This window comes from Rutidosis leptorrhynchoides, chromosome 9 (assembly GCF_046630445.1).
Source record: "Rutidosis leptorrhynchoides isolate AG116_Rl617_1_P2 chromosome 9, CSIRO_AGI_Rlap_v1, whole genome shotgun sequence".
Taxonomy (NCBI): domain Eukaryota; kingdom Viridiplantae; phylum Streptophyta; class Magnoliopsida; order Asterales; family Asteraceae; genus Rutidosis; species Rutidosis leptorrhynchoides.
The window spans coordinates 321,074,339-321,146,427 of record NC_092341.1 but is presented as its reverse complement, the minus strand read 5'-3'; the positions used below and the strand labels follow the sequence as shown (position 1 = coordinate 321,146,427).

Below are 72,089 nucleotides of genomic sequence, written 5' to 3'. Positions count from 1 at the left end.
AATCAATTACGCTGCAGCAAGACGGGCGTAATCATCCGTGAAAAACAAGCCAACCGAATCATAACTGAGTAGTTGAAGACCAACCGGACAGTTGGACCAGAGTGGCAACTCAGCACTGCAGGGCGGTGACTTGGTAGCTGCAGGGCAGCGACTTGGTGGCTCAGGGCAGCGCTCTGGTGGCTTAGGGCGGCGCTCTGGTGGTGCAGGGTGGCGCTCCATTAGCTGAGGCGATGCTTTGGTGGTGCGGGGCGGCGCTCTGGTTGCTGGGGTGGCGCCCTATTTCGTCTATATAAAGAAGTCACTAATTGATGAAAAACATACACAACATTTCATACTTCCACTCACTCAAGAATGCTCTCACTTTATTTTCGTGTTTTCGTAGTTTCATTTCAATAAATCGTTATATGATAATGTAATAACTGGAAGCCTACGATAAATTGATAGTACCATCTACTGCTATAATTGATACGAAAATTGTAGTGGATTTTGGTTAGATAACTAGCCCATTTGGTTAGAAAGCTGGGTTGATATATACAAGGTATACATAGTAGATTCTAAACATACAAGTTAATCCTATGTAATGATATATTCCAATTATATACTCCCTCCGTCCCAAATCTATTGTCCATTATTCCATTTTGGGACGTCCAAAATTAATTGTCAAGATTCTTTTTCAACCAATAAAAAGAGGTTAATCTGGAGAGAGAAAAGATATATTATTGGTGGAGAATGAAATTAGTGGAATTTCCTAAAACTGCGTGTTTTTTGTCTGGGAACAATAGATTTGGGACGAAGGGAGTAATAAATAGTATAAAATATGATTCATTCAACCAACCCGTGAGTTCACACCAACCCGTGAGTTCACAGGTCATAGGAATCTGTGAGCAAGTAATCACTATATGTTTAGGGTATAATCATTCTTGATGATAATTGTTTACATGATTGATAAAATTTGATTTTCAATTGGAGGTGTTAGTGAACGAGGCAATGGAGATCTAAACCGTGAGACTAGAACTAACATGACCAGATTTTGGAACATAGAGTTATAAATCAACTCATCATGTGCATAACATTTATTAAATCAAAGCTGAAGGAATATTTACTACTTAATTCTAGTATATGTATAAGTAGAAGTTAAATTCTAAAACATTCGCTTATAAACTACTTAATTCTTATTATTTTCTGGAATTTAAAAAGAAAAATCATATCAAAAATCACAAATTTTGCGAGTCTTAAACTAGTGTTTTCTATAATTTCTAAAAGAACATTTACCAAGGAATATTTACTAAAACTAAACGAATCCCCCCACAATCACCATTTGTACATAATGGGCAACCAGATATGATATGACATTGTTCTCATAATTGAAGCGTCCCGTTCATATCGAATGTAAACGTCACGTACTCATTGGTGTCATTGCGAGGTATTGACCTCTATATGTGACATTTTTCAAAATCTGCATACGTTTTTATAATACAAACCATAATCTTTATTATAATCAAAGGTTCAAACAGCATAATAATGATTATCGTTTAGCGATAATCTTAGTTTTACAAACTTTACATTTGATAATAACAATACGATTTCCAACATATTTCACATTACAAATCTTCCGATATGCAGTTTTATTTTTGACACAAATATGCATACTCCAAATCCTGCTTAAATTCGGCATAATGCAGCGGAAGCTTTTAATTATCACCTGAGAATAAACATGCTTAAAACGTCAACAATAAGTTGGTGAGATATAGGTTTAATGCTAGCAGCGTTATAAATATAGACCACAAGATTTAATATACATAAACGTTTTAATAAAAATATTCTAAGTGGTTGAGCACTTGATAACCATACTTAACATATAATCAACGTCGCATATTCCCTTTATTATGAAATCTCACTACACCATACCAAGTATAGTTACCGAAACGAAGTACTGTGCAACCGTTGAATACTGGTCGTCCAATTCGGTTGGGGTTGTCAGGCCCGATAGATCTATCAACAGGATTCGCGTTTACAATACCGCATGCAAATAGTAGTTACCAAGTTACAGGGAAGTATGTCAGTGGTACAACTCAACGTAGAATATATATTTTTTTATCACTTGTGTCCATAACGTAAATCATAAAATGCATGTATTCTCATCCCGAAATATTTAGAGTTTAAAAGTGGGACTATATACTCACTTTTGCCTTGAAGATATTTAACACGACTTGGTCTCCGATAGATATCACGAACCTAACCATATATATAATATATCAACATATTTTCTTTTCAAATAATCGTTTCATATATACTTATAATACCTTTAATATCTATTAGCCCGTAGTTAGCAGTCCGATGTTAGTGGTCCACAATTAGTTGCTCAATAAAATAAATAAAGACCCTATCGTATTCGTATTGATCGAAATTAATCTCGACCCATGGTACCATGTTGTCAAATGACGTGTTGCGTACATAAAGTACCGTGTTGTCAAATGACGTGTTGCGTACAATCATGAGGTCTTATCATTAATCCTCTAGTGTTGTTTACGGGTGGTCCTGAAATATATAAAATCAAATCATAAGTAAATATATATAAAATATCATATTAATTAGCAAAGACATGATTAGTTTAGTTTTACTCCAATTAATTTCGTAGCTAAACTAGCTTCGGATACCCAATTTTGTTTTAGTCGCAGTTTCTTCAATACAACTCCGTTTTTGTTGGTTCAACTTGCCACTTCCTTGGATCGAGCCATTATTTATGAATATGAACTGTAAATACCTTAGTTTGCATTCAAAATCATAGGTTATAGGTCAAACTTTGGTGAATCTTATGAAAGTGATCATTTCCGTTGTAAAAACAACACCTCGATGATCATTTTTACAAAAATACTTACACTTTGAGTTACACCATGAGATTTTTATATATTAACACATTCATAAGAAATATCATTTTTCCAGAATATAAACTTCCAATTCAAAGTTTAAGATGGTTTTTAATTATCCAACCCAAAACAGCCCCCGGTTGCACTCCAACGATGTAGATTCAGTTTTAAGGTGTTCTTTGTAAAATCAAGTTGTATCTTGTTAAGTTAGCATATCGTTATGATATATTACAGGTCTTGAAGTGTTTTAAAAGTCAAGTTAGAAGGATCTATTTAGTTTGCGAACAAGTTGAAAATCATTCAAACTATGTTCTTGTTGTTATGATTTGTATATTCTTAATAAGATGGTTATAATTGAACAAGATGATGAACAAAGGTTATACCTCAAGTATGATGAAGAAAGTTACTGAATAAACAAGATATGAACTTATTCTAGATGACTTGGAAGATTAAGAAGTGAAATCATGAAAAGAAATAAAGGTTGTAAGTAAGTTTATATCTTGATTTAAGATAAATAACTTACATGTATTGAATCAAAGTTTAAACATAGTTTTACCTTGATTATGAAGCTAAAAGATGGTGAAAATGCTTGGAGATGATCAAGTATGATGTTAGGAGTATTTTGAGAGAGAATTTGGAGTGTAAGTATGAGAAAATGGAATGGAAAAATGGGGTAAAATCATAAAAACGAATTTACTTGTTATATAGAAAAAAAAAATCCTTAAGTTTGTTTTTTAGCTCATAAGTCTTCCTAATTGATCCCACATGTTGTTGACTAACAATGGCTGCTAAGAGCAGATAATTGAGGTCTAATAATTGGTATTTATCAATAGTAAATACATCTAGAAGCTGCGTATAATACGGGTACATATACCCTAAGTATACGTGTAGAAATCTTGAGGAAATGGAACGAGAATTTAAATATAACTATCTTTTTTGAATATACTTATGTTGTTTTATGTATTTAAGCCCTTTAAAAGTGATTAAATACGTATTTATACGATACTTGTATAAGCATTATAGATTATAGGTATATATGTCAAAGAACGTTACGTATAGTTACCGTTTTGAAAACTTAAGTTAGTAGTCTCAAAGTATACTTATAACTCATTATTATTAGTACACAATGATATGTTAAACCATCCTTAGATCATGTTAAATATGTATAAATACGTATATGTACACAATCGTATAATTATCGTATGTTATATAGTTCGTGATATCATCGGTCAAATTGGACGGTCAAACGTTGTGTAAAACTCTTTTCAAAAACACAAGACTCAACAATTTGGATTGCTTATCATGTTGGTAATGTTTAATTTATGTAAATATTAATCTTATATGTATAAAACGATCGGAAAAATCCGGGTCGTTACACTACCTACCCGTTAAATAAATTTCGTCCCGAAATTTTAAAGTTGTACCTATTTTGCGTTCTCGGGAAACAAATGTGGGTACTTTGTTTCATATGATCCTCTCATTCCCAAGTAAACTCGGGACCCCTTCGAGTATTTAAACGAACCTTAACGATTGGTATGTTGCTCTGCTTGAGCTGTTTAACTTCACGGTCCATGATTTCGACTGGTTCTTCTATGAATTGTAGTTTCTCGTCGACTTGGATTTCTTCAAGGGGAATGGTGAGGTCTTCCTTTGCAAGACACTTCTTAAGGATTGAAACGTGAAACGTATTATGTACTCTGGCGAGTTGTTGTGGTAACTCGAGTCGATAAGCTACCGGTCCAATGCGTTCGATGATCTTGAACGGGCCTACATACCTTGGGTTCAGTTTACCCCTTTTTCCGAAACTTATTACACATTTCCAAGGTGACACCTTTAGCATAACCATGTCACCTATCTGAAACTCTAATGGTTTCCTTCGGACATCGGCATAGCTCTTTTGGCGACTACGGGCTGGTTTCAATCTCTCCTTGATTTGTACTATCTTCTCAGTAGTTTCGTGTATGATCTCGGGACCAGCTAATCGTCGATCTCCTACTTCATTCTAACAGATAGGGGATCTACACTTCCTTCCATATAGTGCTTCAAATGGTGCAGCTTTAATGCTCGCATGATAACTATTATTATACGAGAATTCTGCTAATGGTAGATATTTATCCCATCCGTTTCCAAAATCGATCACACATGCCCTGAGCATGTCTTCAAGAGTCTGAATTGTTCTTTCACTCTGCCCGTCAGTTTGTGGATGATATGCGGTGCTCATATCCAAACGAGTTCCCAGGGCCTCTTGTAGTGATTGCCAGAACTTTGATGTAAATCTACTATCACGATCGGATATAATGGAAATAGGTATTCCATGTCTTGAAATAATTTCCTTTATGTATAATCGTAATAGTTTCTCCATTCTATCCGTTTCTTTTATAGGCAAGAAATGTGCAGATTTGGTGAGACGATCAACTATTACCCAAATGGTGTCATAACCCCATGCAGTCTTGGGTAACTTCGTGATAAAATTCATGGTAATACCGTCCCACTTCCATTCTGGGATTTCTGGTTGTTGAAGTAACTCTGATGGCTTCTGGTGTTCTGCTTTGACTTTGGAACAAGTTAAACATTCCCTGACATATGTTGCAACATCTGTCTTTAAATTAGGCCACCAATAATGCGTCTTAAGATCTTGATACATCTTTCCAACTCCAGGATGTATCGAGTATCTTGTCTTATGTGCCTCGTTCAATATCAACTTCCTTAATCCACCCAACTTTGGTACCCATATACGTTTTGCAAAATATCGAATTCCATCTCCCCGTATAATGAGTTGCTTCTCATACTTCTTCATTGTTTCATTTCCTATGTTTTCTTTAGTAAGAGCTTCTCGTTGAGCCTCTTTGATTTGTGAGTTGAGATTCATGCGAATTTTTATGTTCATCACTAGTACTCGAATTAGCTCTTGTTCCTTTCTGCTTAGAGCGTCGGCCACTACATTCGCTTTCCCAGGATGATAGCGAATCTCACAATCATAGTTGTTTATCAGCTCAACCCACCTACGTTGCCTCATGTTCAGCTGTTTTTGATTTAAAATATGTTGAAGGCTTTTATGATCGGTAAACACAGTGCATTTAACCCCATATAAGTAGTGTCTCCATATCTTCAATGCAAACACTACTGCTCCCAGTTCTAGATCATGCGTCGTATAATTTCGCTCGTGAATCTTCAATTGTCGGGATGCGTACGCAATAACTTTCTTTCGTTGCATAAGGACGCAACCAAAACCTTGTCGCGAAGCGTCACAATATATCTCAAAATCATCGTTCCCTTCAGGTAACAATAAAATAGGTGCCGTAGTCAACTTCTTCTTCAGTAATTGAAATGCACTCTCCTGTTCAGAAGTCCATTCTTACTTCTTCCCTTTTTGCATTAACGCTGTTAATGGTTTAGCTATTCGGGAAAAATCTTGAATAAATCTTCCATAATAACCGGCTAAACCCAAAAATTGACGTATTTGTGTTGGTGTCTTAGGAGTCTCCCACTTTTCAATGGCCTCAATTTTAGCTGGATCAACCTGAATTCCTTTGCTACTAACAACGTGACCAAGAAATTGCACTTCTTTCAACCAAAATGCACACTTAGAAAATTTGGCGTATAACTGTTCTTTTCTTAACAATTCTAATACCAACCTTAAATGCTGCTCATGCTCTTGCTCATTTTTGGAATAGATGAGAATATCGTCAATGAAAACAATAACAAACTTATCTAAATACGGACTACAAACTCGATTCATGAGGTTCATGAATACAGCTGGCACATTCGTCAATCCAAATGGCATGACCAAAAATTCGTAATGACCGTAGCGTGTCCAGAAAGCAGTTTTCGGAATATCTTCTTCTTTGACGCATAGTTGATGATAGCCCGATCTTAGGTCGATTTTTGAATAAACACATGATCCTTGCAGTTGATCAAATAAGTCGTCAATTATCGGTAGTGGATACCGATTCTTGATATTTAACTTATTTAATTCACGGTAATCTATACACATTCGGAAGGATCCATCTTTCTTCTTGACGAATAAAATCGAAGCTCCCCACGGTGAAGTGCTCGGTCGAATGAAACCACGGTCCAGTAATTCTTGTAACTGGCTTTGTAACTCTTTCATCTCAGATGGTGCAAGACTGTATGGAGCACGAGCCACTGGTGCCGCCCCTGGTACTAGATCTATTTGAAATTCTACAGATCTAAATGGAGGTAATCCCGGCAACTCTTCCGGAAATACATCAGGAAAATCTTTTGCTACAGGCACGTCGTTGATGCTCTTCTCTTTTTCCTTCGTTTCGGCTTTATTAAAATGTGCTAAGATAGCATAGCACCCTTTCTTCAAGCACTTTTTGGCTTTCAAACAGCTAATGAGTTTTAGCTTTGAGTTACCCTTCTCTCCATAAATCATTACTGGCGTTTTATCCTTACGAGGAATGCGAATTGCCTTCTTGGCACACACAACTTCAGCTCCTATTTTGGACATCCAGTCCATGCCGACTTTTACATCAAAACTTCCTAATTCTACGGGTATCAAATCAATTTTAAACATTTCTCCGGCTAAATTTATTTTACAATCACGGCAAATTTTATCGGCTTTAATTAGTTTACCATTAGCTAACTCAATCATGTACTTAGCATCTAGAGGTAATGATGAACAATTCAATTTAGCGTAAAAGTCTCTACACATATAACTTCTATCAGCACCAGTATCAAATATAATAGATGCTGATAAGTTATTAATGGTAAACGTACCCGTAACAAGCTCAGAGTCTTCACACGCCTCTCTAGCATTAATAATAAATGCTCTTCCACGTGCAGATCCGTTATTCTTCTCTGGATTCGGGCACTGGCTCTTATAATGACCCTGTTTCCCACATCCATAACAAGTAACAGTGGCCAATGCAGTTCTATTTGCATTGGTGGCAGGAGTCTTGGTGTCATTTGTAATTATAACGGGAACCCTACAATCTTCAGTAAGATGACCCCTTCGATTACAATTGTTGCATACCACATTACAATAACCAGAGTGATGTTTGTGGCATTTTTTACATAAAGGATTTCATCCCTTGTAACCTGAGCTTGAACCACTACCCGCACCTTGCGTGGTTTCTTGTTTCTTGTTGGATTGTTGATGATTACCTTCCCACTTTCTTTTGTTTTCCGATGTCTTGACATCGGTGTTCTTATCCAGAATAATCTGGTCCATCAACTCCTTTGCCATGGTGATGGCTTCGTGAATAGTCTTGGGTTTCGATGCTGTAACATTTGCCTTGACATTTTTAGGCAAACCATCTTTGTACAGTTCTATCTTTCGTTCTTCGGTTGGTACCAATTAGGATCATAGCAAAGTTAATTCCATGAATCGCTGATTGTAGTTGGTAAGTTCAGTACCAATAACTTTCAGGCTTCGTAATTCAGCTTCCAACTTCCTAACCACGTTCCTTGGACAATACTCGTTGATTAGCATTGTTTTGAATTCTTCCCATGGAGTATCATAAGCTACATCTCCTCCTACGGCCTTCACATAGTTTTTCCACCACGTGTGTGCACTATCTTATAGGGTGCACGATGCATACTTGGTCATGTCCTTCTCAATACAACCACTGATTTTAAACACAGACTCAATCTTTTTGATCCACCGGGTTAAACCGACCGGTCCTTCTGTTCCACTGAATGATGAGGGCTTGCAACCTTGAAAAGTTTTGTAGGTGCATCCCACACGAGGATTTGGGTTAACTGCAGCACCTCTTGCAGCCTCGACCCATAACATTCTGTCGTTCACTCGCTGATTGATGAGTTCCTCGATTTATTGTTCCGTCATTCGATTCAATCGCGCCATAATCTTCAATAAGACTGAAATAAAATAATTATTCACATGGAATATTATAGATGTAGTGTGTATTTACAGTACATCATAGCTTATTAATAATATGAACTAGTTATTATTATAAAAGCCTTTTCTTCTTATTAGCATTTTATAATTATATCTAGGGTAGTACCTACCCTTTAAAGTTCATACTTAATAGCTTAGTATGAAAATCAATTACTACCACCCAAATAATACTCAACCATGGAAAATTATTGCATTTCACACTTCACTATTTTACATATGCTTATCTTACATCAAACATTAAGCAAACCACACTAGTAATATTATACAAAACGTTATATGATCTCATGGTTTAAAACAACAGCGCATCATTTAACCCAAAACGTTTGTGTTCAAAGAAATCGCTTAAAGGTTATCCTGGCTGTCTCCCTACGTTTTGGCTGAGGGGCCGAAGAACTGGATGTCGGGAGAGAACTAATAGGAATAGCGGGAATAGGGGTGGAAGTCTCTGGTGGAGTTGGTGCCACAACATCCTCACTAAACTCGGGATTTGGATTTTCCAATTCAGTAGCCTTTCGTTTCTTTCCTCGTTCGAACTTGTCTTTCATAATTTCCTGTATTTCTTCCTCCTCAGGATCACTTTCCGGTTCCTCTTCAATTGATTCATCCGGAAATTGTGAGTCTTCCCCAAAGGTGTCGTTTTCATCGTCGGATAGGTTAATGACTGGAACACTATATGAGGATTCTGGTTCAGAGTCGCTGAATGTGATAACAAGTTCTAAGCCAGACATATATCACATAACAACTAGCACGTTAGTACCACATAATATTTACATAATAATTTTTAACCAACAAGGATAAGCAATAGTTTTTGAAATCAAAACGGTTAAAGTCCAGACTCACTAATGCATCCTAACAAACTCGATAAGACACACTAATGCAAATTTTCTGGTTCTCTAAGACCAACGCTCTGATACCACCTGAAGTGTCCCGTTCATATCGAATATAAACGTCACGTACTCATTGGTGTCATTGCGAGGTATTGACCTCTATATGTGACATTTTTCAAAATCTGCATATGTTTTTATAATACAAACCATAATCTTTATTATAATCAAAGGTTCAAACAGCATAATAATGATTTTCGTTTAGCGATAATCTTAGTTTTACAAACTTTACATTTGATAATAACAATACTATTTCCAACATATTTCACATTACAAATCTTCCGATATGCAGTTTTATTTTTGACACAAATATGCATACTCCAAATCCTGCTTAAATTCGGCATAATGCAGCGGAAGCTTTTAATTATCACCTGAGAATAAACATGCTTAAAACGTCAACAATAAGTTGGTGAGATATAGGTTTAATGTTAGCAACGTTATAAATATAGACCACAAGATTTAATATACATAAACGTTTTAATAAAAATATTCTAAGTAGTTGAGCACTTGATAACCATACTTAACATTTAATCAACGTCGCATATTCCCTTTATTATGAAATCTCACTACACCGTACCAAGTATAGTTACCGAAACGAAGTACTGTGCAACCGTTGAATACTGGTCGTCCAGTCCGGTTGGGGTTGTCAGTCCCGATAGATCTATCAACAGGATTCGCGTTTACAATACCGCATGTAAATAGTAGTTACCAAATTACAGGGAAGTATGCCAGTGGTACAACTCAACGTAGAATATATATTTTTTATCACTTGTGTCCATAACGTAAATCATAAAATGCATGTATTCTCATCCCGAAATATTTAGAGTTTAAAAGTGGGACTATATACTCACTTTTGCCTTGAAGATATTTAACACGACTTGGTCTCCGATAGATATCACGAACCTAACCATATATATAATATATCAACATATTTTCTTTTCAAATAATCGTTTCATATATACTTATAATACTTTTAATATCTATTAGTCCGTAGTTAGCAGTCCGATTTTAGTGGTCCACAATTAGTTACTCAATAAAATAAATAAAGACCCCATCGTATTCGTATTGATCGGAATTAATCTCGACCCATGGTACCATGTTGTCAAATGACGTGTTGCGTACAATCATGAGGTCTTATAATTAATCCTCTCGTGTTGTTTACGGGTGGTCCTGAAATATATAAAATCAAATCATAAGTAAATATATATAAAATATCATATTAATTAGCACAGACATGATTAGTTTAGTTTTACTCCAATTAATTTCGTAGCTAAACTAGCTTCGGATACCCAATTTTGTTTTAGCCGCAGTTTCTTCAATACAACTCCGTTTTTGTTGGTTCAACTTGCCACTTCCTTGGATCGAGCCATTATTTATGAATATGAACTGTAAATACCTTAGTTTGCATTTGAAATCACAGGTTATAGGTCAAACTTTGGTGAATCTTATGAAAGTGATCATTTCCGTTGTAAAAACAACACCTAGATGATCATTTTTACAAAAATACTTACACTTTGAGTTACACCATGAGATTTTTATATATTAACATATTCATAAGAAATATCATTTTTCCAGAATATAAACTTCCAATTCAAAGTTTAAGATGGTTTTTAATTATCCAACCCAAAACAGCCCTCGGTTGCACTCCAACGATGTAGATTCAGTTTTAAGGTGTTCTTTGTAAAATCAAGTTGTATCTTGTTAATTAGCATATCTTTATGATATATTACAGGTCTTGAAGTATTTTAAAAGTCAAGTTAGAAGGATCTATTTAGTTTGCGAACAAGTTTGAAATCATTCAAACTATGTTCTTGTTGTTATGATTTGTATATTCTTAATAAGATAGTTATAATTGAACAAGATGATGAACAAAGATTATACCTCAAGTATGATGAAGAAAGTTACTGAATAAACAAGATATGAACTTGTTCTTGATGACTTGGAAGATTAAGAAGTGAAATCATGAAAAGAAACAAAGGTTGTAAGTAAGTTTATATCTTGATTTAAGATAAATAACTTATATGAATTGAATCAAAGTTTAAACATAGTTTTACCTTGATTATGAAGCTAAAAGATGGTGAAAATACTTGGAGATGATCAAGTATGATGTTAGGAGTATTTTGAGAGAGAATTTGGAGTGTAAGTATGAGAAAATGGAATGGAAAATTGGGGTGAAATCATAAAAACGAATTTACTTGTTATATAGAAAAAAAATTCTTAAGTTTGTTTTTTAGCTCATAAGTCTTCCTAATTGATCCCACATGTTGTTGACTAACAATGGCTTCTAAGAGCAGATAAGTGAGGTCTAATAATTGGTATTTATCAATAGTAAATACATCTAGAAGCTGCGTATAATACAGGTACATATACCCTAAGTATACATGTAGAAATCTTGAGGAAATGGAACGAGAATTCAAATATAACTATCTTTTGTGAATATACTTATGTTGTTTTATGTATTTAAGCCCTTTAAAAGTGATTAGATACGTATTTATACGATACTTGTATAAGCATTATAGATTATAGGTATATATGTAAAAGAACGTTACGTATAGTTACCGTTTTGAAAACTTAAGTTAGTAGTCTCAAAGTATACTTATAACTCATTGTTATTAGTACACAATGATATGTTAAACCATCCTTAGATCATGTTAAATATGTATAAATACGTATATGTACACAATCGTATAATTATCGTATGTTATATAGTTCGTGATATCATCGGTCAAATTGGACGGTTAAACGTTGTGTAAAACTCTTTTCAAAAACACAAGACTCAACAATTTAGATTGATTATCATGTTGGTAATGTTTAATTTATGTAAATATTAATCTTATATGTATAAAACGATCGAAAAAATCTGGGTCGTTACAATAATAGATAAGGGGCGGGTATGATTCTCCTTCTTTTAACTCCTACCAACAGAGTGATTACCGACCCTAAGTCAAATGATAAATAAAGAAAAGACAAATGATATTATTAAAAGGTAAGCTTGTGCCGGTTGCAATAAATAAAAAACAAATGATAACGATATTAAATAGGGAATTAGTTAGTGATAATCTATCATCAACAAATAACAAGGATAAAGGCAATAACAATAAGCCGTAGGGTACCGTACCCTCTTGTTAATGTAAGGGCTTCAAAAGTTCCCACATTCATTGAGAAACTGCTTCATCCATTCAAATTTTTTAGGAATATAGTGTGTCAAATTCACAGATAAAATATTGTAAACCTCATCGGTAGTCATTTTGGAGATCGTGTGACGAACCTCTTCCATCATCTGTTGGTTAATTGGTTTATGGTTGGTTTAATATTTTTGTGTCAAGTTTACTTATGTTGCATGTGTTAACGTGTGGGACATTTTACACATAACTTGGTTGTTATTTACTTAGTTTTAATTAATTATATTAGTACTCAGTTGGTACTCCGTTGGAATGGGTAGTAAATTGACCGGGTCCTATGCATGTACGAGTGTGAAATTTAAAGTGGGGTGTGCATGGTGTACCGATATAATAGGGTAGAAGTGACTAGTGGGTAGTTACTAGCTTATTGCACTCTTGCCTATTTATACCGTTCAGTAAAATGAATAAAGAAATAGGAGTCACAGTGTAGTTCTTATGCTCCATTTCCTCTTTATTTTAATTTTGCATATTAACTACAATAACTTAATTTTTCTTCTTAATGGTGTATCCTATCATATACACGCATAAAAGGCATAATGGTTGCATCAGGAAGACTGGAAACAACAGTTTTGTGGAATTATCCGTCCAGCGTTCTCTGCTGTACAGGCTTCTTCGTCATGCGTAAGCCCTAAAGGCCGCCTAGCGCGTAAGCCCTGGCCAGAGAACGCCACTTTCAGCATGAATTTCGGATCACAAGTAACAGAGCGTATCATCATCTGACACGTGTCCCCGAACAATCCGGTAGATCTGACACTATAAATAGACCCCTTGAGTCGTCATTTTACACAGTTCAGACATTTTGACAAACTTAAGAGCTGAGACTTCACCTCTCTCTCTCTAGCACTTTCTCTCACTAGAAGTCATCCGGCTAGCACGTTTACGTTCTACGAATGACAGATTGATTAAGTCACCCCACAAGTTTCTACACTTGTGAACCGGGTCTGCAGGGATTATTTCCCAAGAGCAAACATCAATCGGCAACACTCGCCCACCTAAAGCTAGATTACTTCTAGAATCGTGTTGACACACTAAGCCTTACCTCATAAGAAAATAGGTGTTAACAATGGCGCCATCCACTAATGCAAAGAACACGAGAAACAGAAAAGGAACAAAAACAACTGAAGCTCCATTTGAACTTGAAGCAGTCAACAATCCATTAACTGATGACATGATAACTGTTGAAGATGTGTCTGTTCCGCCACCGGACGATACAATTGAAGAAACAGTGGCTGAAACTGCAGAAAAGCTTAAGCGTTTGGCAACTAATTCAGAGAAAAGGCCAGTAATCGAAGAAAAAACAACCAAAAGTGCAGAAAGGCTTCCAAACCTTGTCACTAATCTAGAGAGGAGACCATTGATGCAACCACGGCGATGTCCATCATTTATACCTTTTCGACGGATGGCGGATGGCAAAGACAGGCAAATCATGAAAAGGCAATCTATATCAAAGTACAGGTTATCCAGACTACTTGACAAGCTGGGCAGTCTTGTTAATGATTCTGAGGATGATAATGACTTGAGCTATATTAATAATGATTCTGACGATGAAATTGACAAAGATGAGTTCATGTTTGAGAAGCAGGCAGTATTGCTTTTAAATGACATCCTTTGGCAGACAGCTCCGGCAAAGTATAAGCAACGCTTAGCGCAGCCCGCCGTCCGTGCTGTGGCTGTAGATAATTTCTTCGCCCTCATTACTGGAGAGCAAGCTACAAATCCACCAGCTATGGCAGAATCCACTCAGTGTTTCATTGATCGAATTGCTAACTATTCGTTGTCCAGGAATCTTGGCATACCGGCAATTAGAGTTTATGATGGTACAACAGATCCTGAGGATTTCCTCACTATGTTTGAAGGTGCAATGAGGTTGCAGCATTGGGATGATGAGGTAGCTTGTCATATGTTTTCAATGGTGCTGTAGAAAATGGCAAGGGAATGGTTTGCTAGCTTGCCGCCAAGAAGCATCACAAGTTATTTGGACCTCCGTGCAAAGTTTGTTATGCAGTATCAAAATCTTCGAAGCTGTACTTTGACACATCTTGATGCACATGAGATCACAATGCATCACAATGAGTCCTTGAGTAATTTTATGAAGTGATACACACTTGAAGCACAGAAGATACCTGATTGTCCATAATCTCAGCTAGTATCTGGTTTCATTTTCTGTTTGGATCAGTGACGGTTTAGTGCACTTGTCCATGCATGAAGGTATGACTTGCCAAAAACTCTGCATCAGGCATTGGAAGTTGCACAGAAGCATGTTCGAGCCGGTGAGCGGGGGATGAACAAGTTTGATAGCAGCAGCAGCAAACCGCACAACGGAGGGCGGTACTTTGACAGAAATCAGAGGAGGAATGACAATTCCAATGGTGGATGGAGAGGCAACAATCATCCTAATGATTTTCATCATAACAGAAGGCCAATAGAGAGACATCCATTGATAATGGCGCTGACTAAAACTCCAAAAGAGATTCTTTTCACTGAGCCAATCTGGACTACTTTCAATCCTCCAGCATCCATGGAGGAAAGAGAGGGTCCAAAAAGTGAACTATGGTGTGACTTTCATGAGGCATGGGGTCATGATATAGATAATTGCAAATCTCTGATGAGAGAAATCATCACAAAGATCAAAGCAGGAGATTTAAACCACTTGTTGCCAGGAAAAAAATATAGGAGAAATGATCCTTGCATGAAATTTGGATGGCAAAAGAATGATAGTGGAAGAGGTCATCGAGGTGAGAACAGAAGAAGGGAAGAGCATGGCAGAGCGGATAACAGAAACCAGTACGGAAACCAGATCACGGAGCGTGAGTCAACTCCAGACGTTGTCATCAAAATGGTGTGGTTGAATGGAAGTCACTATGAGGACGGTGAGCAGTCGGATAAAAATGTTGATAGCTGGAGATATGCCCCAATCATTTTTCAACCAATTCAAAATTGGCCCTTGTCCGTTCAGCCAGTGGTCATTTTAGCAGAAATTGCAAACAAGTTCATCAGCCATATCTACACAGATACAGGCAGTGAGGCTGACATCATTTATCGGCATTATTTCAAGGCTTTTCCAAGGCATGTGCAGGTTAGAGCTAGGCGGACGAGTTTGAAGATTTCCGGACTAACAGGAACGCCAGTGAATGCAATGGGGCGAGTTCGTTTGGAGGTCGTTTTGGGAACATTTCCACTATTGAGAACTGAAACAATCGATTTCACTATTCTGGATGGCAACTCTCGATTTAATGTCCTTTTTGGACGGGCAGCGTTAGCTAAATTTGGAGCGATAACATCAACGGCTCATGCAGAGATCAGATTCCCAACTCCAAATGAAGTAGCTGCCATACACTCACAGTATGTGGCACAAACAAGGGAACGATCCACATTTGCAAACTTACCAGAAGGCCGGACAGCGCTAGGTGCTGGGCGTTTGAAGAAACAAATTTCAGCATTTTCTCAAGAACAAAATTTATCATTTCAATAAGAGCAGTTTGTTAGCATTTATGAAGAACAAAATTTATCAATTTACTGTAGACCATTGTGGTCATCTTTACAGTGCATATGATTTCAATTGCATACACTAAACGTTCATGATGTACTAATTAGGCTTAATCCACCTAAATTCGTCATCAATTGTTTATGTATTGCACAGTACTGATCAATAAAATTTTATATTTTTCTTATGCAAAGTGCTGCCTGTGACAAATGTAAAACATTGCATTTATATCCTTCCCTCAGAAGGAGAGTATTTTATACCTCCGATGGCGGAAGCTTTTGTGCCGGCCAGCAAAGGCACAAGGGACCGGCTAGAAAATGTTAAAGTTTTACTAGAACGCACCGAGGCAAAATACAAAACTCAAATACTTGTCATGACAAACATTATAAAAAACTTACTTCACAGAACGAAAGAAGTTTATATTTTATATGAAGACCAAAAATATTACACAACTCTTCCTCATATATTTTATGATGGAAGGCGTATGACGGAAAGATTATTTTATAATCACTCTTCAAAAAACACTTCATAACTATTCCTCATCAATTTGATGACGGAAAGCGTATAACAGATTACGAGTGTCCTACTGAATATTTGAAGGCATAGTGTTTGCAAAGTAAATTTTTGATATGTTGCTCATTCAACTGAAGTTAACAATGCAAGACACCCAAAAGCGAATTATCTTAAACACTTTTCAAAATGCTTTGTTCAGTTGTACAATACACAATTGTACATGAAATTTTATGATACGCTTAGTGCATAGCAGATGGGTTATAAACAACAAACATCAAAGTATTTGGTGCAAGCATACAAACAAGCATAATCACTACAATAAGTATATATTTATGGCATTCAAATTATCAACGTTTATTACAAACGGTTGTTCATCAAATAGTTGCAAGTTAATGAAAATTCAACATTGAGTACATCCTGAGCAGATGACTCTTCTCTGCTACACACTTCATCATAAACATCTATCTTCAGATTAATCAATCTGTCTTTGGCTTCATCAACCTTTTCCATGGTTTCAGGACGCATAAGGTTGGCAATAGCAGCAGGAAGCGTCTGGTTTGGGGCAAGGCATTTGGTAATTTTGTTTGTAACATCAGAAATGAAATGAGTGCGAACAGCTTCAACATAATCATTGTAGGGATTCCCCACAAGATTGGATCCAAGCACCTTCGCTATCACACCTGGTATCCCCTTCTTAAGCTCAGCCAAGTTACTCTCACCCTTCTCCGCCCTCTGGAGAAGCTCAGCAGATTTCTCCCTCTCCGCACTCAACTGCTTCTCCAACTCATTAACTTTCACCTGCTCTTCCTCAAATTTTTTCTTTTCAGCATCCACCAACCTGTCCTTCTCCTCTTGCAGAGCAACATCGGCATCATGAGCACTTTTCAGCTCAGCTTCTTTAACCTTCAATGTATTCTGAGCATCAGTCAAGGCACGCTCAGCATCAGCAGCTCTCTTGCGAGCATTTGTACCTTGAGTAATCTCAGTACGGGCAAAGGCAAGTATAGACTCTTGTTGCTTCTGCAGTTACAGAATAGAATCCAGATGGTTGGTCAGCAATACATGAGCTGCAGCAGTTGATTCCCTGAGCTTCTCAGAGCGGAGAGCGGTGAAGTGGGGTTTTAGCTCAGGGATAGCATAACCCTGTAGAAGAAAAATTTTATGGTTAATTTCAAGCAATTCACATAAATAAATTGCAAGCATATACATGCAAGAGGTTTTATCATTCATACCTGAAGCAGAGTTGAAAATTCTTTATCCTTAGTAGCAGGGTTCTCAATGATCGCCTGTAACATCCTCACATGAGCAGGAAGAGATGGCTCTTGAACATTGAAAGATGTGATAGCAGGGTTAGTAGTGCTAGGAGGAGGAGAATGATAAGCAGAGTCGCCTTCCGGCCTCTCTTCATGGAATTCAGATTCCTTAAATGGAGTAAAGTTTGGGTCAGGAGTTTTCAGACCCTTATCTCCTTCACCTTCAAGGTTCTCCTCCGGCCTCTGCTCACCACCTTCAGTAGCCTTCCCTTGGCTATCATCAGACTCTGCTAAAATCACTAACAGAAACAAATTATCATTATGAATAAATATAACAGTTATAAGCAAAGACATGTACATTCTCAAGAAAGAGCAGAATGGACATACTTCTTCTGCGTTTCTGCTTTTGGCTCCCCTCTGTACTTTTCACCCTCTTAGAGCCTATGCTCTTCTTCCTTGTCTTTTGGGTTGGAGGAGGAGTGGGGTTTGTTTCATCCGTGATGTCAATCGAGCCTGATGTCTGCTGCTCGGCGGTGGTGGTGTCATCCGCTGTCCGTTCAGTGTCTGTCTGTTCAGACCCAGACTCACTGGCAGAACTGCTGACAATGATTTCTTCCCCCTTTTCAGCCGCAGCAGCATCAGCAGCCTCCTTAGCCTCTGCTGCAGCCCTCTCTGCCTCTAGCTCTTCAGCAGTTTTAGCACGGTCAGTGATCTCAACTTCATCCTCAAGATCGAGGGATAAGAGAGCAGAGTGAACCTGCATCTCGGAGTTGGCTGCAAAAATTAAACATGGAAAGCAATATAAGCAAACATGGTGAACAATAGACGAGCATTTATATATATATTAGGATGATTATATCACATCCTACCTTGATTCTTCTCACGGAGTACTGGCACAGAAGTGCTTGGCCATTCTTGACTCACTCTACACAGCACAAGAATCCCCTCATACTTCTCGTATGATCTGGGCGGAAGGCGAAGCTCTTTCAAACTATTTACTATCCGCTACTCTGCGACGGAAATCTTAACACCCTTTCCTACACCAGCATCAATAGCACCCCATTTCCGGACAACGAAAAACTCCTCCGGAATAACAGTCTCATCAACAAAGAAAAACGGACTCTTCCAGTCCTTCAAGTTTGATACTCTATTTGTACCAACAAAGTGGGTATTTCGTTTACTATCAATAGTAAGCCAGCAGTCGCTAATTGTACGAATTCTAAACAAAGAGATAAAAACTTTAATGCGAGGCTTAATATTGCTGGCATTACAGTACATTTCAAAAAGGATAATTTTTTGAAGGCCATGGGGATGCATTTGGCTAAGGCGGGCCTTATAATATCTAAGAAGGCAAAGGAGAAAGTTAGTAGGGGGAACACGGAGGTTTCCGTGAGTAAGTTGTAAGATGTATAAAGTAATTTTGCCGTCAGGAGGATGGTTGGCAGTCTGCCTGTTGGTAGGAAGAACAGGTTTGAATTGATTAAGATGGTGAAAGGCAATCTTCAAACCGTCTAAGTATTCTCCTGTTAGTGATGAAGCCATCGTGCTAACTTCTGGAATGTCAGCAGCATTTGAAGAAGAGGGCTCTGCGTGTTCTTGGTCAGTACTCGGTGTAGAAGCCATGGTAATGAAATAAAAAAGTATCAACAGGAAAGAAATAGCAGTAAGATGAAGTATAACTGACCTTGGAAGACGATAAAACCTTAAAGAGTTGAAGGTTGGAGAAAGCGATGAAGATTTGGGAAGAAATGTGCTTTTTAGATCTAGGCAAAGGTAAAAAAGTGAAGATAAAAGGGTTATGACGGTTTATATAGGAGTTCGTTGATGCAATTTTTATGGACACGATTGTGACACGTGTACGGGTAAGTTTAAACGTGGGGTACGAAATGACACTTTTTACAGCTGGAGGCGGGTGGAGATTCTCAACCATTTAAAGTTAATCATCACAGAGTCAGTAAAATTCGTCTGCATTTAATGCCTGTAATGTTTTCCCCGATGCAAATGGGCGATGAACAGACTAGTTTGGCATGCGCTATCAAAAGTTTAACGACTTAATCATTTTTCAAATGCTAAAGTCATTAAACTGGGGGACTTAATGGTGTATCCTATCGTATACACGCATAAAAGGCATAATCGTTGCATCAGGAAGACTGGAAACAACAGTTTTTTGGAATTATCCGTCCAGCGTTCTCCGCTGTACAGGCTTCTCCGTCATGCGTAAGCCCTAAAGGCCGCCTAGCGCGTAAGCCCTGGCCGGAGAACGCCACTTTCAGCATGAATTTCGGATCACAAGTAACAGAACGTATCATCATCTGACACGTATCCCCGAACAATCCGGTGGATCTGACACTATAAATAGACCCCTTGGGTCGTCATTTTACACAATTCAGACATTTTGACAAACTTGAGAGCTGAGACTTCACCTCACTCTCTCTAGCACTTTCTCTCACTAGAAGTCATCCGGCTAGCACTTTTACGCTCTACGGACGACAGATTGATTAAGCCACCCCACAAGTTTCTACACTTGTGAACCGGGTCTGCAGGGATTATTTTCCAAGAGCAAACATCAATAGGCAACACTCGCCTACCTAAAGCAAGATTACTTCTAGAATCGTGTTGACACACTAAGCCTTACCTCATAAAGAAATAGGTGTTAACACTTCTGTTAATACATTTTGGGTTTTTAGGGGCCTGTGTCCCAACAATTGGTATCAAGAGCTAGGAAGTAGTTCCAACAAGGGTCATGTTGCTCGTGAGAAGAAGCTAGACCGGGGACAAGAAATCGTGATAGCTCGTGGCCAGAGTTTGTTTTCTTGAGTGGTGTGAAGAGTTTCTTGGAGCAGTGATCAGGATAGTTGGGTGTTGAGAAGTTGTCAAAATTTGTTCGTGAAAAGAGACTAACCGGTGGAGGTACAAGAAAATGTTATAACGTGTTCGACTTGTTTTTCTTGGGCGGTGTAAATGGCTCTTTGAACAAGTTTGTCAAATGGAGAAAACACCCTGTGTATGCATTGCGGCTATGAAGGTTCAAACCGAGATGGTTGTGGACGTGACCGGGGAGAGGTCGGGAGTCTGGTGAACCGAGATGGTGTTGAATAGTTCAAACCGAGATGACTGTGGAGGTGACCGAGGAAGAGGTCGAGGGTTCGGGTGAGTCGAGATGGTGTTGAACGTTTCCGGGAGAGTCGCGTGATATGTTACAAGTGTGGTGAAAGGGTAGCATGGAAAAACCAATTAAGGGGGTGATTGTTGGTTAATTGGTTTATGGTTGGTTTAATATTTTTGTGTCAAGTTTACTTATGTTGCATGTGTTAACGTGTGGGACGTTTTACACATAACTTGGTTGTTATTTACTTAGTTTTAATTAATTATATTAGTACTCAGTTGGTACTCCGTTGGAATGGGTAGTAAATTGACCGGGTCTTATGCATGTACAAGTGTGGAATTTAAAGTGGGGTGTGCATGGTGTACCGATATAATAGGGTAGAAGTGACTAGTGGGTAGTTACTAGCTTATTGTACTCTTGCCTATTTATACTGTTCAGTAAAATGAATAAAGAAATAGGAGTCACAATGTAGTTCTTATGCTCCATTTCCTCTTTATTTTAATTTTGCATATCAACTACAATAACTTAATTTTTCTTCTGTTAATACATTTTAGGTTTTTAGGGGCCTATGCTCCTAAGCTAGCTTCAGCTTCAATCTTTCCATCGTGTACAAATCATTCGCTTATAAACTACTTAATTCTTATTATCCTCTGGAATTTAAAAAGAAAAATTATATCAAAAATCACAAATTTTGCGAGTCTTAAACTAGTGTTTTCTATAATTTCTAAAAGAACATATACCAAGGAATATTTACTAAAACTAAACAAATCCCCCCACAATCACCATTTGTACATAATGGGCAACCAGATATGATATGACATTGTTCTCATAATAGATAAGGGGCGGGTATGATTCTCCTTCTTGTAACTCCTACCACCTACCAACAGAATGATTACTGACCCTAAGTCAAACGATAAATAAAGACAAGACAAATGATATTATTAATAGTTAAGCTTGTGCCGGTTGCAATAAATAAAAAACAAACGATAACGATATTTAATAGGGAATTAGTTAGTGATAATCTATCATCAACAAATAACAAGGATAAAGGCAATAACAATAAGCCGTAGGGTACCGTACCCTCTTGTTAATGTAAGGGCTTCAAAAGTTCCCACGTTCATTGAGAAACTGCTTCATCCATTCAAATTTTTTAGGAATATAGTGTGTCAAATTCACGGATAAAATATTGTAAACCTCATCGGTAGTCATTTTGGAGATCGTGTGACGAACCTCTTCCATCATCTGTTGGTTAATTGGTTTATGGTTAGTTTAATATTTTTGTGTCAAGTTTACTTATGTTGCATGTGTTAACGTGTGGGACGTTTTACACATAACTTGGTTGTTATTTACTTAGTTTTAATTAATTATATTAGTACTCAGTTGGTAATCCGTTAGAATGGGTAGTAAATTGACCGGGTCTTATGCATGTACAAGTGTGGAATTTAAAGTAGGGTGTGCATGGTGTACCGATATAATAGGGTAGAAGTGACTAGTGGGTAGTTACTAGCTTATTGTATTCTTGCCTATTTATATCGTTCAGTAAAATGAATAAAGAAATAGGAGTCACAATGTAGTTCTTATGCTCCATTTCCTCTTTATTTTAATTTTGCATATCAACTACAATAACTTAATTTTTCTTCTGTTAATACATTTTGGGTTATTAGGGGCCTGTGTCCCAACAATTGGTATCAAGAGCTAGGAAATAGTTCCAACAAGGGTCCTGTTGCTCGTGAGAAGAAGCTAGACCGGGGACAAGAAATCGTGATAGCTCGTGGCCAGAGTTTGTTTTCTTGAGTGGTGTGAAGAGTTTCTTGGAGCAGTGATCAGGATAGTTGGGTGTTGAGAAGTTGTCAAAATTTGTTCGTGAAAAGAGACTAACCAGTGGAGGTACAAGAAAATGTTATAGCGTGTTCGGCTTGTTTTTCTTGGGCGGTGTAAATGGCTCTTTGAACAAGTTTGTCAAATGGAGAAAACACATTGCGGCTATGGAGGTTCAAACCGAGATGGTTGTGGACGTGACTGGGAAAGAGGTCGGGAGTCCGGTGAACCGAGATGGTGTTGAACAGTTCAAAGCGAGATAACTGTGGACGTGACCGAGGAAGAGGTCGGGGGTCCGGGTGAGTCGAGATGGTGTTGAACGTTTCCGGGAGAGTCGCGTGATATGTTACAAGTGTGGTGAAAGGGTAGCATGGAAAAACCCATTAAGGGAATGATTGTTGGTTAATTAGTTTATGGTTGGTTTAATATTTTTGTGTCAAGTTTACTTATGTTGCATGTATTAACGTGTGGGACGTTTTACACATAACTTGGTTGTTATTTACTTAGTTTTAATTAATTATATTAGTACTCAGTTGGTACTCCGTTGGAATGGGTAGTAAATTGACCGGGTCTTATGCATGTACGAGTGTGAAATTTAAAGTGAGGTGTGCATGGTGTACCGATATAATAGGGTAGAAGTGACCAGTGGGTAGTTACTAGCTTATTGTACTCTTGCCTATTTATACAGTTCAGTAAAATGAATAAAGAAATAGGAGTCACAATGTAGTTCTTATGCTCCATTTCCTCTTTATTTTAATTTTGCATATCAACTACAATAACTTAATTTTTCTTCTGTTAATACATTTTGGGTTTTTAGGGGCCTGTGTCCCAACATCATCAAGTCCATGAGGCTTATTATATTCAACTCGAAAGGAGCTTGAAACAACAATAATAACACTTACAAATTAATTTATTTTTCTTTTAAGAAAAACTAGTTTATAACCCGCACATTTGCGGGACTTAAACATAAAAATCTACTAAAACAAATCTTGTTATGCCATGATTCATAACAAGCTCGAGCTCGATTTCATTATATATTTATATGTGCTTTCGTATAAGGAACAAAAACGATGAGATCTTCCGGATCAGTTCTAAGTTTATTTGAGTTATGTGATATTAGGAAATAATATACAATTAAAAAAATAAGTGGCATGCTCCTATAGTAAGTCCCTTCTATTTTTTCATTCCATGTATAACCATATTTATGACTTCTAAAATTGGATTTGGCGACTGTTATTCCTCTTTTGCTGTGTGGTATGGATCAATCACGACTTCATGCTGATAAGATTAGCACAAATTTACTTTAGGTTGTAACTCATTGTTACTTAAGCTTATAAGGTAACTTAGAAAGATCATAACTACGGGTATTCTTAAAAACATTAGTTATCAGAGAATGTTGAAAATGACTGTAAGTGAGGTCCATATTTAAATGAACAAAAATAGATTGTGATGGAATAGAACTTATTTTATATCAACATTGGAAGTTATATCAACCTAACTTTATCTTTTGTTCAGTGACATCTTATAGCTGCTTATATAGGGTGCAATTAGCAAGTATCAGACAAAATACTTCACAAAAGAGATCACAGGAGATGCATTTATAAAACATATGACCCATATATGTTTGTAATTTGATTCGATATTCGACTGGTAAAGCACACAATGACTCAATCGCAGCATATTCAACTGAGCACTTGATCACCAGTTGAAATGAGTTGCACTTTGAGATTAAATTACAACACTTTAAGCAAGTGTGAGGTCCCAGGCTTCAACCACTTATTGATGCTTTAGAGAATTTTGTAAGTACATATAAATATGACCATATAGTCTGCTAGACTATTCACGAGTATAGCAGTTAATTATCTTTGTTGATGACAAATACTTTGATCAAAGTTCAGGTTACTTATCTAGCCATATTTTCTAACTTTTTCTGGCTGCAATGCTCCTAAGCTAACTTCAGCTTCAATCTTTCCATCATGTACAAATCATTCGCTTATAAACTACTTAATTCTTATTATCCTCTGGAACTTAAAAAGAAAAATTATATCAAAAATCACAAATTTTGCGGGTCTTAAACTAGTGTTTTCTATAATTTCTAAAAGAACATATACCAAGGAATATTTACTAAAACTAAACGAATCCCCCCACAATCACCATTTGTACATAATGGGCAATCAGATATGATATGACATTGTTCTCATAATAGATAAGAGGCGGGTATGATTCTCCTTCTTGTAACTCCTACCACCTACCAACAGAATGATTACAGACCCTAAGTCAAACGATAAATAAAGACAAGACAAATGATATTATTAAAAGTTAAGCTTGTGCCGGTTGCAATAAATAAAAAACAAACGATAACGATATTAAATAGGGAATTAGTTAGTGATAATCTATCATCAACAAATAACAAGGATAAAGGCAATAACAATAAGCCGTAGGGTACCGTACCCTCTTGTTAATGTAAGGGCTTCAAAAGTTCCCACGTTCATTGAGAAACTGCTTCATCCATTCAAATTTTTTAGGAATATAGTGTCTCAAATTCACGGGTAGAATATTGTAAACCTCATCGGCAGTCATTTTGGAGATCGTGTGACGAACCTCTTCCATCATCAAGTCCATGAGGCTTATTATATTCAACTCGAAAGCAGCCTGAAACAACAATAATAACACAGACAAATTAATTTATTTTTCTTTTAAGAAAAATGATAAATAAATAAGAATACAATAGAACTACTAACATGCACCAAAGAAGAAAAAGAAAAGAAAAAAAGGGAGGCGTACAATAATAAGAGGAAGAGCATCAGCCCGATAGAGTTGGTGAAATATGGAGTTGAACTCATTCAACTTATGTTGAAGAAGGATTTGATCATGGGCATAATCATGCTTGATGTGCAAACGCTCCTTACAGAAGAATTCAACCTTCTTAATGATTTCGCTATTGCTTTCGACAGTTACGAATGGAAGATGGAGTGCGTACAAACCTAGGATTTTTCTAGACTCTGTTACAAAGAGGGAGGCTCCTCCTCCTCCTCCTCCTCCTCCTCCTCCTCCTCCTCCTCCTCCTCCTCCTCCTCCTTCTTTCTTCTTCAAGCTTAAGTTTTTCATTCTCATCACTTTCAAGAAAAAATTTATCTAGAAACATGTAGGCGGATCCCCTACGATGAACAAAAAAGTATGATCGAGAATATATAAGAAAAAGTGGAATTTGATAAAAAAAACTTGGAAATAATGATAATAATAATAAATAATAATACTAGTACTAGTACTAGTACTAGTAGTAGTAGTAAAAAGAATACTCACTTTCTTCTTAAAATGAAATGTGCTTTTAGCCATAGTCGTCTGCAAAACATCAATTCGAAAGGATAATACAATTAGGTAGGTAGGCAGGCAGGGAGGGAGGGAGGATGGGTGGGTTGGGTTATATGTATGTATATGTAATGTAATTAAAATAGTAAGTAGTAACCATAAAAAAGTACGAAAATAGTAGATTATATTGTAGAATAGTAAACTCACTGTTGTTCATCAGATAGGGTTTCATACAGATCGTTGTATGACACTTTTAATAACTCAGGATCCCAATTATTCTTTTCTGTGGCTACAATCAATCAAGTGTCAAGTTGTTATTAATAGGAAAATATTTAACAAATGGGATTAATTCATTAATTGAAGAAGAAGAGAGAAGAGAGAAAAATAAGTATGCAAGTACGTACCGCTTAGGAAGAGTGGTTGAAATGAATTGATGGGTTGAGCGTCAGTAGTAGTCTCGGTCGCTATTTGCTTATCCTTATCCTGCTGCATGTTTTCTGATACAATCAATAAATCAAGTTGTTAATAATAGAAAAGTACAGAGTAATAAATTCTTAAACCTTCTTCAATCAATTCAATTGGGATTAATTTATTAATTTGAAGAAGAAGTTTATACACTAATCAATTACTATCAACCCTATACACTAAAAATTTTCGAGATTTCAGTATTTAATGTTGCAGACCCTCCTCCTCCTCCGCATGAGTTGGATATTAGTATTACTATTATTGGTTATTCTACATAAATAATATTGGTTCATAAGAATCACAAATGGTTTACATATCAATTTCAATTACTCAACAAACACTATTGACGACATGACCCTCAATGGATGATCCAAACATGTAATTAGTTAAACTGATTAGTGGTAATCCTGTATGCATCTTATTAATATGTGTTCTAGTTATCTTATTAATACAATGATGGTAATCTCTATGTATGTTGACTTGTAAGCTAATGTATCATATGCATAGGTTTTAGTGGTCTTTGTAAGCTATAAGGAGATGGTTAATGTTTTAGATTATACATATTTATTTACAAACAATCGTTCATGAATCGTCGGGAATAGTCAAGGTCAAATGCATTCATGAAAAATAGTTCCAACATTTCGAGGCTCGGTTTAATAGACTTTGCTTATCGTCTCAAAATCATATAAGAATAAAGTTTAAATTTGGTCGGAAATTTCCGGGTCGTTACACATGTTGATATGAAATTATTTTTGTCGAGCTTCATGTAATTCAAACAGCCACGCCTATATTTTATTTTTGGCCGTGGACTTAGTCTAAATATTGGGCCGAAGTGTTATTTGTGTTGGGTCGAGGAGTCCATTTATGTTTTGTGATTAGGCCAAGGTTCGGATTATTTATGTCTGGGCCGTGAAACACATTAACAACTTGGGTCGTGTATTACTTTGGGCCGTGACCCAGCTCAGTTCCCTTTTCGGTTGGGCTGCTATGTTGAGTGATAATCGATGGTGATAACATGATTAGTAAATAATGATAACATGGTTATGATTATGATTAGGATATGATTAGGGTTAGATAATATGTATAAATGAATTGATGATGATGATATGAAAGAATGAGGATGATCACGATGGTATGTGGTCATGATTATAATAATGATAGTTGTTACGAGGATGATAATGGGATAATTGTGATGAACGAAAGTTTATTTGAAGATGATAATGATAATGATAATGTTGTTATGTAATTAGAAGATGATGATGAAGAGAGTTAATTGGGTCTTGTGTGTGAAGAAGAAAAAGGGAAACAGAGATAATACAGATTATAAGAATATATTGTGGTAATTAAAACAGAAAAGTAGCAACAGAGGGATGGTATGAGGTGTTGTTGGGTTAGCGGGAGGTCGCGGGTTCATACACGTTATGCCATGATTCATACACGTTAATATGCAACATAAAAATGGAAACTAAGAACTCGCTAGGCTATCACATAACGTTTGAGTAAAGCTCGAGCTCGATTTCAATATATATTTATATGTGCTTTCGTATAAGGAACAAAAACGATGAAATCTTCCGGATCAGTTCTAAGTTTATTTGAGTTATGTGATATTAGGAAATAATATACAATTAAAAAAATAAGTGGCATGCTCCTATAGTAAGTCCCTTCTATTTTTTCATTCCATGTATAACCATATTTATGACTTCTAAAATTGGATTTGGCGACTGTTATTCCTCTTTTGCTGTGTGGTATGTATCAATCACGACTTCATGCTGATAAGATTAGCACAAATTTACTTTAGGTTGTAACTCATTGTTACTTAAGCTTATAAGGTAACTTAGAAAGATCATAACTACGTGTATTCTTAAAAACATTAGTTATCAGAGAATGTTGAAAATGACTGTAAGTGAGGTCCATATTTAAATGAACAAAAATAGATTGTGATGGAATAGAACTTATTTTATATCAACATTGGAAGTATACCTGGCAAACGGGTCGAGATGGGTCGGGTTGGGTCAAAGATCAAATGGGTTTGGGTCGAAACGGGTCATGGGTCGAAATGGGTCAGAATTAAAATGGGTCGAACGGGTTGGGTCGAGACCCGGGTCGGGTTGGGTCAAGACCCGGGTCGGTTGGGTCGGGCTAGTAAAAAATTGTTCTTAATTGTATTTTTGATGTATCTCTTCCGAACACGCGCCCCTAAAAAGGCGCGTCGAAAACGAGATTCGAAAAAGGCGGTTCGAAAATGCAGGTTGAAAACGCACGTAGTAAAAGCGCATAAAAAGCATGCAACTATAACACGCGTCGAAAACGCGCCTGAAAAAGGCGCGTCGAAAACGCACGTAAAAATCGGGCGTCGAAAACGGGGGCGAAAAACGAGTCGAAAAACGAGCACCGAGAAACGCGGGCCGAAAACGCGCCTCTAAACCGGGCGTCAAAAACGCGCGTCGAAAACTGGCGTACAAAACGCACTCGAAAACGCGACTCCAAAAAGCGGTTCAAACAAGGAAAGCTGAAACCAGGCGCCGAAACCGGGCGTCGAAAACGGGCGCCGAAAAAGCGGGTCGAAAACGGTGGCCGAAACCGGGGGTCGAAAACCGGGGACAGAAAACTGGGCGCCGAAACCGGGCGCCGAAAACGGGGGCCGAAAATCGGGCGCCGAAACAAGGTGCCGAAACCGGGCGCCGAAAAAAGGTTCCAAAACCGGGCGCCGAAACGGGGGCCGAAACCGGGTGGCCGAAAACCGGGCGCCGAAAACGCGCGCCGATAACGGGGTCCAAAAACAGAGGCTGAAACCGAGGGCCGAAACTGGGGACCGAAAACGGGCACCGAAACGGGCGCCGAAACCTGGGTCCGAAAACTGGGGCCGAAAACGGGCGCCGAAACTGGGGCTAAAACCAGGCGTCGAAAACAGAGGCCAAAACCGAGGGCCGAAACCGGGCGTCAAAACCGGGGTCCGAAAACGGGGACCGAAAACAGGACGCTGAAAACGGGTGCCGAGAACGGGGTCCGAAAACGGGGACCGAAAACCGGGTCCGAAAACGGGTGCCGAAAACCGGGGGCCGAAAACGGGGGCCGAAACCGTTGGCCGAAAACAGGGCGCCGAAACGCGCGCCGATAACGGGCCCCGAAACCGGGGTCCAAAAACAGAGGCCGGAACCGGGCTCTGAAATCGCGCCTCGAAATCGCGCTCTGAAATCGAATCTTTTGAAGTAAACCCATTTGGACCTATTTGGGTGTTTAAGCAATTTTCTATTATGTGATTGGACCCATTTGGGTCTTGGAGTAATTTTTGATATTATGTGCTTGGACCCATTTGGGTCTTCAAGTAAACCCAATGGACCCATTTTTTAAGCTTTGGGTCTTGATTGCCGGGTCTAATTGGAAGTTATATCAACCTAACTTTATCTTTTGTTCAGTGACATCTTATAGCTGCTTATATAGGGTGCAATTAGCAAGTATCAGACAAAATACTTCTTTCACAAAAGAGATCACAGGAGATGCATTTATAAAACATATGACCCATATATGTTTGTAATTTGATTCGATATTCGACTGGTAAAGCACACAATGACTCAATCGCAGCATATTCAACTGAGCACTTGATCACCAGTTGAAATGAGTTGCACTTTGAGATTAAATTACAACACTTTAAGCAAGTGTGAGGTCCCAGGCTTCAACCACTTATTGATGCTTTAGAGAATTTTGCAAGTATATATAAATATGACCATATAGTCTGCTAGACTATTCACGAGTATAGCAGTTAATTATCTTTGTTAATGACAAATACTTTGATCAAAGTTCAGGTTACTTATCTAGCCATATTTTCTAACTTTTTTTGGCTGCAATGCTCCTAAGCTAACTTCAGCTTCAATCTTTCCATCATGTACAAATCATTCGCTTATAAACTACTTAATTCTTATTATCCTCTGGAACTTAAAAAGAAAAATTATATCAAAAATCACAAATTTTGCGGGTCTTAAACTAGTGTTTTCTATAATTTCTAAAAGAACATTTACCAAGGAATATTTACTAAAACTAAACGAATCCCCCCACAATCACCATTTGTACATAATGGGCAACCAGATATGATATGACATTGTTCTCATAATAGATAAGGGGCGGGTACGATTCTCCTTCTTGTAACTCCTACCACCTACCAACAGAATGATTACTGACCCTAAGTCAAACGATAAATAAAGACAAGACAAATGATATTATTAAAAGTTAAGCTTGTGCCGGTTGCAATAAATAAAAAACAAACGATAACGATATTAAATAGGGAATTAGTTAGTGATAATCTATCATCAACAAATAACAAGGATAAAGGCAATAACAATAAGCCGTAGGGTACCGTACCCTCTTGTTAATGTAAGGGCTTCAAAAGTTCCCACGTTCATTGAGAAACTGCTTCATCCATTCAAATTTTTTAGGAATATAGTGTGTCAAATTCACGGATAGAATATTGTAAACCTCATCGGTAGTCATTTTGGAGATTGTGTGACGAACCTCTTCCATCATCAAGTCCATGAGGCTTATTATATTCAACTCGAAAGCAGCCTGAAACAACAATAATAACACAGACAAATTAATTTATTTTTCTTTTAAGAAAAATGATAAATAAATAAGAATACAATAGAACTACTAACATGCACGAAAGAAGAAAAAGAAAAGAAAAAAAGGGAGGCGTACAATAATAAGATGAAGAGCATCAGCCCGATAGAGTTGGTGAAATATGGAGTTGAACTCATTCAACTTATGTTGAAGAAGGATTTGATCATGGGCATAATCATGCTTGATGTGCAAACGCTCCTTACAGAAGAATTCAACCTTCTTAATGATTTCGCTATTGCTTTCGACAGTTAAGAATGGAAGATGGAGTGCGTACAAACCTAGGATTTTTCTAGACTCTGTTACAAAGAGGAAGGCGTCAATGACTATCCCGTCCGAACAAACAATATTCACGGCATTGATATATTCTTCTACTTCTTTTTCTTCATCATCATAATCATCTTCTTCATCATCATAATCATCATCATCATCAACATCATCATCATCATCATCATCATCATCATCACTATTACCATCATCACCATCATCACCACCATCACCTTCTTCTTTTTCTTCTTCTTTTTCTTCCCTATGACTTCCAATTTTTTCATCATCACTTTCTTCTTCTTCTTCTTGATTTTCAAGCTTAAGTTTTTCATTCTCATCACTTTCAAAAAAAAGTTCATCTAGAAACATGTAGGCGGATCCCCTACGATGAACAAAAAAGTATGATCGAGAATATATAAGAAAAAGTGGAATTTGATAAAAAAAAAAAACTTGGAAATAATAATAATAATAATAATAATAATAATAATAATAATAATAATAATAATAATAATAGTACTAGTACTAGTACTAGTACTAGTACTAGTAGTAGTAGTAAAAAGAATACTCACTTTCTTCTTAAAATGAAATGTGCTTTTAGCCATAGTCGTCTGCAAAACATCAATTCGAAAGGATAATAAAATTAGGTAGGTAGGCAGGGAGGGAGGGAGGGTGGGTTGGGTTATATGTATGTATATGTAATGTAATTAAAATAGTAAGTAGTAAGCATAAAAAAGTACGAAAATAGTAGATTATATTGTAGAATAGTAAACTCACTGTTTTTCATCAGATAGGGTTTCATACAGATCGTTGTATGACACTTTTAATAACTCAGGATCCCAATTATTCTTTTCTGTGGCTACAATCAATCAAGTGTCAAGTTGTTATTAATAGGAAAATATTTAACAAATGGGATTAATTCATTAATTGAAGAAGAAGAGAGAAGAGAGAAAAATAAGTATGCAAGTACGTACCGCTTAGGAAGAGTGGTTGAAATGAATTGATGGGTTGAGCGTCAGTAGTAGTCTCGGTCGCTATTTGCTTATCCTTATCCTGCTGCATGTTTTCTGATACAATCAATAAATCAAGTTGTTAATAATAAAAAAGTACAGAGTAATAAATTCTTAAACCTTCTTCAATCAATTCAATTGGGATTAATTTATTAATTTGAAGAAGAAGTTTATACACTAATCAATTACTATCAACCCTATACACTAAAATTTTTCGAGATTTCAGTATTGAATGTTGCAGACCCTCCTCCTCCTCCGCATGAGTTGGATATTAGTATTACTATTATTGGTTATTCTACATAAATAATATTGGTTCATAAGAATCACAAATGGTTTACATATCAATTTCAATTACTCAACAAACAAACACTATTGACGACATGACCCTCAATGGATGATCCAAACATGTAATTAGTTAAACTGATTAGTGGTAATCCTGTATGCATCTTATTAATATGTGTTCTAATTATGTTATTAATACAATGATGGTAATCTCTATGTATGTTAGACTTGTAAGCTAATGTATCATATGCATAGGTTTTAGTGGTCTTTGTAAGTTATGTTATAAGGAGATGGTTAATGTTTTAGATTATATCAGTTAGCTGTTGTTACTGCTAAGCAGTAGTAGTAATAGTTGTTGTTTTGGTTCTTTTATGTGATGTAACAACCTTTTTGTTAGTATCAGAATGTTAGTTCACAAGTATCTTACTACGGATTAAATTTTGATACATGAAACACCTTATATATTCTTTACAACAAGGAATGATGATGCGTGAATACACTAGGTAGGTAGCATTTGCGGATAAATTATTTAGAGGGGGTAAAAGTTAGAGGTGTTTATGAAGTTGTTTAGCCTTAATTGGTTCACACTAGTTTGTTCTATACACTAGGTAGGTAGCATTTGCGGATAAATTATTTTGATGTGTTCTATATACACCTGTGTTTTAAGTTGGGTGAATTTTGATGTGTAATACATTTTTTACTTATGTATATCATAGCTTTTTCAGGACTTATGGTGTAATCATAGGTGACATCCAACCATATCAGCTTCAAGGATTGAACTTTTTACGTTTTTCATGGACTAAATAAAAACACATGTGGTACTTGCATACGAAATGGGTCTTGGTGTCTGTATATCTTTGGCTCAAAAAGTTTGAAGTGTTTGGTACGTGTTATTATTATTATTATATTATTATTATTATTAACTAGTTTATAACTAGCGCTTCCGCGGGACTAAAACATGATTTAATATTAAATTGAACATATTTTTTGAATAAACTATGAATGAAGGTACATGTGAAGCTGAAATTCAACGATGTTATGTAGTTATTTAACTTACTATGATATATGAAAATCTCTACCCCTTACAAACCATGTGGTCTACTGCCACATGACACCCAGCCATCCACCCTCTCTCTCATCTTCCACGTGTCAAGCATATTACTGGTTAATTTAATCCACCCGTAGGTCCTCATGAAAATGAAAATGACACGTAGTGTTCATTTTTTATTTATTTTTATTTTTATTATTTATGTTTATATGTTTATGTACAATCTTCTCTACCCCTTACAAACCATGTGGTCTACTGTCACATGGCACCCAACCATTCACTCTCTGTCTCATCTTTCACGTGTCAGCATATTACTGGTCAATTTAATCCACCCGTAGGTCCTCATGAAAACGACACGTGTCAATATCTATCTCAATCTCTGTACCCAAACCAAACAATCTCACATCCATTTCATTTTTTCAAAATCAAAACTTCAAAAACCCACTGCCGATTGGTTCCGTCAACGGCAGATTTTCTAATCGATTATACCAAATCAAAACCGAATCAAATGATTATCTCATGATCGTCTTAATCACCCTTTTTGTGTTTATACAAGCGATTTGAAACATATTCCATGTAATAGACATGTTCATTACTACCATCGTTAGGCGAAATCATAAAGACGATTAGGGTTCTTTCATCATCGTATCATCCAATTAGGATTCTAATTCTTAGAAGATTGGGTTTTTGTGAAGTGGCAGGGATTTCGACGAAGAGGACGTCGCCAGCCCAAATATTTCCGTTTGGGCATCGTATCGTATTTGCAGGTTTTGTTTATCCCGTTTATTGCTTTGATCGTTATGTGACTTATTTTCTGACTATTAGTATTCAATTTACGCTAATTAGGGTTTATTTTGCGTTTGTTACAGTTTCTGGTTGCTTCATTCATATCACACGTTCGTCCTTGCGATTTCAATTTTACCTGAAGGTATGGTTTCGTCAAAGGATCTCTGGCTTTTTGCAACAATCAGAGGGTATTTTTCTTCTAATTGTATATGGTGTGTTTTTATTTATTCATATTTATAAATTTAGAATAATTTGTATAACTAAAAGTTAGTTACTTTAACTGGTGTGATAATTGCAGAAAAAAGGTGCTTATGGATTTCATATTCATGCTCTTGGTGATACTATCATTGGCTGCAACTTAACTGGTACTATGTAGTTAAAATGTTCCATTTTTGTTTTATAACTTTTAACTTTTCACCTTTAATTTTGAAACCTTATAACTGATGTTAGATGTTCTTTTGGTGTGATTTTCAAATTGATTGATTTGTTATCAGGTTGATGGCTTTCATACTATGGACCTTCTCAAGTATTAATCGTTAATTTGAAGGTTTTTTCATGTTCTTAATGTATGTTGCACTATTATTTAGAAGTTCTATTGCATTGTGTTGAGTCTGATTAATGATTCTATGATGGTGTTTATATATGATATGATGGTGTTTTTTTGTTTGACAACTGGCTGTTATTATCCAATTTGTGTTTCCCTCTACGGTAATATATTTTGTTGCTTTAGTGTTTTAGCATGTTGTTGTCGAATGCTATTGTTGTGTCCTACTATGTTAAATGGTTATAGTTAGCAATATGTAGTTTGTGATTATTGGACGTTATATGGTTATTGATGTTTCTCTTAAGAGTTGTATAGTCATAATGATATTCATAATACCGTTTGCAGCATCAATAGTTCAACCTTCCACCATTTCGGTTGTTTCGTGCGACTTCCACCAGGTGGACAGACCGATTGTTTGTTTTTAATCATATACCTCCCAAAGCGGGGCCCATTGACCTCATCGATGACCTACTCGAAGAGATTCCGAAAATATCAGATGTTGCCCGACAAGTCGCTCGCCTTTGGGACGGGGAAGAAGAAGCAGGGGAAGGTATAACATTTGTTGAAGGTGACAATAACAATAACAATAACAATAACAATAACAATAACAATAATAATATGATCGAAGAACCTTGGTTAAATCAAAACGTTGTTCCAAGTTGTTTGGAGAATATTAGTGGAGAGGAGGTTGAGATTTTTCTTTTAGGAACCGGTTCATCTCAACCGTCAAAGTATCGTAATGTTAGTTCTATCTTCGTCAATCTTTTTGATAAAGGTAGTTTACTATTAGATTGCGGTGAAGGAACTTCGAGTTAGCTGAAAATAAGGTAAACTTTGACCCATTTTACTCATTAATGGTAATCACTAATGGGTTAAATGAATAAAATAATTTTGTTTTCTCTATTTTTTATTTAAAAACAAGGAAAATAATTGTTGGTTGAACGGGTTAGAAGTTTACCTAATGGATTCTGATATGTAGCAACATTGCAGAAATAAAATTGCTTTATTCAATGATAAGTAACCCGTTAATTATATATTTCCAATGAAAAAAATGGGCATAAAAGTTTTTGTAGGTTAAAACAACCCAACTCAACCCATTTTGACCCACGACCCGTCTTTCCTGACCATTGTTGTAAAAGTAAATTGAGTCGGTCGATGTGCCGGTTTGAGAATTACCCTGTCCCGTTTTGCCCAAAAGCGCCTAAAATAACGGTCAATACTAGAAAGTCTGAGTCGGTAAAAGTCAAAGTTGGGTGAAAATTTTACTCTTTTTAATTCGCGCCTTAAATCTATGTTTCAAATGTATATTTTATGTTTGATATTTTTACGTGTAATGTAATATGTTTAATATATTTCTAATGGGCTAAATGAATAAACTGATTTCTGTTTATTTTATTAAAAAGCAAGGAAAAAAAAATCAATTCGTTGAACGGGTTGGAAGTTCACCTAAGGATATCTGATATGTAGCAGTATCATAGTAATAATGTTACTTCCTTTAATGAATAAGTAACCCATTAATCATACATCTGCAATTAATATAATGGACTAAAAGGCGTTTGCTGGTCAAACCAACCCAACTCCGCCCTTTTTGACCCACGACCCGTTTCGCCTAACAAGCTTATCATACCACGTGTAATTTATATTTTCATGAATGTTTGAATGAACAGATTTGGTATTGAAGGCGCAGATGATGTGGTTAAACGTTTAAAATGTATATGGATTTCACATATTCAAGCCGGCCACCATACGGGTTTAGCAAGAATACTTGCTCTCAGACGAGATCTATTAAAGGGGACAACGCACGAACTGTTAATCGTTATTGCTCCTAGGAATCTCAAAAGATTCCTAAAGGCATACGAACGACTCGAAGATATAAACATGTTGTTTCTTGATTGTAGACATACAACACAATCTTCTCTAGCATCTTTTGAATCGGATTCTATGTGAAAACACATTATTTGCTAAAGGAACTCAAATGCAGAGCCAGTGGAAACAGGAGGGTAGTGTTTTTGATAGTAATGTTGTGGGCCCGATTAATGAGAAGTTGAAGAACGTGATTCGAGATTCGGGTTTGGATGGTGTGATTAGTTTTCCAGTTGTGCATTGTCCGATTGTCGTTTGGGTTCTTTTAAAAGGTGCGAGTAAAGTTGATAGTGACGGTAAGATGATACCGGGGGTGGAAGATTGTTTATTCGGGTGATACGAGACCTTGTCCTGAATTAATAGAAGCTTCTAGAGGAGCTACGGTTCTTATACATGAGGTAAGCGATTGTTTTTTATTATCCTTTTTCAGATAATCAGTTATGTAAGCAGAACGTGTAACATCCCGCGTTTTTCCGTTAAATTTATTTTTAACACCGTTTTTTTTTTTTATATAATAATATCTTTCGTATTTAAATTCGTCGACTCCGTTGACGAACGTTCATAATATTCTCGTTATTTAATTATAACATCACTCGTTTACTCTAACGTTTTAAAATATTTCGTTTGGTTAATTCCCGCACCCGACAACAAACTTGAGGGACTAGTTTCGCCAAGGTGCCAAACATTTGACTAGGTCAAATGGTCAACACCTCCTCTTATCCACTCATTTCACCTCCCACTTTCTTTTTTTCTTTTCTCTCCACCATTTTTGAACTCAAAACACCCATTCACTAAATTCATCATCTATTTCCATTCAAGCAATCAAACATCAAAACAAATTATATATTCGTGATCCTCTCTTCATCCTCTTCGATTTGGTACCAATTTCATCACATTTGGGTAACATTTCTAAATCACTAGATTTCTTTAAATTCATGTTCTTGACTTAAAAGTGTGTTAATTAGTGTCTATGGCTCATTGTGATGTTGTGTATGTAATTTGTATGCTCGATTTGTTGTTTTTGGTGTAACTAGCTTGAAAATGAAAAATGCATGCTTAATCTTTGATTTTGGATGATCATATGTTGTTTAATTGTTAAAGTTCATGTATTAAATGTGTTACTAGCATCATTAGCTTCAATTTGATGTGTAGGTTGATTAAGAAAACTTCAAAAACATGATTATTGATGTTGAGATGTTTGACTAGGGTTTGATAGTTCTTGACATGAATTTTTGGATGCTTGAATGCCATGAAATGTTAATTGTTAGTGTTTAGTAGTAATGTATGCTTCATTACCTTCAAAACGGCATATCACATGTGTGAATTGGATTCCCGAAACTTAAAATGCATTTGATGAACTTGAAACTTTGAAAATGGATTCTTAATGATCACTTGACGGAAAATCGGTTATTGAAATTGATGTTTTTGTTTGATGAAACGTGTTTAGTTGTTTTCCTTGTCAAATTACCTTTCCAACGATATATAGTATGCATTTTGGATGTTTTCGGTTCATAAAATATGTTAATTTGAGTTTTGGTTCGTGACTTGGTCTATTTTTCTGCAAACAGCAAAAATTCCAGGTATGCGCGCCGTGCAACCTCAGCGCGCCGCGCAAAACAGAAATCCCAGATATTTGCCCCCTTTAGTTGAGTTCTGACCCGGATTTACACTAGGGTGCGCGCCGCGCAACCCATAGCGCGCCGCGCATATGCCCAGCTCATTTTTGTTTTTATTTTTCCTTTCACAAAATGTTTCCCGCTTAACCGTAACTCCGATTAACATGAAACTTGGCCATTCTACTCATAAATGATTTCTCATCATGGGAAAATTGTCGGATACCCGACCCGACCCCGTTGACCTTGACTTTGACCAAGTTTGACTTTTAGTCAAACTTAACCAAACAATTATACGATCGTTCTAACATGCTTAATTACTTGTATCGTGCATGAAACTTGACTAATTGATTCACATGCTACATAATCGAGTCGTAACGAGCCATAGGACTAATTGAACATCTTTGACCGTTTGTGTTTACCGTTATTGATATAACCTATATGTTTAGGTCAAGACTAGCTTTGTCTTTGCACGCGTTTACTTGTTGAAGTACTTTATTAACTCTTGCACGCAAGGTGAGATCATAGTCCCACTTTTACTCTTTTTGAACTTATATTTGGGATGAGAAAACATAAACGATTCTTTTGAACTAAGTGAACACAAGAACGGGAAAACAAACATTCTACATACGAGTTTAGAACAAAAATCCTCAATTCGATTATCATTAGTTACACTTGACGGGTGTAAGCGAGAACTTATGTTATATGGCCATATGGGTTGACAACCCTCATCTCTGACGGTTCGCTACCGTCTACGGATGAAATATATTTTCGAGAATCAGTGTTTGTTCTAGCACTATGGATGGGGTATACAATGGATGGAATGTTAAGCTTTGATAATTGGGTGCTCGTGAATATTAACTTTTAGAATGTATTACTATTATTTCAACTTTGCAAACCTTGTGGTTCGACTTACTTACTTTTACTCACTTACTTACTTAAACCTATGATTTCACCAACGTTTTCGTTGACAGATTTCTATGTTTTTCTCAGGGCTTGCACGATATGTGAAACATGCTTCCGCTTACTATTTGATACTTGCATTGGATGTCGAGTATACATGCATTTCATGGAGCGTCTTTTGACTTTACTTTAAACCGTGTCGTCTAGATTTCATTTGTACTTATAACCTTGTGACTTAACTTTTGGTTGAACAATTCTTGTAAACTTTGGAAACAATCTTTATTTTGAAATGAAGGCGACATATTTTGGTCAAACGTTGTCATAAAGACTTATGACCAGGTGATGGGACCCATGTAGACGACGCCGTTACTTGACGATTTGTCGGGGTCGTTACAAGTGGTATCAGAGCCTTGGTTGTAGGGATTTAGAGTTCATTTGTGTCCACCCCGAGTCATAGGGTACATAGGTGAATCTAGACTACAACCGGCATATAGACTGAAGTAGGAATTACTTGACTATTTGTGCATTTATACTCGAACTCTTCTATCATATCTAACTCGTATTCGATCTTGATCTTACGTTGATAAATTTTGTTGACGCGCCACCTTGACTTTATAAAGTAATGTTAAATGCACATGTAAATCAGGGTAATATAATTTCCGGGATTATATTACGGTGATTCACATGGACGTTCCGACATTATGACGTAAAGAATTTAAGGCGAGTCAAGGAAAAATTTCCTCTCTATCCTTATTCCATACTCCGGTTAGTATTGTTGAAAATACTAACCAACGATATTCTTGTGTCATGAAGGAACAATGGCTCACCAAGGTCAACACAATACTCCTCTCGAAACCCTAGAACAAGCTCTTCAACGAATGATAACCACCGCCGTGGGTACGGCCGTGGCCGATCACTTTTCTAACAACAACAATCATGGAGCCGGTAATTCAATCGAAGGTTGCTCCTACAAGAACTTCATGAAGTACAATCCTCCCACTTTCGATGGAACCGGGGGACCGGTTACTCTCACCCGATGGTTTGAACAAATGGAGACCGTTTTTAACACAAGCGGTTGTCGAGACCAAGATAAGGTCAAGTTTTCCACCCTCACTTTCACCGGTATTGCTCTCTCATGGTGGAACACGTATGTACAATTAGTGGGAAGCGATGAAGCCCACACACTCTCTTGGACCGAATTAAGAGAAAGAATGATCACCGAATACTTCCCGCGCGACGAGACTCGAAGGCTCGAACAGGGTCTAAGGAATTTAAAAACGGTCGGAAATGACCTCGAAGCTTATAATCAACGGTTTACCGAACTAGTCTCGATGTGTCCAAATCTCATGACTCCCGAATCCCTAAGAGTCGAACTTTACATGGATGGCCTCCCTAAGAGCATTCAACACAGGGTAATGACACCTCGACCCACTAACCTACAAGAGGCTTTAACAATGGCCCGCCATACTTTAGACACGGCGAATGAAATGGAAACGCCGGCACCAATGGTCGAGAACCAATCGAGCGGCAATAAAAGAACATGGGAAGCCTCTCAATCAAGCAACCACAACCACAACAACCTCTCCAAGAAGCCTTTCGCCTCCAACGACAAGAAAGGCTATACCGGAAAACTACCTTTTTGTAACGAATGCCGCAAGCATCACTTTGAAGGATGTGGCAGGTTCCGCCACCGGCGCCAAGGAAGTGGTCACATCGCCAAACATTGTGGAAGTGCCACCCCCATCACTCAAAAGGGACCCAACCCACGAAAGTTGGTCACTTGCTACGCATGTGGCCAAACGGGTCATTTTAGGAATGAATGCCCAAATAAGAAAATCAACCCCAACGCACGCCGTTGAACTTTCAACATCAACGCCTAGGATGCCCGAGACGACGATGGACTAGTCACGGGTACGTTTCTTCACAACAAACCGTATGTTTCATACTTATTCGATTCAATTACCGCTAGACGTTTTACAACCAAGACTTTGACTTGTACTCATTACATTCCACCTTTTTCCCTTAGATACTACTTAGGCAATTTAAGCGACCAACGGAAAGATATTGTGTGTCTATAAATTCTATCGGAGGATATACGTTAAGAATATTGACTTGACACCTATAGAACTAGGGAGCTCAGAACCTATTCGTTAAGGAGAAATTGTTTCCCTACAACTAGGTATAGATTATTGTGAACTAAATAATTTTCGGTTGAAAACCGATACCCTCTTCCTCGTATCCATGACCACCTGATTACTTGCATGAATCCCGTGTGCATTCCAAAACGACCTCCGTTCCGGTTATCATCAATTGGGGGTTAAGGGAGACGATGTCTCCTAAGCCATTTCCGAACTCGCAACGTTAGTTGTAAATCTCTCTTAGTACCGTTTGATTTATTTAGGACTCCGTCCGTATTCATGAACCTCCTAAACCACGAATGCAACTTATCTAGACAAATCTGTTATCGTATTTATAGATGACATCTTAACTTATTTAAGTAAAGAAGGAAAACGAACAACATCACCATCTTACGCTCGAACTTTTGAGAAAAGAGCAACTTTATACCAAATTCTCCGAGTGAGAATTTCTGTTGAACGAAGTCCAATTTTCTAGACCATGATGTTAATGGTCAAGGCATTACAATCAAGCCACATGTAATCAGGAAACTCTCCCAACTCAGACTTGTATTCGTAAAAATCTTAGATCTCACCGGTTGTTACCGAAGATTCATTTCTGACTTTTCTCGTGTTACACAACTTTAAACCTCTTCATGTCTGAGCCTTGAACGTGATTCTTCACACCAACCTTCCTAGCTAAATTCGTATAGCACTAGATGGAACTCAAACATGGAAATATTTCTACTTGAACGCCGAAAGGCATACTCTCTCGACTCAAAATCAACGTAACTAAAATTCGTTATTTTGCGCGAAGAATTCGAATACTAAATTGTGGATCCGATCAACTTTCTCGTCATCACGTACCACACTACATACCTATGTTATTTCACCGTTACCGTCTGATATTACTGGAATTTAAGATAACACACAATCCAACGATACTTCACTCTTCTTTGACTTAACGCCCTTGCGTTGCTGATAATCGTCCAACCATTATTCAACCCCGAACTATACAATTACGTGTACTATCTCGTTTCTCTTTCAGACTTCATTTTTTTTTTGACAACTAGAGGCACGTTATGGCAACCTCGAGATGTAAGCTCATCCTATTCTAAGTCCTCGTTTCACTCCTATCTTTATCGCTCGCACTTCCGTTTAAGGGAACTCCTTGTAACATTTCTCCATGGATAGAGAAATTCCTCATATTACCTTAGTATTCGCCACGAGGGTGAATAGTCCTAACGAACATTCTTTTTTCGAACCCTAACTGACTTGTTCAAACATATCTTAAGAGATCCTATTCTAACACGGTGTACCATTGCCAATTACCTCGGATCAAAATACTCGTATCGCTTCTAGTTTTGCAAGAAACCTTGGAAACCCACTTGGACATACGTACCGCGTATCTCCCACAACCGACGAACCGAGCAAACGAACGATTTACGTCTTGGAAAGACGTCACAAACTCGTATTGTCACCTTTAGTAGATCACTCTTACAACAGTAGATACCACTCGTGTGTTCACACGCACTTTCCGAAACCCTATATGACCGCTAATGTCATACCCCTGTTCATTTAACCAAAGCATCAACCACCGAAATCTGAACTCCATCAAGAAACAACAATTGAGATCGTTCAAGTCCGAGAAGGGCTCGAGACAACCCATTGTCGCCAGAAGAGTTATACCAAACTTAGATGAAAACCTCACCAAACCCAGTGTGTAACCGCGTAATATTGAGAAACCGCACCTTGGAAGGGTGTAATCCATTTTGGGAAATCGAGAAAGGCTATATCCGCAATATTGAACCTTTTGAAACCTTGGGGCGTATTGGAACCGCTTCCTACCGTTTAGAACTTCAGACTCAATTAAGTTTCCGTTTACCCTACATTTCGTGTAACAAACTTAGAAACGTGTCCTGCGGAACAGGAACGTGCAATCCTGCTAGATACATCAACTATCGATGACAAACTACTCTTCATAGGAAAACCAGTTGAAACCAGGGATCGTAAAAACCAAACCTTAATACAACGTAAAATCCCGACTATCCGAAATCGTGAAAATGTCCAAGGACGTATCCTCACTTACTTATAGCATTGACAACGAAAGGTCTCGAGCAAGAGACATCGACTATTACTTCCAACTAAATTTCGGGACGAAATTTCTTTTGAGGTGTGGATAATGTAACATCCCGCGTTTTTCCGTTAAATTTATTTTTAACACTGTTTTTTTTTTTTATATAATAATATCTTTCGTATTTAAATTCGTCGACTCCGTTGACGAACGTTCATAATATTCTCGTTATTTAATTATAACATCACTCGTTTACTCTAACGTTTTAAAATATTTCGTTTGGTTAATTCCCGCACCCGACAACAAACTTGAGGGACTAGTTTCGCCAAGGTGCCAAACATTTGACTAGGTCAAATGGTCAACACCTCCTCTTATCCACTCATTTCACCTCCCACTTTCTTTTTTTCTTTTCTCTCCACCATTTTTGAACTCAAAACACCCATTCACTAAATTCATCATCTATTTCCATTCAAGCAATCAAACATCAAAACAAATTATATATTCGTGATCCTCTCTTCATCCTCTTCGATTTGGTACCAATTTCATCACATTTGGGTAACATTTCTAAATCACTAGATTTCTTTAAATTCATGTTCTTGACTTAAAAGTGTGTTAATTAGTGTCTATGGCTCATTGTGATGTTGTGTATGTAATTTGTATGCTCGATTTGTTGTTTTTGGTGTAACTAGCTTGAAAATGAAAAATGCATGCTTAATCTTTGATTTTGGATGATCATATGTTGTTTAATTGTCAAAGTTCATGTATTAAATGTGTTACTAGCATCATTAGCTTCAATTTGATGTGTAGGTTGATTAAGAAAACTTCAAAAACATGATTATTGATGTTGAGATGTTTGACTAGGGTTTGATAGTTCTTGACATGAATTTTTGGATGCTTGAATGCCATGAAATGTTAATTGTTAGTGTTTAGTAGTAATGTATGCTTCATTACCTTCAAAACGGCATATCACATGTGTGAATTGGATTCCCGAAACTTAAAATGCATTTGATGAACTTGAAACTTTGAAAATGGATTCTTAATGATCACTTGACGGAAAATCGGTTATTGAAATTGATGTTTTTGTTTGATGAAACGTGTTTAGTTGTTTTCCTTGTCAAATTACCTTTCCAACGATATATAGTATGCATTTTGGATGTTTTCGGTTCATAAAATATGTTAATTTGAGTTTTGGTTCGTGACTTGGTCTATTTTTCTGCAAACAGCAAAAATTCCAGGTATGCGCGCCGTGCAACCTCAGCGCGCCGCGCAAAACAGAAATCCCAGATATTTGCCCCCTTTAGTTGAGTTCTGACCCGGATTTACACTAGGGTGCGCGCCGCGCATATGCCCAGCTCATTTTTGTTTTTATTTTTCCTTTCACAAAATGTTTCCCGCTTAACCGTAACTCCGATTAACATGAAACTTGGCCATTCTACTCATAAATGATTTCTAATCATGGGAAAATTGTCGGATACCCGACCCGACCCCGTTGACCTTGACTTTGACCAAGTTTGACTTTTAGTCAAACTTAACCAAACAATTATACGATCGTTCTAACATGCTTAATTACTTGTATCGTGCATGAAACTTGACTAATTGATTCACATGCTACATAATCGAGTCGTAACGAGCCATAGGACTAATTGAACATCTTTGACCGTTTGTGTTTACCGTTATTGATATAACCTATATGTTTAGGTCAAGACTAGCTTTGTCTTTGCACGCGTTTACTTGTTGAAGTACTTTATTAACTCTTGCACGCAAGGTGAGATCATAGTCCCACTTTTACTCTTTTTGAACTTATATTTGGGATGAGAAAACATAAACGATTCTTTTGAACTAAGTGAACACAAGAACGGGAAAACAAACATTCTACATACGAGTTTAGAACAAAAATCCTCAATTCGATTATCATTAGTTACACTTGACGGGTGTAAGCGAGAACTTATGTTATATGGCCATATGGGTTGACAACCCTCATCTCTGACGGCTCGCTACCGTCTACGGATGAAATATATTTTCGAGAATCAGTGTTTGTTCTAGCACTATGGATGGGGTATACAATGGATGGAATGTTAAGCTTTGATAATTGGGTGCTCGTGAATATTAACTTTTAGAATGTATTACTATTATTTCAACTTTGCAAACCTTGTGGTTCGACTTACTTACTTTTACTCACTTACTTACTTAAACCTATGATTTCACCAACGTTTTCGTTGACAGATTTCTATGTTTTTCTCAGGGCTTGCACGATATGTGAAACATGCTTCCGCTTACTATTTGATACTTGCATTGGATGTCGAGTATACATGCATTTCATGGAGCGTCTTTTGACTTTACTTTAAACCGTGTCGTCTAGATTTCATTTGTACTTATAACCTTGTGACTTAACTTTTGGTTGAACAATTCTTGTAAACTTTGGAAACAATCTTTATTTTGAAATGAAGGCGACATATTTTGGTCAAACGTTGTCATAAAGACTTATGACCAGGTGATGGGACCCATGTAGACGACGCCGTTACTTGACGATTTGTCGGGGTCGTTACGGAACGATGGAAAACGATAATCTTTAGAAATCGAAAAAAAAAACCAGAACATTGGGAAAACGACGTTTTAAAGAGTCAAGAGTTTCATAACTCTTTAGTGAATGATGATGTCATGAAGATTAATTTTACTAATAATAAAATAATTACAGGTCAACCGTTTTTACCTCCACCGCCATGTATGCTTTAACTCAACAATTCATAGGTTAACGGTTAAAATTACCAATTTTTAGAATACTAATTTTGTGTTAATTTTCAATGTTTATGTGTGTCGAGTGTGTCACCTTCCAGTTGAACAAGCTATTGCATTAATGCCAAAAGCACCATCATATTTCCCCGTTGTACAAGATCTGACATACTTACACGAACAAAATTTAACTCGAATCGTATGGAGTCAAACAATCAGTTTAACTAAAAAAGTGGATGCACATTTGGTTTCATTAAAGTAAGTTATCTACTTTGGTTTTTCCGGTTTTTTTTCCTTTTATCTATGGAAGTTTTTTTGCCTGGTATGAACATTAACGGATTTACACCTTCTTCCGCTAGAATATTTTTATTACACGTTATTTGCTCAACCAACATTTATTAGCTTATCAGGTTGGCTTTCAATTTTCTTTTTTTTCCATTGTTACTTTCAATTTAATTGTAATGTAAATATGTAATTATAAATTTTTTTTGTGCATTTATCAACCAGTTATTTACTTCTCTGTATATTTTAGTATGTTTTATCTGTGTTTTTTGCTTGAATGTTATAGATTTTGTTGTTGTCTTTAATCTGTGTTTCTTGGCCATATGTAACACGAAGAAGATATTGAGATACCAACAATCACTGATTTGCAGGCCACTTTAATTTAAGTTAATATTTGTTATATTAATTTTATTTATATTTATGATTTTATACTAAATGTCGATTGAATCAGTGTAATGAGATTTAGATTTGCAGGTCACTTTAATTTAAGTTAATATTTGTTATATCTTTTTGTAGTGAATTTGGTCAAAATTTTATGTGTTTCTCACAAAGGGCTTTACGAAAGTATTGATCCAAGAGTAAATGGGAGAGAAAAACAAATTCATTATGATAGGTTCAACGCCCCTAACTCTTCTAGATTCTGTGATCATGGTATAAAAAATTAGTGGTATATTTTACTTTGTGCAATCTCTGATATTGTGCTATTTTAGCTGTCATGTGCACGCACTTATATTCACATAGAATTTTAATTGAAATTTATCTAACTTTTTATATTGACTCGTGTTTAAGTTGTGCTGTTATAAACTAGTAATAACGATAAACGATGATGATAATGATGATGCTGATGATGATAATAAAAAAAAATAATGATGATGCTGATGATGATGATGATGATGATGATGATGATGATGGTGGTGATGATGATAATAATAATAATAATGATGATGATGATGCACCTCTTCTAGGGATTTTGTTAGGGGTTGGTTTCTCAGAATCATCATCAATTGCTGCTGCTGCTGCTGCTGTTTGCTTATCCTTTGGTCCAAGCCAGATTTTTCGTTTTCTCGAGCAATCAATCAATCTGTTGATACAAAACTAATAAATTAACCATCCTTCAATCAACTAACTGGTATTTTAACTGATTCAGTTCAAGTAAACGTTATTAGAAAAAATTTTCTAGCTTTTTCTCATATACTACTTGGTATCAACTAAAAGCTAGCTATAAACCTAGTTTTGCCACACACACCCTTACCCATATGTTAAGGTCAGCCCTCTTAGCTAGCTCTGTCGTTACAAAAATCCTTCCAAAAAACAAAAAACAGAGACAGACAGACAGACAAAGAAAAATTATATTAAATTAATTTAACGCACCTTCCAAAGTCAGCAGCACAATTAAGATCTATCTTCCCCCACTCACTCGTATTTGACATGGTCGGTCGGTTGAAGAAACTGATTTGAGAACGATGAAGGGTAGCTTGATTAGACAGAATTTGGGGATTTCTTTTGCGTATTAATTTATTGCCCTAGAATAGATGAAAGTCAATTTAGGGGAAAATTAACTAATGGAGTATTTATGGTGGAGTTTTTTTTTTTTTTTTTTTCAACTTTATGAATGAACTAGTTAGGGTTCGGCCCGCGCGATGCGGCGAGGACTTTCGGCCTGCGTATTCATATCTAACGTAGCTTTATGTATTTACAGAAGGGAAAACGGCTCATGTTTTAAGCGCCGTTGTTGGTGTTGTCGTCTTTACTGTTTTTTAAAATATGCCCGGTTCGTTTTGTTGATAAAAGGGATATTTACAAGAATATAATATAATATATAATTAATTATATATATTATTATTAAATTAAAATTAAAATTATAAATTTTATATATATATATATATATATATATATAGTCTGATAATTTCCACGTATAGACAATTACCGTATATAATAGTTTACAATACTACGTCCGTTGATAAAGCAGTCAAAATAAGATACACGGTGATGATTTTGTGAATGCAAAGTTTTCTTGAATAAAGCATGTATGACTCCATGCACATAGCTTGTATAACGTATAAGCAAACAGCAGAAGACTTCTAGGAACCTGAGAATAAACATGTTTAAAAGTGTATATAAAGGTGGATCACAAGATTTCAGTTGTTTCATCCAGAAACGTTTATCAAAAGATTCTACGTAACAGAGCACCCTGGTAACTAAACTTTAACGTCTATATAATAAGTACCCTTTGTATAATAATCTTAATAATACACGCAAACCAACGTATACGCTTCTCAAATAGCATACGTCCGTTAAAAGGCTAGTGCTCTAGCTCGGACGGGGATGTCAAGCCCTATGGATCCATATACTACTACTCGCGCCCACCAGTTCTTATAACTGGCAGTTACTAGTTACCAAAGTTAAGGGATTTTCGGTTCAAACTCGGTGTAGAATTTAGTATGTACTTGTATCCATTGCGTTTAAAATAAAGTGTATGTATTCTCAGCCCAAAAATATAGATTGCAAAAGCAATTAAAAAGTGAGCAAATGAAACTCACCTTAGCAGCACATAAGGTCATTCACCAAAAAGTGACCGAAACTCGGAATGCAAAATTAACCGTAGATCTCAACCTAGAGAACATATGTTGGTCAATACATATCTAATAAGCTAGGTTGGGTCATAGTGTATCACAATCCTAATGCTCGAGATTGACATACAAAAGTTATCAAAAGTCATTTCAAAAAGTCAACCTGACTCAATAGTAACTTTTAAAATCTATACTATAGTTTGAATGATCATGGTAATTGGATATATTTTAACATTTCATATAGTTTCCTAATACTTGTAAAATTAAACTATAGTTTTTATAAGGTTTTAAAATATGATAAAACAATCAATTTTGACAATTGTTCAACAAAAAGAGACGTGCCTTATATAGAAATTCATTTACTCGATTAGTAATATATCTAAAATTCCAATTTATCAATCTCATAGACAAGTTGTTTAAATATTAATTTCAGATTCAAAAGCAATTCCAATTAACGTTGATCATAATTCAGTTGCCCATATCTTTTAATTCGTTCATCGAAATTTCGCGATTTCTAAATGAAAAGTTATTGATTTTTCGCAAGCTTTCCAAAAACATGCATATCATATACCTTTTATCAGTAATATATGTATTTAATTCGTGATCTATCATAAACTATTTAACGACAAAATTAATCGTACTAGCATGCATAATCCTATATACTCGAGCACTAGTCAGGGATACACTATTAATATATAATAGATAAGATATAAATGCTTACGTATCAATATTGTGATTCAATATTGTAGGAAAGTACGTAGACGCAACGGAGATGATAAACACTAGATTGACCTCACGAGCTATACCCAGATCCATACCCATAACCTCCATAGCTATAACCCATAATTTCCTTAATTCTATCCCTCTCGAAAAATTCATTTTGAAAACATGCAAGCAGTACCTCGTCGTAGTATTTTATGTATAAATAATAATAATACTAATACTAATAATAATAATTAATAATAATAATAATAATAATAATAATAATAATAATAATAATAACAATAATAATAATAATAATAATAATAATAAATATTTTTTTTATTTATATGCTTGAGAGATCGAGAGAAGTGAATTGTGTGTGCAAAACTGAACCGAATGATTGAGCTTTATAATGTGGCCTGATTCTGATGCCCATGCGAGTGCATGGGATTTTAGTGCAAATCTCATGCACTTGCATGAGCTCATGCACTCGCATGGGTTTTATGCCTATTTCCCATGCGATCGCATGACCGTCAAATCCAGCTCACATATTTTTTGTTTTCTTGTTTGTCGACATAATTAAATATAATATATATAATTTAAATAATTAATTATATATTATATTAAATTCATGTGCATAGTTGACTTGTAATTTTCGTTCCGATGACTCGTACATTGTCACTCGACTTATGTCCCGGTTCCGGTTTCTCGAACGCATTTTCGTACGCTTAGAAAACTCGCAATTTACGTTTTGTGAGTCGTACCTTTGTCAAAATATAGTCTTAAATTATCAATAAACTATATCATTCAAAGTGTATCTTAAACTTTCGAGTGTTTTGGTCATTTACTTCTATAATCATTGTCTCACTATTTGTTGATATATATATAATAACAAATCGTTTTATGACCAAGTTAATATATATTTTCAACATTCATAAACACGTTTTAAATATACGTCGCAAGTTATTCATACATTCCAACTTATTATATATATTCAAATAAATATTTAAACCAATAAGTTTAATGTACGGTATCAAACAATTAATACATTGTTACGTTTTCAAGTTATATATATATATATATATATATATATATATATATATATATATATATATATATATATATATAATTGTTCGCGAATCGTCAAGAACAGCCGAAAGGTATTTGAGTAGTTCAAAAATTTTGAGATTCAGTTTTACAGACTTTGTTTATCGTGTCGGAAATGTTAATCATACAAAGATTAAGTTTAAATTTGGTCAGAAAATTCCGGGTCATCACAGATTCATACTTTGGAGGACATGTTGCGTGCATGTGTCATTGATTTCGGAAAGGCTTGGGAAAGGCATTTGCCGCTAGCCGAATTCTCTTACAATAAAAGTTATCATTCGAGTATTAATGACGCACCTTTTGAAGCATTGTATGGCCGCAAATGACGATCTCCTATTTGTTGGGCCGAAGTAGGCGAAACGCAAATCACCGGACCTGAGATAGTTCATGAAACAATTGAGAAGATTGTCCAAATTCAAGCGAGACTCAAGACGGCCCGTGATCGCCAAAAGAGTTATGCAGACCTTAAACGTAAAGACTTTGAATTCAACGTGGGTGACCGTGTAATGTTGAAGGTCGCGCCTTGGAAAGGTGTGATCCGTTTTGGAAAACGTGGGAAGCTCAATCCGCGATACATTGGTCCTTATGAAATATTGGAACGTGTTGGACCCGTTGCTTACCGTTTGGATCTTCCAACTCAATTGAGCTCAGTTCATCCTACCTTTCATGTATCGAATTTGAAGAAGTGTCTTGCTGAACCGGAACATGTCATACCACTAGGGGAACTTACAATTGACGACAAACTCCACTTCGTGGAAGAACCTGTCGAGATTATGGACCGTGAGGTCAAAACTTTGAAACACAACTAGATTCCGATCGTCCGAGTACGATGGAATTCCAAACGAAGACCTGAGTTTACCTGGGAATGAGAGGATCAAATGATGCAGAAGTATCCTCACCTTTTCCCGACTCCTCCATCTACCTCAGCTTAAAATTTCGGGATGAAATTTTCTTTAACAGGTGGGTAATGTAACGACCCTGGATTTTCCAAAGTTTATTTATTAATAATTTATTATTAATGCTTGCGTGTTTATAAACGTGTTCTTATACGTGTTACTTGTTACCGTATTTAACTTTTCATGGCCCGATTTGTCTTTGTGACACACGTACTTTACACGAATAATATTTTTTAATATTATTTACATTCATGATTTATTTATATTGATCATTTTTAATTAACTAATGTAACTAGTTAATTACTTGGGCTTTGTTTATTTAATTTGTTACTTACTTGGACTTGGGCTTTTATTATTTGATATGGACTTGGAAGCCCACCCTACTCTCTTAATGGACTAGTTAGCCCATTATTATGAAAGTATTACATTAAGATAAAACTAGATTAGTTTGTGATATGTAAAGACTTGTTGCATGTATACTTACACTCCTTTTTCCCACACCATTTAACTTTAATACCATTTCAAGCTAACACCTTCTCCCCATGAATGAAAGCAAGCTTTTGACCTTTCCCCTTTTGTTTGAAAACCGTCGGCCAAGAATACATGGGGGAGAGTTCACTTTTCATTTTTTTGTATACTTATTTACTAGTATTCTTCATTTCTCACACACACTTCATTTCACACTTCCATTTCTCTCACATTTTCTCTCTACTTTGTAAGTAACAAGGCTTTAGTTTCTCTCTTTTTCTTCCTCTAAAAACCGCCACCATCATCATTTAATTACTTGTCTTTGTTTGTTGTTTACTTACTTGTTGTTTATTGTTGTTAAAGATCAAGTTCTCTAACTTGTATCTTCATGTAATCTTGCTTACTTTCATCTTTTGTTTGATGAAGAACCAAGAACAAGAATCTAAACTTTCTAGTTTATGGTTCTACACTTAATGTTTTAAAGATTTAAAGTTCATGAGTTTAAAATCATACTTGTGTTCATGATTGTAAACTTAAGGTTTACTTTCTTAAGGATCAAAGCCATGGCTTGAATCTTTCTAAGTATGAACAACCATGAACTTATTACTTGTAGATTAGTTTATTTCTTCATGTTATGTACTTTAAATTCGTGATATGTTGTTTGTTGGTCAAGTGTTACTAGTTAATCTTGATCTCATATTTCTTGAAACTAGAGTTAACTTTATAAGTTCAAGAACATGGAAGTTTAACTTTCTAGTTACAACTTCATATACTTGTGTTGGATCTAAGCTTCTATAGCTTATGGTTTTCTAATTTTGTTGTAAATAAGAGCTTACAAGCTTATATATGTAGTGACCCGAACTTTTCCATGTTTATATATATTAATTGAGATTGATATTTACATGATTAAATGTTTCCAACATGTTAAGCAATTAAACTTGTTAAGACTTGATTAATTGAAATATGTTTCATATAGACAATTGACCACCCAAGTTGACCGGTGATTCACGAACGTTAAAACATGTAAAAAAACTATACGATGACATATATATGGTTATATATATAGTTAACATGATTTTATTATAAGTATGTATCTCATTAGGTATTTTAACAATGAGTTATATACATAAAAATGAGACTATTAATTTAAGAAACTCGAAAACGATATATATAACGATTATCGTTATAACAACGTCTTACTAGGTACATATGAATCATATTAAGATATTGATACACTTGGTTAATTATGTTAAATGATAAGTAAATATATTATTAAGTGTATTAACAATGAATTACATATGTAAAAATAATACTACTAACTTAATGATTTCGAAACGAGACATATATGTAACGATTATCGTTGTAACGACATTTAACAGTATATACATCATACTAAGATATATTATATATCATAATATCATGATAATATAACAATTTAACATCTCATTTGTTATAATAAACAATGGGTTAACAACATTCAACAAGATCGTTAACCTAAAGGTTTCAAAACAACATTTACATGTAACGACTAACGATGAGTTAACGACTCAGTTAAAATATATATACATGTAGTGTTTTAATATGTATTTATACACTTTTGAAAGACTTCAATACACTTATCAAAATACTTCTACTTAACAAAAATGCTTACAATTACATCCTCGTTCAGTTTCATCAACAATTCTACTCGTATGCACCCGTATTCGTACTCGTACAATACACAGCTTTTAGATGTATGTACTATTGGTATATACACTCCAATGATCAGCTCTTAGCAGCCCATGTGAGTCACCTAACACATGTGGGAACCATCATTTGGCAACTAGCATGAAATATCTCATAAAATTACAAAAATATGAGTAATCATTCATGACTTATTTACATGAAAACAAAATAACATATCCTTTATATCTAATCCATACACCAACGACCAAAAACACCTACAAACACTTTCATTCTTCAATTTTCTTCATCTAATTGATCTCTCTCAAGTTCTATCTTCAAGTTCTAAGTGTTCTTCATAAATTCCAAAAGTTCTAGTTTCATAAAATCAAGAATACTTTCAAGTTTGCTAGCTCACTTCCAATCTTGTAAGGTGATCATCCAACCTCAAGAAATCTTTGTTTCTTACAGTAGGTTATCATTCTAATACAAGGTAATAATCATATTCAAACTTTGGTTCAATTTCTATAACTATAACAATCTTATTTCAAGTGATGATCTTACTTGAACTTGTTTTCGTGTCATGATTCTGCTTCAAGAACTTCGAGCCATCTAAGGATCCGTTGAAGCTAGATCCATTTTTCTCTTTTCCAGTAGGTTTATCCAAGGAACTTAAGGTAGTAATGATGTTCATAACATCATTCGATTCATACATATAAAGCTATCTTATTCGAAGGTTTAAACTTGTAATCACTAGAACATAGTTTAGTTAATTCTAAACTTGTTCGCAAATAAAAGTTAATCCTTCTAACTTGACTTTTAAAATCAACTAAACACATGTTCTATATCTATATGATATGCTAACTTAATGATTTAAAACCTGGAAACACGAAAAACACCGTAAAACCGGATTTACGCCGTCGTAGTAACACCGCGGGCTGTTTTGGGTTAGTTAATTAAAAACTATGATAAACTTTGATTTAAAAGTTGTTATTCTGAGAAAATGATTTTTATTATGAACATGAAACTATATCCAAAAATTATGGTTAAACTCAAAGTGGAAGTATGTTTTCTAAAATGGTCATCTAGACGTCGTTCTTTCGACTGAAATGACTACCTTTACAAAAACGACTTGTAACTTATTTTTCCGACTATAAACCTATACTTTTTCTGTTTAGATTCATAAAATAGAGTTCAATATGAAACCATAGCAATTTGATTCACTCAAAACGGATTTAAAATGAAGAAGTTATGGGTAAAACAAGATTGGATAATTTTTCTCATTTTAGCTACGTGAAAATTGGTAACAAATCTATTCCAACCATAACTTAATCAACTTGTATTGTATATTATGTAATCTTGAGATACCATAGACACGTATACAATGTTTCGACCTATCATGTCGACACATCTATATATATTTCGGAACAACCATAGACACTCTATATGTGAATGTTGGAGTTAGCTATACAGGGTTGAGGTTGATTCCAAAATATATATAGTTTGAGTTGTGATCAATACTGAGATACGTATACACTGGGTCGTGGATTGATTCAAGATAATATTTATCGATTTATTTCTGTACATCTAACTGTGGACAACTAGTTGTAGGTTACTAACGAGGACAGCTGACTTAATAAACTTAAAACATCAAAATATATTAAAAGTGTTGTAAATATATTTTGAACATACTTTGATATATATGTATACATTGTTATAGGTTCGTGAATCAACCAGTGGCCAAGTCTTACTTCCCGACGAAGTAAAAATCTGTGAAAGTGAGTTATAGTCCCACTTTTAAAATCTAATATTTTTGGGATGAGAATACATGCAGGTTTTATAAATGATTTACAAAATAGACACAAGTACGTGAAACTACATTCTATGGTTGAATTATCGAAATCGAATATGCCCCTTTTTATTAAGTCTGGTAATCTAAGAATTAGGGAACAGACACCCTAATTGACGCGAATCCTAAAGATAGATCTATTGGGCTTAACAAACCCCATCCAAAGTACCGGATGCTTTAGTACTTCGAAATTTATATCATATCCGAAGGGTGTCCCGGAATGATGGGGATATTCTTATATATGCATCTTGTTAATGTCGGTTACCAGGTGTTCACCATATGAATGATTTTTATCTCTATGTATGGGATGTATATTGAAATATGAAATCTTGTGGTCTATTATTATGATTTGATATATATAGGTTAAACCTATAACTCACCAACATTTTTGTTGACGTTTTAAGCATGTTTATTCTCAGGTGATTATTAAGAGCTTCCGCTATCGCATACTTAAATAAGGACGAGATTTGGAGTCCATGCTTGTATGATATTGTGTAAAAACTGCATTCAAGAAACTTATTTTGTTGTAACATATTTGTATTGTAAACCATTATGTAATGGTCGTGTGTAAACAGGATATTTTAGATTATCATTATTTGATAATCTACGTAAAGTTTTTTTTAAAACCTTTATTGATGAAATAAAGGTTATGGTTTGTTTTAAAATGAATGCAGTCTTTGAAAAACGTCTCATATAGAGGTCAAAACCTCGCAACGAAATCAATTAATATGGAACGTTTTTAATCAATAAGAACGGGACATTTCAGTTGGTATCCGAGCGTTGGTCTTAGAGAACCAGAATTTTGCATTAGTGTGTCTTATCTAGTTTGTTAGGATGCATTAGTGAGTCTGGACTTCGACCGTGTTTACTTGAAAAATGATTGCTTAACAAATTTTGTTGGAAACTATATATTTTTAACATGTGAATATTATGTGATATATTAATCTCTTAACGCGTTTGATATTATGTGATAGATGTCTACCTCTAGAACAAGTTCCATTGACTCACCTAATAATAATGAAGAGTCAAATGTAAATTGGAATGATTCGTGGACTGATTCACAAGTTCCCGAAGAGGAACCGGAAGAAGAGTCGGAACCGGAAGAAGAATCGGAACCGGAAGAAGAATCGGAACCGGATGAAGAAATAGAACCGGTGGGGGAAATAATAAAACGGTTAAGTAAAAGAAAATCCTCAACCAACCGACCAAGGTTAATTATGGTCAATGGTGTTTCCGCCAAGGAAGCAAAATATTGGGAGGATTACCAATTCTCCGATGAATCGGATTCCGACGAGAATTCCAATGATGTTATAGAAATTACCCCAACTGAATTTAAAAAGGAAAAAGAAAATAATAAGGGAAAGGGCATAAAAATAGAGAAATCTAATTCCAACCCCGATGAACTTTATATGTATCGTCAACCCCCGAAGTCCTTAAGTTGTAACAATGACCCGGGAACCTCTAAAACACCAGGTTTTTCTAAACCAATGTGGACAACGACGGCTCGTATTAGGGGAACATCATATATCCCTAGAAACTTGGCAAAACGAACCAAAACCGAAGAAGAAGAAACGAGCGAGTCGGAATAAGATAGTTGTATTCGTGTGGTGTAATATATGTAATATAGTGTTCTTATGCTTTATGATATATGTAAAAATTGCTTGTATTAATAAGTATTTTTTTATGAATCTAACTCTTGTCTATTTTACAGTTTAAAAACACAAAATGGATAGACAACCCAATATTTTAAGAGACCTACCCGGAGACATGATTGATGAAATCTTGTCTAGAGGCGGTCAGAATTCTTCGGCACAACTATTTAAGGCGAGATCAGTTTGTAAGACATTCGAAGAACGTTCCAAGAATGTCTTGGTTTATAAGAGACTTTCGTTTGAAAGATGGGGGATATCACATTGGGAAACCAATAAGTTACGATGTGTTTACTTTGACGCATATATTGCGGGGAACCCAAATGCTATTTTACGCAATGGGTTAAGAAATTATTTTGACTCAATTTATCCGAATATTGGACTTCGTGATTTAGAAAAAGCGGCTAACATGCAACATAAAGAAGCATGCTATGCTTATGGGTTAGTAATGTTCGCTTCTCACCAAAGTGAGAAAAAGAACATCGGGCTACAGCTATTAAACAAAACGTTCCCACAAGTGACGGAGTCGGTAATTGGGGTAAGAAATGAGGTTTTTAGATTGTTACGGGACTGTTGGACATTACGTAACCCTCGTCCCTTTGACAACGTTACAACACGCTGTCTTATCAACGGCCATAACGGTTATGTTGCACAAGACCAAGGATGGGAAGTAGTCCTAGTAAAACCAGAATGCATGACTTGTTTCTGGACGTATGAATTACGTGTCTTTATTGCCTTTGCTGAACGACTTGTGTACTAGCTAGAATTATCTTCACAACTATCTTGTATCAAAGTTATTGTGTGCTATATTTCATGCTTTATGTAAAATAAGTGGTATTGTAAGTTTGTAAAATATTGTGTAAAAGTTTGAACGCGAAATATTATTATAATCAGTTTTTCATATAGAATTGTAGTAGTTGAATTGTATATTAGCTACTAAGTATGAACTTAACGGGTATGTACTACCCGAATTTAAACTTATAAAACGCTAATATGAAGAAAAAGCTTTTATAAATGAGTTCATATTATGCTACGAAATACTATTAACTACTCTTAATATTCTGTATGATTAACTTGTTCCATTTAACTATTTTGAAGGAAATGGCACCGACTACTCGACACACCGTGAATATGAATGAAGAGGAATTCCGTACTTTTCTAGCTTCAAACATAGCCGCAGTACAGGCTGCGCTACATACCAACAATAACATTGGATCTAGCAGTACAGGAAATCGTGTAGGATGCACCTACAAAGAATTCACTGCCTGCAAACCTTTGGAATTTGATGGAACCGAAGGACCGATCGGATTGAAACGGTGGACCGAGAAGGTCGAATCGGTGTTTGCCATAAGTAAGTGTACTGAAGAGGACAAAGTGAAGTACGCTACGCATACCTTCACAGGTTCTGCATTAACATGGTGGAATACCTATCTAGAGCAAGTGGGACAAGACGATGCGTACGCACTACCGTGGTCAGCATTCAAGCACTTGATGAACGAGAAGTACCGTCCCAGAACCGAGGTCAATAAGCTCAAGACAGAACTTAGAGGGTTACGAACCCAAGGATTTCATATTACCACGTACGAAAGACGATTCACAGAATTGTGCCTATTGTGTCCGGGAGCATTTGAAGATGAGGAAGAGAAGATCGACGCGTTTGTTAAAGGATTACCGGAAAGAATCCAAGAAGATATAAGTTCACACGAGCCCGCCTCCATACAACAGGCATGTAGAATGGCTCACAAACTAGTGAACCAGATTGAAGAAAGAATTAAAGAACAGACTGCTGAAGAGGCCAATGTGAAGCAAGTCAAAAGAAAGTGGGAGGAAAACGGTGATAAGAATCACCAATACAACAACAACAATAATCGCAACAATTATCCCAACAATCGCAACATCAATCGCAACTACAACAAACGGCCCAACAACAACAACAACAACAACAACAACAACAATAGCAACTACAACAATCATCCAAACAACAATAATAACCGCAACAACAACAACAATCAGAAGCAGCTATGCCAAAGGTGTGAAAAGAATCACTCGGGGTTCTGCACCAAATTTTGCAACAAGTGTAAAAGAAATGGTCATAGCGCGGCGAAGTGTGAGGTCTACGGACCAGGGGTTAATAGAACGAAAGGAACAAATGGTGTCGGAACGAGTAATGGCGGAGCAAGTAGTGTCGGAGCAAGTTATGCCAATGTAGTTTGTTATAAATGTGGAAAACCGGGCCACATTATTAGAAATTGCCCGAACCAGGAGAACACGAATGGACAAGGCCGCGGAAGAGTTTTCAATATTAATGCGGCAGAGGCACAAGAAGACCCGGAGCTTGTTACGGGTACGTTTCTTATTGACAATAAATCTGCTTACGTTTTATTTGATTCGGGTGCGGATAGAAGCTATATGAGTAGAGATTTTTGTGCTAAATTAAGTTGTCCATTGACGCCTTTGGATAGTAAATTTTTACTCGAATTAGCAAATGGTAAATTAATTTCAGCAGATAATATATGTCGGAATCGAGAAATTAAACTGGTTAGCGAAACATTTAAGATTGATTTGATACCAGTAGAGTTAGGGAGTTTTGATGTGATAATCGGTATGGACTGGTTGAAAGAAGTGAAAGCAGAGATCGTTTGTTACAAAAATGCAATTCGCATTATACGAGAAAAAGGAAAACCCTTAATGGTGTACGGAGAAAAGGGCAACACGAAGCTACATCTTATTAGTAATTTGAAGGCACAAAAACTAATAAGAAAAGGTTGCTATGCTGTTCTAGCACACGTCGAGAAAGTACAAACTGAAGAAAAGAGCATCAATGATGTTCCCGTTGCAAAAGAATTTCCCGATGTATTTCCGAAAGAATTACCGGGATTACCCCCACATCGATCCGTTGAATTTCAAATAGATCTTGTACCAGGAGCTGCACCAATAGCTCGTGCTCCTTACAGACTCGCACCCAGCGAGATGAAAGAACTGCAAAGCCAATTACAAGAACTTTTAGAGCGTGGTTTCATTCGACCAAGCACATCACCGTGGGGAGCTCCTGTTTTGTTTGTCAAGAAGAGAGATGGTACATTCAGGTTGTGTATCGACTACCGAGAGTTGAACAAACTTACCATCAAGAACCGCTACCCACTACCGAGAATCGACGACTTATTTGATCAACTACAAGGCTCGTCTGTTTATTCAAAGATTGACTTACGTTCCGGGTATCATCAAATGCGGGTGAAAGAAGATGATATTCCAAAGACTGCTTTCAGAACACGTTACGGTCATTACGAGTTTATGGTCATGCCATTTGGTTTAACTAATGCACCAGCTGTGTTCATGGACCTTATGAACCGAGTGTGTGGACCATACCTTGACAAGTTTGTCATTGTTTTCATTGATGACATACTTATTTACTCAAAGAATGACCAAGAACACAGTGAACATTTGAGAAAGGTGTTAGAAGTATTGAGGAAGGAAGAATTGTACGCTAAGTTTTCAAAGTGTGCATTTTGGTTGGAAGAAGTTCAATTCCTCGGTCACATAGTGAACAAAGAAGGTATTAAGGTGGATCCGGCAAAGATAGAAACTGTTGAAAAGTGGGAAACCCCGAAAACTCCGAAACACATACGCCAGTTTTTAGGACTAGCTGGTTACTACAGAAGGTTCATCCAAGACTTTTCCAGAATAGCAAAACCCTTGACTGCATTAACGCATAAAGGGAAGAAATTTGAATGGAAGGATGAACAAGAGAAAGCGTTTCAGTTATTGAAGAAAAAGCTAACTACGGCACCTATATTGTCATTGCCTGAAGGGAATGATGATTTTGTGATTTATTGTGACGCATCAAAGCAAGGTCTCGGTTGTGTATTAATGCAATGAACGAAGGTGATTGCTTATGCGTCTAGACAATTGAAGATTCACGAGCAAAATTATACGACGCATGATTTGGAATTAGGCGCGGTTGTTTTTGCATTAAAGACTTGGAGGCACTACTTATATGGGGTCAAAAGTATTATATATACCGACCACAAAAGTCTTCAACACATATTTAATCAGAAACAACTGAATATGAGGCAGCGTAGGTGGATTGAATTATTGAATGATTACGACTTTGAGATTCGTTACCACCCGGGGAAGGCAAATGTGGTAGCCGATGCCTTGAGCAGGAAGGACAGAGAACCCATTCGAGTAAAATCTATGAATATAATGATTCATAATAACATTACTACTCAAATAAAGGAGGCGCAACAAGGAGTTTTAAAAGAGGGAAATTTAAAGGATGAAATACCCAAAGGATCGGAGAAGCATCTTAGTATTCGGGAAGACGGAACCCGGTATAGGGCTGAAAGGATTTGGGTACCAAAATTTGGAGATATGAGAGAAATGGTACTTAGAGAATCTCATAAAACCAGATACTCAATACATCCTGGAATGGGGAAGATGTACAAGGATCTCAAGAAACATTTTTGGTGGCCGGGTATGAAAGCCGATGTTGCTAAATACGTAGGAGAATGTTTGACGTGTTCTAAGGTCAAAGCTGAGTATCAGAAACCATCAAGTCTACTTCAACAACCCGAAATCCCGGAATGGAAATGGGAAAACATTACCATGGATTTCATCACTAAATTGCCAAGGACTGCAAGTGGTTTTGATACTATTTGGGTAATAGTTGATCGTCTCACCAAATTAGCACACTTCCTGCCAATAAGAGAAGATGACAAGATGGAGAAGTTAGCACGACTGTATTTGAAGGAAGTCGTCTCCAGACATGGGATACCAATCTCTATTATCTCTGATAGGGATGGCAGATTTATTTCAAGATTCTGGCAGACATTACAGCAAGCATTAAGAACTCGTCTAGACATGAGTACTGCCTATCATCCACAAACTGATGGGCAGAGCGAAAGGACGATACAAACGCTTGAAGACATGCTACGAGCATGTGTTATTGATTTCGGAAACAGTTGGGATCGACATCTACCGTTAGCAGAATTTTTCTACAACAACAGCTACCATTCAAGCATTGAGATGGCGCCGTTTGAAGCACTTTATGGTAGAAAGTGCAGGTCTCCGATTTGTTGGAGTGAAGTGGGGGATAGACAGATTACGGGTCCGGAGATTATACAAGAAACTACCGAGAAGATCATCCAAATTCAACAACGGTTGAAAACCGCCCAAAGTCGACAAAAGAGCTACGCTGACATTAAAAGAAAAGATATAGAATTTGAAATTGGAGAGATGGTCATGCTTAAAGTTGCACCTTGGAAAGGCGTTGTTCGATTTGGTAAACGAGGGAAATTAAATCCAAGGTATATTGGACCATTCAAGATTATTGATCGTGTCGGACCAGTAGCTTACCGACTAGAGTTACCTCAACAACTCGCGGCTGTACATAACACTTTCCACGTCTCGAATTTGAAGAAATGTTTTGCTAAAGAAGATCTCACTATTCCGTTAGATGAAATCCAAATCAACGAAAAACTTCAATTCATCGAAGAACCCGTCGAAATAATGGATCGTGAGGTTAAAAGACTTAAGCAAAACAAGATACCAATTGTTAAGGTTCGATGGAATGCTCGTAGAGGACCCGAGTTCACCTGGGAGCGTGAAGATCAGATGAAGAAGAAATACCCGCATCTATTTCCAGAAGATTCGTCAACACCTTCAACAGCTTAAAATTTCGGGACGAAATTTATTTAACGGGTAGGTACTGTAGTGACCCGAACTTTTCCATGTTTATATATATTAATTGAGATTGATATTTACATGATTAAATGTTTCCAACATGTTAAGCAATTAAACTTGTTAAGACTTGATTAATTGAAATATGTTTCATATAGACAATTGACCACCCAAGTTGACCGGTGATTCACGAACGTTAAAACATGTAAAAAAACTATACGATGACATATATATGGTTATATATATAGTTAACATGATTTTATTATAAGTATGTATCTCATTAGGTATTTTAACAATGAGTTATATACATAAAAATGAGACTATTAATTTAAGAAACTCGAAAACGATATATATAACGATTATCGTTATAACAACGTCTTACTAGGTACATATGAATCATATTAAGATATTGATACACTTGGTTAATTATGTTAAATGATAAGTAAATATATTATTAAGTGTATTAACAATGAATTACATATGTAAAAATAATACTACTAACTTAATGATTTCGAAACGAGACATATATGTAACGATTATCGTTGTAACGACATTTAACAGTATATACATCATACTAAGATATATTATATATCATAATATCATGATAATATAACAATTTAACATCTCATTTGTTATAATAAACAATGGGTTAACAACATTCAACAAGATCGTTAACCTAAAGGTTTCAAAACAACATTTACATGTAACGACTAACGATGAGTTAACGACTCAGTTAAAATATATATACATGTAGTGTTTTAATATGTATTTATACACTTTTGAAAGACTTCAATACACTTATCAAAATACTTCTACTTAACAAAAATGCTTACAATTACATCCTCGTTCAGTTTCATCAACAATTCTACTCGTATGCACCCGTATTCGTACTCGTACAATACACAGCTTTTAGATGTATGTACTATTGGTATATACACTCCAATGATCAGCTCTTAGCAGCCCATGTGAGTCACCTAACACATGTGGGAACCATCATTTGGCAACTAGCATGAAATATCTCATAAAATTACAAAAATATGAGTAATCATTCATGACTTATTTACATGAAAACAAAATAACATATCCTTTATATCTAATCCATACACCAATGACCAAAAACACCTACAAACACTTTCATTCTTCAATTTTCTTCATCTAATTGATCTCTCTCAAGTTCTATCTTCAAGTTCTAAGTGTTCTTCATAAATTCCAAAAGTTCTAGTTTCATAAAATCAAGAATACTTTCAAGTTTGCTAGCTCACTTCCAATCTTGTAAGGTGATCATCCAACCTCAAGAAATCTTTGTTTCTTACAGTAGGTTATCATTCTAATACAAGGTAATAATTATATTCAAACTTTGGTTCAATTTCTATAACTATAACAATCTTATTTCAAGTGATGATCTTACTTGAACTTGTTTTCGTGTCATGATTCTGCTTCAAGAACTTCGAGCCATCTAAGGATCCGTTGAAGCTAGATCCATTTTTCTCTTTTCCAGTAGGTTTATCCAAGGAACTTAAGGTAGTAATGATGTTCATAACATCATTCGATTCATACATATAAAGCTATCTTATTCGAAGGTTTAAACTTGTAATCACTAGAACATAGTTTAGTTAATTCTAAACTTGTTCGCAAATAAAAGTTAATCCTTCTAACTTGACTTTTAAAATCAACTAAACACATGTTCTATATCTATATGATATGCTAACTTAATGATTTAAAACCTGGAAACACGAAAAACACCGTAAAACCGGATTTACGCCGTCGTAGTAACACCGCGGGCTGTTTTGGGTTAGTTAATTAAAAACTATGATAAACTTTGATTTAAAAGTTGTTATTCTGAGAAAATGATTTTTATTATGAACATGAAACTATATCCAAAAATTATGGTTAAACTCAAAGTGGAAGTATGTTTTCTAAAATGGTCATCTAGACGTCGTTCTTTCGACTGAAATGACTACCTTTACAAAAACGACTTGTAACTTATTTTTCCGACTATAAACCTATACTTTTTCTGTTTAGATTCATAAAATAGAGTTCAATATGAAACCATAGCAATTTGATTCACTCAAAACGGATTTAAAATGAAGAAGTTATGGGTAAAACAAGATTGGATAATTTTTCTCATTTTAGCTACGTGAAAATTGGTAACAAATCTATTCCAACCATAACTTAATCAACTTGTATTGTATATTATGTAATCTTGAGATACCATAGACACGTATACAATGTTTCGACCTATCATGTCGACACATCTATATATATTTCGGAACAACCATAGACACTCTATATGTGAATGTTGGAGTTAGCTATACAGGGTTGAGGTTGATTCCAAAATATATATAGTTTGAGTTGTGATCAATACTGAGATACGTATACACTGGGTCGTGGATTGATTCAAGATAATATTTATCGATTTATTTCTGTACATCTAACTGTGGACAACTAGTTGTAGGTTACTAACGAGGACAGCTGACTTAATAAACTTAAAACATCAAAATATATTAAAAGTGTTGTAAATATATTTTGAACATACTTTGATATATATGTATATATTGTTATAGGTTCGTGAATCAACCAGTGGCCAAGTCTTACTTCCCGACGAAGTAAAAATCTGTGAAAGTGAGTTATAGTCCCACTTTTAAAATCTAATATTTTTGGGATGAGAATACATGCAGGTTTTATAAATGATTTACAAAATAGACACAAGTACGTGAAACTACATTCTATGGTTGAATTATCGAAATCGAATATGCCCCTTTTTATTAAGTCTGGTAATCTAAGAATTAGGGAACAGACACCCTAATTGACGCGAATCCTAAAGATAGATCTATTGGGCTTAACAAACCCCATCCAAAGTACCGGATGCTTTAGTACTTCGAAATTTATATCATATCCGAAGGGTGTCCCGGAATGATGGGGATATTCTTATATATGCATCTTGTTAATGTCGGTTGCCAGGTGTTCACCATATGAATGATTTTTATCTCTATGTATGAGATGTATATTGAAATATGAAATCTTGTGGTCTATTATTATGATTTGATATATATAGGTTAAACCTATAACTCACCAACATTTTTGTTGACGTTTTAAGCATGTTTATTCTCAGGTGATTATTAAGAGCTTCCGCTGTCGCATACTTAAATAAGGACGAGATTTGGAGTCCATGCTTGTATGATATTGTGTAAAAACTGCATTCAAGAAACTTATTTTGTTGTAACATATTTGTATTGTAAACCATTATGTAATGGTCGTGTGTAAACAGGATATTTTAGATTATCATTATTTGATAATCTACGTAAAGTTTTTTTTTTAAAACCTTTATTGATGAAATAAAGGTTATGGTTTGTTTTAAAATGAATGCAGTCTTTGAAAAACGTCTCATATAGAGGTCAAAACCTCGCAACGAAATCAATTAATATGGAACGTTTTTAATCAATAAGAACGGGACATTTCAATATACATGTTACAAGTTGAAAATCTAAGTTTCATAACTTATGGTTTCATTAAAGTGAAGATCCAAGTTCTATAACTTAGGATCTAACTTAAATAACACTAGATCTAGACTTTCTAGTCTAGGATCTTTAAGATCTAGCTAAGATCTAAGTTCTACAACTTAAGATATTGATTATTTAGTTTACTTTCAAGTTTGTAGCTTAATATTACTAGTAGAACTCATGTATGTGTCGAATCTAAGATCTTGATGTAACTTTGGTTCATCAAACTACATCCAACTCTTAAGTGAGTTGTGCTACATATCTTAGACTTACACTAGTGTTATGATGGTCAAACCTTGGTTAAGATGATGCAAACCCATCAACGAGTTGTACACTTGAAGCTATACGCATCAAGGATGCGAACTGTGATGAGCATCAAGCACCAAGAACCCACCGGAACACTTTTCTTACTGTTTCTAGAACTGATCAGACCACCTGGGCTACTGTAAAGTTTATTTTCAGTTAGTTCGGTTCGAGTAGATGATTTTCTATTTAGACCTCTTCTTAATCCGAGTTACGGTTTAGGATCTATGGCCTCCCGAAAGTCACTACACCCTATTAACGTTGTGTTGAAATTTCTGACCTACTCGCACTTAAACCGTCACCACAGTCAAATGAAGACGATTTTGGTTCTGGAAATTGGTCAGCCTCTAGGGGACTCATATACGGAGCCATGGCCACTGGTCTCACCTCATTTCAGTTTGTATAGAGGTCGTGGTGACTGAACGAAGTCAGCCTTTATTTCAAACCCTAGTCTTGATTTAAAGCTTACTTTACACTTTTTGTTTAATGATGAATGATGATGGTACTTAAGACCTAATTTACATACTTTTAAACCTTTGGGAACGATTTACTGACTTAGTAACTGTAACATCCCATTTTTCCCGTACGTATCGAAAGGTACATACTTAATCGTTTGTAACTCGTCGTTTAGGCATAATTGTGTAGATATATATATATATATATATATATATATATATATATATATATATATATATATATATATATATATATACTTGTTAATGTGTGCGTATATAAGTTTGTATATGAGTTTGGTTAGCGTTAAGTCTTGTGTGGCTTAGATACGATGTTTAGACGTGTATTGGAAGCTTGAACGACTTGAATGTTGTGTAAAACGATTTTTGTGTTTAAGGTTGTCGAGATGGCCAGACAGTGCCTTAGGCTGCGCCGTGACAGACGGGTCCGCGCCGCGGCATATCGAGCAAACCAGGGTCAGAACCTGGGTTAAGAAGGGGTGATTTTCCCTTTGTTCGTCGCGCCGCGACGATTTGAGCCGCGCCGCGACATATCTGCCAGACTGGTGCCGGTTTTAACTCAAATTAAATGACTTCAAGGGGAAAATTGGTTATTTTGCGTATAAATCTGATGGGAGTATTAAATCCCAACCACTCATCCATTTCATTTAATTTCTTTTATCTTTTCTTTCTTTTTCTCTCCCAAAAACTCAACACCCATTTAGATTCAAAGTGAGATTTGAGAGTGAAGGATTGAGGGTTGATCTTTAGAGCAAGAATTAAAGTTGTTCCTTGTGTCTCTAGCTACGCGTTGATAGTCTCGGTAAGTTCTAACTCTAAGTTTTGAGCTTTAATTGGTTAATGGTTAGGGTTTTGGTTACTAGAGACTTGTTTGACCCATTTGAGGGTAAAATGGGCGAATTTGGGGTATGTGGTTGTAACGAAACCCTAATAGCTACAAGCTAGGGTTTGGTCTAATGAAAATAGGATTTGTAAATGTTAAATGGCGTTTTTAGTCACTAAAACACTTGTTAAAGTTGAAAGAGATGTTAATTGGGTCATGTTTGACAAGTTTGGTAGTGAAAGTGTTAAAATAGATCTAAAATGTGCTAGTTGACCTAGTTTGGGTGAAATGGGTATAAATTACCCTAAGTTGGTGCTAGTTGAAGTTACTATACTTTAATTCACTAGCTTTAGTGATTAAAGTCGAGTCTTGGCCATTAAAGGGGCGGTTGTGGTGTGTTTGAGTCATTTAATGCGAGTTGGGTCATTAAATGCTCAAGTAGGTGCAATGTGGTTAATTCCACTAGTTGTGTAATGGAATGTGTACTTATGTATTGGGTACTTTGCTTTGAAGCTCGGAAGTGCATAATCATCACCGAAGTGTTAAGGTGAGTGGAATAATTATATGCGTGCATATATGATGTATTTATTTGTGTAGTTGAGTTGTGAAGTGTCGACGTGTTAAGACACCACTCCTCACGTGGCGAGTGAAGTGTCGATGTGTTAAGACACCACTCGGGAGTGAAGTATCGATGTGTTAAGATGCCACTTCGAAAGATGTAACGAGTGAAGTGTCGATGTGCTAAGACACCACTCGGGGTGAAGTGCCGAAGTGTTAAGGCACCACCCGGGGTGAAGTATCGACGTGTTAAGATGCCACCCGTGGGGTTAGTGTACGAAGTGTTAAGTGCACTAATGGTTGTTATGAACTCCGACGGTTTTTAAACACCGTTCCCTCGTTCGTTTGGTTAACCATGGTTGTGTGTGTGGATTGTAGCATATTATATTGTTTAAACTATATGCTATTGTTATGCTAGCACGTATGGTGGAAGGTTTAGTGTTATACTTGTGATGGTATGAATACTTATAATGCTAGCATGTATGCGGTAAATGCGTAAGTGATTGCAAGTAAGTAGGTTGTATATGTAACCGTATAATTGTTGCACTCACTAAGCATTAGCTTACCCCTCTCGTTGTTTATCTTTTTAGATGCAGGTGTGGACAAGGGCAAGGGGGTTATTGGGCACTAGGTGTCCTTGTTGATGTTATGATGAAGCTTTTGGAAGTTGACCTACGTTTTGGGTAGTTTAGTCCCAAACCATGCTCAAGGGGTTGTTTGGATTATAAACTATCATTTGTAGATGGTCAAAGTTGTATCATATTTGTTAATGGCCTTTGTGCCTTTTTGTAAACATTAAACTCGTAGTATGTTTTAATGAAGCGTGTGGAATGGTTTACATATTTAATTGGCGCGTAAATGTGTATCATTTTAAACAAAAAAAAATTTATCGTACGTAGTACGGGTTGGGTTGTTTCAGTAACTTTTGACTTAGGTTGAGGACCTTTCGGACCAACTACTTGCTTACTATTCCCGCGTATCGACTTTTACTACTTTCCACTGTGAGTTATAGCATCCCTTTTTACTTTAACTATTTTGGGAACTGAGAACACATGCGCGTTTTATGTTTTACATACTAGGCACGAGTACTTAAACTTTATATATGTGTAGGTTATACAACGGCATAAACTTTCCCCTTAGCTCGGTAACGTTTAGTCATTGGTCTTTGAACCGGTGAACGCGAATCTTAGATATGGATCCATAGGGTTTGACATCCCCACTCGGGCTAGTAGCGGTACCATTTAACGGGTGTTTAATACTTCGTAAACATATGCACTCGCCAAGTGATGTTATGCGAGGTGTATATGAAATATCTTTATTTTTACTAGGAAATACTATTAAATAGGATACAATTTTACACAAGATATTTATTTATTTATAGAATGGATATACCTAAACCTTGCTACAACACTTATAGGCAGTGTACCTAATCGTACAGTAGTGTAGTTTTTAGTAAGTCCGGTTCGTTCCACAGGGAAATCTTTTAAACAAAGTTTAACGCTATATTAGTTTTAATTTATAAAAATACAAATATATAAGTAATATTATTATTATAAAGGGGGGTTTTTACCGTTTAATGACCGGTTTGTCGATTTTAAAACTTTAGTCGCAGTTAAAACCTAATGTAAAATTTTAAATAAATAAAAGACTTAATTTAAAGCGTAAAGTAAATAACGATAATGAAATTGCAATAAATAAAAGTGCGATGAAATAAAATTGTGATAATTAAAAAGTGCGATAATTAAAAGTGCAATTAAATACAATGACAATAAATAAAAGTGCGATAATTAGAAGTGCAATTAAATATGAAAATAAAGGAATTATGCTTATTTAAACTTCCGTAATCATGATATTTGACGTGTTGATTTTTAGTTTTATGCCCATGGGTTAATTGTCCTTTGTCCTGGATTATTTAATATGTCCGTCTGGTTTTTGTCCATAACAGTCCACCAGTCATAAATATAAAGTGCGAGTATCCTCGTCAAATTATCCTTATACCCGAAGTCAAATATTCCAACTAATTGGGGACTTAAACTGTAACAAGGCCTTAATACTTTGTTTAATAATTACACCAGGATATCGACTGCGTGTAACCCAAGGTTTTAACACTTTGTTATCAATTATGCCAAGTGTCCTTGTACATAATTTCACCCCTGTTTTAATAATTCCATAGACTATTAATCCATTCCCGTGTCCGGTTAAATGAACGATTATTCGTGCGTATAAATATTCCGCCCATCGTGTCCGATCGAGTGTATATGGTTATTTATAAGTACGTCCAATTGTAAATCTCTATATTAAAATTAACAAACTATCATTTAGTTAAACAAATATAAAGCCCATTAATAGCCCATAGTCTAATTTCCACAAGTGTCGTTCTTTTGTCCAAACCCCAATTATGGTACAAAGCCCAATTACCCAATTTTAGTAATTAGCCCAACATCATGATTACTTCGTTTTAAATAAGCATAATAATAATTTAGCTACGAGAGATTAATGTAAAAAGGTTGAACATAACTTACAATGATTAAAAATAGCGTAGCGTTACACGGACAGAATTTCGACTTACACCCTTACAACATTCGCTAACATACCCTTATTATTATAAATTAAAATTAAAATTAAAATTATAATATAAATATATATACATATACGTTGATGAATGAAGAGAAAAAGGTGTGTTTTATGATCACCAAAAACGCGAGTTTTATAGGCCTGTGACCAGAAAAAGGGGCTCATGCGATCGCATGAGCTTTGCCCTTCAAGGCCATGCGATCGCATGGCCAGCTGGGGAGGCTCACATGTGGTTGTTTTCTTCTGCCGACGGTTTATTAATATATTATATAATATATAAATAATTATAAGAATTATTTAAATATTATATTATATTTATGTGCATAGTTGACTTGTAATTTTTAGTCCGTTGCGTCAAGCGTTGAGAGTTGACTCTGGTCCCGGTTCCGG

General features: G+C 36.0%; 1 protein-coding gene and 1 pseudogene across 3 annotated transcripts; one reads left to right on the top strand and one right to left on the bottom strand.

The window, feature by feature from the left end:
* Window positions 1-30,959: 30,959 nt before the first annotated feature.
* On the bottom strand, window positions 30,960-48,412 carry LOC139867084 (uncharacterized). Of its 3 annotated transcripts, XR_011765748.1 has the most exons (7): window positions 48,258-48,412; window positions 47,843-47,967; window positions 32,612-32,704; window positions 32,415-32,496; window positions 32,210-32,248; window positions 31,455-31,672; window positions 30,960-31,322 (listed from the first exon to the last, which is right to left on the bottom strand). XR_011765748.1 is itself a non-coding variant. In XM_071855412.1 (6 exons), exons 1-6 carry the CDS (start codon window positions 48,314-48,316, stop codon window positions 31,307-31,309), a joined length of 414 nt encoding a protein of 137 aa, XP_071711513.1. In that variant the 5' UTR covers window positions 48,317-48,412; the 3' UTR covers window positions 30,960-31,306. The 3 variants fall into 3 exon arrangements, 2 of the variants coding, with proteins under 2 accessions (XP_071711513.1, XP_071711514.1); XM_071855412.1 differs by lacking the exon at window positions 31,455-31,672; XM_071855413.1 differs by lacking the exons at window positions 31,455-31,672; window positions 32,210-32,248.
* On the top strand, window positions 33,928-47,627 carry LOC139866558 (tRNAse Z TRZ4, mitochondrial-like; annotated as a pseudogene).
* Window positions 48,413-72,089: the final 23,677 nt, after the last annotated feature.

What these genes read in the sequence shown, in the direction of transcription:
- LOC139867084 (XM_071855412.1), bottom strand. Translation starts at nt 48,316, where the DNA reads ATGTCAAATACGAGTGAGTGGGGGAAGATAGATCTTAATTGTGCTGCT. An exon ending in TCAACCACTCTTCCTAAGCG is followed by an intron (nt 32,497 to 32,611) that starts GTACGTACTTGC and finishes GATTGATTGTAG; the next exon opens with CCACAGAAAAGAATAATTGG. An exon ending in ACCCTATCTGATGAAAAACA is followed by an intron (nt 32,249 to 32,414) that starts GTGAGTTTACTA and finishes GATGTTTTGCAG; the next exon opens with ACGACTATGGCTAAAAGCAC.